Source organism: Schistocerca serialis, chromosome 3 (assembly GCF_023864345.2).
Source record: "Schistocerca serialis cubense isolate TAMUIC-IGC-003099 chromosome 3, iqSchSeri2.2, whole genome shotgun sequence".
Taxonomy (NCBI): domain Eukaryota; kingdom Metazoa; phylum Arthropoda; class Insecta; order Orthoptera; family Acrididae; genus Schistocerca; species Schistocerca serialis.
Window position 1 is genome coordinate 291,589,977 of NC_064640.1, and position 72,089 is coordinate 291,662,065.

Here is a 72,089-nt window from a genome sequence, read left to right on the forward strand (position 1 = left end):
TGGTACATGAGAAGGTGGGCCAGCCATAGGTCGAGTCCTCCTTATGGATAAACGACATGGGCCAGTGTGCCGGCCAGCCTGTATCTATGTATGAGGTTTTTAGGTGCCTTCGCACATCCACCTAGGCTGGTTAAAACATCTTGCCTTAGATAAATGATGTAAAAACACTTAGAAAAAATTATGTTGCATGACTATCCATGTTTTTCCATTAAATGCAATCAGAAGTGGTAAACGGATTCCTCCTGGGGAAATGTGGGGGTGGGGATGGGAATGGCTGGTAGTAGCTCTAAATTGCCTTTGGAAGTAGTGACACCATTGTAATAACAGCCTATACATGGGTATGGTTGGTCTGTAAGTATACTTACTTGGTTGTGGCCTCTTCTTCCTAGTTATCACCCTGAGTCTGTAATCTCAAACTGGAAAATTTGTTTGTAGTTTCTATGTTCAGTAATAATGAACACACCAACATGGGATTTCAGATTCACCAGTATGCATTTATTTTCTCTAGCACACACAACTGAGTGGGTACCAGTCTCTGGCAAGTGAAAGTACTTAATGTTTTAGTCTAATAGCAGATATCAGAAAAGCTGGCCAGTAAATTTTTATCCAAAACGTCTATACTCAGTTCATATGCACATCACATTACTTAACAATCTACTGAATTCACTCCCAACACAGTACTAGTAATAGCCCACTGACTGAAGTTCAGCATTTAGCATCAGTGAGTTTAACTGTCCAACTCACACTTCACCAAAAACAAAACAACACATCATTACCTTTTGCATACACGTGATCCAGGAAAGTTAATAAAATACTTGTCCCATGCAGATTGTAATAAGCATTACTGTGCAAAGACACCTGCTGATTTTGATTGATGCAAATACCACAGAATTGTTAACATGATCATAACTGGGACTGCATTGTCACAGAGATGTTAGCTTGTTGATTGATAGCTATGAAGTATTATGCAAATTTTTACAAGGAGGTGTTAATTTTGTAATAATTCAATGTGGAATCTCAGGAAGTGATGCAGAGAGGTTAACTGGTTGACTCCCTTGAGCAGATTTGTTATGGATAAATCTTACATAGAATGCTAATCATCAACTGCCAATTTTTTTTGTCAGGGTGGCATATAAAGACAGCATAATGATATTTTGTAATCTTAATAATTACATTGCAGTTTATAGAACTGGAAGGTAAAAATTTACTAGTGTAGATAATTTCCTACAATGGTTTGGTTTAACTGAAGGACAGTTAGTTGGAAAAATACAAAAGTTCTCAGTGCTATTTGATTAACACACTGTATATTTGCACATTGAATTACTTATTCTCAAGTGAAGTTGCCAAGTTTGAAATTTTGTCAGTTTATGCATATTTTTAATGAAGGGCTTAATTGAGTAGAGAAGAGCATTGGCTGGTTCACAAAAATTGGGGCAACAAAAATACAAAGTCATAGCTTGGAATCCAACAAGCACAAAGGCTCAATTGGCAGATTTGGGCGTGACAGATTTTTCATTATGAATATTTTAAGTTAACTACGAGCTCCTCATCCAGGCCTTGAAGGGTCAAGGATGTTGACCAGCTGCCGTGTCATCCTCTGCCTTGCAGTGTCATGCAAATACAGTATGGAGGAGCATGTGGTTAGCACACCACTCTCCTGGCCATTTTGATGACTTCCGAGACCATGTAGCTGCTACTTCTCAATCTGACACAAGTTATGAAATTACATGAAATACTATGTAAATAAGAAATTTGTTGTTTTGGGTATGTACATAGCATATGTCATACTTTCGTAAGTGTAATTAGCTCAAAGACAAGGGACAAGTTATTAAAAGGAGTAGAACAATAGCAAGTGGAATAGATTCAGCTTGCTATTTTTCATGTTCACCACAAGAATGGGAGAAATAGCTTACCAGTCCCAACTGTGTGGATAAAGGGTACCAGAAAGGAAGTTGATGTAGATGTAATTCATTTAATTTTTTGAATAAATTTTATAATGATAGCATAGTGTATATGGCAATGTTCCTTGGGACACCATTATCTTTACCATCTCAATATTGGAGTCTTCGGACATCAATGATAGCAGCTGCCTGTTTGTCACACCATTCTTTCTCCATATTGTGTTAAAAATAAGCAGTTCTGAATAAAACCTTGTTAAATTCCTACTATTCCACTTTAATTTAACTTCAAATTTTTGTAAATTCATTAGTGAAACTTGAAAGTGGATGACTTATCTGTATTTATATCAAACACACACTGCATGGTCTTCATGGAATAATTATACAAAAACAATAAGGTATTTTATACCCACCAAGTTGATGTGTAGCAGAAGACACAGTGAACCATAGGCTGTCACTGCTACATTTAAACACTCAGGTGGTGCCTGGGGCCAGATCACCTCAAGGGAATTTCTTGGAGCTCCCTGGATCATGAGGTGTTCACAGATGGACACCCACCAACAAATTAGTTGGAAAAATATTTTTGGGCAGAGCTACTTTTGTCATGACAGACAAAGACCTACATTATGATTTCTTTTTTATATTCACTTTCATTCAGGATAAAGACTAACTAAAGTATAATAATAATATTACTGACTTAATGATCTGAAATAACGATTTTGTGTTCCTATTCCATTCCGCTCAACACCAACATGCAACAACATACGAATCAAGCACTAGAGAACTAGCACACAGATATTGCCGCAAAAACTTTACACAGTGAGTCACAGACAAAGCCATTCCTTTTATGAAGTCACAAAAAATACACAGAGATTTTATTGGACAGAGAAAAAATTGTGCCACTTTCTTTGTGCACACCAGCCTCATAGCTTTCATAACTAGAGTATGATATACATACGTAAGGTGCATGAAAACACAGTTTTCAAGATTATTTACGTCTATGTTACATTTCGACAGCTTAAAAGCTCGTGGAAAATATAATGGTTGGTTTGTTACCATGAACATAACCTAAATGAAATGCTTAGGAAATTCACATGCTGTCCCAAACAATCATTAAAGTCATCAACGCAGATTCAGTTACAGATTAAAGATTATATTAGATACAGTTTTCATTCCATATACCCAATAATGCAGTCGTTCTCGTGGGTGTGGAACGAGTCAGAAAGTATAACATAAAAAACATAAAACATTTGACTATAATTACTCACTACCCTGATCATTTGCCAGGAGGTTGTCAAAATAAGTGAATAAATTACAGTAAACTGGAACTGCTAGTATTTTCAAAATTAATATCCTGTCAGAATCAAACATAGCTACACACGTTTAATAAATGCATCATACACAAAATATCTAATACTGACTGTTGTCACCAAGTGCTGTCAAAACTGAAAACTGACAGACATTTTTACTTAAGCTGGTCTAACAGTTCCTGTTAAGATATTAATCTATTGAGTAGAAGGAGTTGTCTACAAAGAAGTCTTTCAAATTCTGTTTCAACTGTGCCTTATCCGACACCAAGTTTTTAACAGTTGCTAGCATTTTATTGAAAATGTGTGTTCCTGGATACTGAACCCCTTTCTTCAGCAAGGTAAGTGTTCTTATTCCTAGTGTGGAGCTATTGGTTGGAAATAGAGACATAGTATTTGCAATGGAAACGTCTGATACCACCTGTCTGCTTTGACCAATGTCGTCACCAATATTCACATTAACTCCATATCGCAACTATGACATCATTACGTAAACATGACAACAAGCACAAAAATAGATCGAAAAACCACCAAATACATATTCCTCCAAAAATATAATGAAACTAATGGGACAAGCGGGTGGTATTAGGGGTTTGTGGGTGGAGACAAACTGAAAATAAACACACGCCACTACACCAAACGACAAAAACAGTAAAATAAAACGACCACAACCTTCCCAAAATCAACTAAAAACAATATCAACTGGAATCGAACACCTCCCATGACCTACATAGGTCAACAGAAACTACAGACACCAAATCATGAAACCCGAAACTACAACCACGTCCACAATCATCACTATCACAAAAAAACACAACAAACCAACAAAATTGGAATCGAACACTTCCCTTGACCTATATAGGTCAACAGAAAATACCGATACCACTCTATAAATCTCAACACTTTCACCACCACCACCACCACCACCACCACCACCACCACCACCACCACCACACTTAAACCTTCAACACAAAAAAAGAAAAAGGAATCGAACACTTCCCTTGAACTATTTATCCATTTATCCTTATGACATCTATATAGCCGTCCCAGGTCCAAGACACCGGAACTTTAGTAAGCCTCATTTCTTCATGACACACTGAACACTTCACGACTTCATCCACAATCCGAATTGTAGAGACAAAGCACCGTCCCCCATCATCGCCGACAACCGTAAACTGTTGACCTTGTCAGTCATATCCATACCTACGAAAGACATAAACAAAGTAATTTACCAAAATTCACACACGACGAACAGAAAAAACTACAATAACGTCGACATAAAAAAACCAAAATCGTTAACTCACTGAAAAATATTCCGCTGAAAGCACAGTCACTACAGATACCACACACGCGCAATGCTACCACGCAAATGAACCCCATAAGCCACATAACACGCTACCCTTAAACACACCACCAGACAGCACCACCGATCACATCGAAACGACACCTACAAACACGCCACTCTCACAAACTAAATTCCGCGCCGTCGTGACGTCACACACCACAACAGCCTTACGTCACTGGTCAAATCCTACGGGTGGAATCGGACGCTTCCGTTGACCCCAAATTTCTTTAAGGAATAAATATACTGAAAAGAAGCGGTTGAACAGGTTTATACATTGTGTTCTTGAATTTATACCACAAATGGGTCTTACTACATGCTTTTGCATTCTAAAAACTTTTGCTTGGTTTGACAAGTTACCCAAAAATATGATCCCAAATGACATAACAGAATTAAAGTAAGCAAAGCATACAAGTTTTTTTAATATTTACATTTCTGACATCATTTATATTGCAAATACAGACTTGTTTAGGTGATTAGGCAATTCTGTGGTGTGCCTTACCCAACCGAATTTATAATAGAGTTTTTACCCCTGAAATTTACCACTGTCTATCTCTTCTGTCTTCATATATTACAGACATGCTAGAAGGAATTCTCTTCCAGGTTCTAAATTGCATATATTGGGTCTTTTCGAAGTTTAATCACAGTGAATCAGCTTTACATCATTTGTTGTTCAATGTCAGTAAAAATCTGGTTAACTGACATTTCTAAATCTAACACACACACACACACACACACACACACACACACACAGCTAGTAGTCCTGCCTTTAAGGATTTTTACTAATTTGTTTTGTATACTACCTGCCACACGATAACGATCTCCCAAGCAGCGACTTGCGTTAATTATCAATATGCAATAAATATGGTTCGAATATGTAACCTTCATGTGTCTCTGACGCCTGGCGAACACGTTGTAGGCACTAACTCACATGTAAAAGCAATCCTTTAAAAAAAAGGCACTGACATTTCACATATACAACAACATGCAGAAGACTGCTGAGAATTGTCAATCTTGATGCTGCTCTGCCATCTGTTGGCGGCGCGATGAGACAGCTGTGTGGCAAGCCGTTCGATGCCGTAGACGGCTAGAGATTTTATTTCTTATTTTAAGGTTTTGTGGGATATTCAGTCATGTACGAAGCAGCTCAAAGTTATATATTTCTAGTTCATTAATCAAATTGCTATGAACGAATATGTCTTCACTTTTTTTAAGTCGAGAATGTTTCACACTCGTTACTGCAATTTGTTGTGAATGTTATATAGTTCGTAGCAAAGCGAACGTATGCATTGGATAGATTGCTCTCACCGTATCAATTTTTGGAGGCTTAGATCGCATGTTGGCGATCTCAGCCGTATAAGTATGTTGAAATATGGAGATGAGAGGTGGGTGTACTGTAGTACGTAACTGTTTCGATACGAATTGATTGGTGCAATGTAACGTAATGTTTCGAAACAGTTTGTGTTTAGTAATCAAATAGACCTACACATTTTATTATCTTTAATCTCTACTGTATAAGTGTGTCCATACAAACACAAATGAGGTGCGAGAGCGCTAATCATATTGCAGAAAGTATGAAACTTTCACTTAAGTGTCTTGGCAGTTTCGTATTTCCTGCAGCAAATGCGCTGCTTTCGTGTCGTGTGATTTTCATACTTTTCAATTGGCTGAGGACAGTGTTTGTATGTTTGACATAGTAGAGTTTGCCAAACTCGTTTCCCTGTATTCTAGCTCCTAATTTTGATAGGTTTTATGAGTGAAAATCCGTATGTGCTCTTGAAAAGGAATATCATGAGATGTAATTTATTGAGATAGTATTCTGGGAAACGAGGCAATGAATTAACATTTATAAGTGTGCCACTCACTCACACTTTTCTTACAGTTAAATTTTCCGTTGTTTGTCACACAGAACAGGCCTGCAAAGTGACTGATGCACGCAGATCAAAAAATTATCGTAACAGACTGGAGTCTATAACGCAATGGTCAAGTATGGCAGTTTTTCATCAAACATTCACAAGTCAGCTGAATACAGCTCTGAATATGTACACTTGATAGAACCGGAAACAAGTTAAAATATTTCAGGGTAACTGAAATGCAGAGTATGTTTCCTTGAAGTATAAAATCCAGACTAAAATTTAAAACAATTCATACAGTGTAATGCCCTTGTGATACCTACGTCAAGGCAGATCTGGCTTTACACCACTTAACAATTCTTGCTAAAGAAGTTTGTTTGATGTCAGTCATATGGAGATCACTCAAGTACTCACAGCAAGCACATATATTTTCATTTTATTGTAAACTTCCCCAGGAAATCAGATATGAAGTTAAATTGTTATTGGAATGCGATTTTTACAACAGTTTCCGAATGTAAAATCAAAAGTATCAAAGTACCATTGTTGAACTGCCTGAGAATTATTTATCATACACGAGTATTAAGACGCCTATATTGTGTAATAACCAAACATAGCACATTTACAAAAATAAACACACACACATATACATACATAAATCCGATAATTATTCTCAAACACATCAATAAACGTACTTAAGAAATTAAACTCACTGAATGGTGAACAAGCATGTGTCTTCTGTTTCATTTCTGAGTAGATCTACTGTGCCTGTTCTAAGTTGTAGTTTAGAAATATCATTTTTGATACTTTTTCACTTGAAGGACAGGATTGTCTGCCTGTTATTGTTTGCTCTTGCTTTGAAAATTGCGCCCACATAGAACAGAAGTGGCCATAATACAAAGACGTTGTTTCATTATTTCAAACAGCGGAGGAAACAACACATGATTTTCTTTCCACCACAGCAGTGGATCTTGTGATCTGGCATCTTCATATATTTATCAAGCTACACTATACTTGCAGCACGTGGACTGTCTACACTTTGGATCGACCCCCCCTACAGCTTGGTCAAAACCTTGCCAAATGTTGTCACTGCTAGAGTTGAATGTCCTCACCTCAGCTGGTTTGGCTGGTGGTGGATTGTCTGTAGAACTCCTTGTGGGTTTCTGTCGTATTAAACACCATTTGTTAATTATGGCATCTTTTGTTTCTTTTAATCAATGCCCAGGTTTTGGAAATCCATGCTTTGTGAAGCGAGGATCCAGTAATGTTGCGCCACAAGCAATTGCTTTATCTGCAAACTTTTAAACGAGGCGGGTACAGATTCCATCATCAAGTTTAGCATTTACTGTATTAATGGCTTCATTGCTGTAATCTGAGTTTTTCAGTCTCACACACTGACTTTATAAACCTTTGCTTAATAAGATAACTTTTGACGAGGTTACATTTCTTTTGCTGCCAATTTCTGTTGTGACTTGCTCAAAAGGAGATTGTATTTCACAAGATTTTTCAATAACTGATCAGTCTTCATTGGACAGTTTTGTCTGCGAACCCAAACTGAGGATGGCGAGTGTGCAAAGGCTGTTTGATTTTCAAAAGCCTGTCAACTACTTCATACATGGAATTCCATCTCATAGGGCAATCTTGTTTCGGCATTAAAATACACAAGCCCATTTGCTTCTGAATATTGTGTAATTTCCCAAATGCTTGAGGACTGCTTTTGAAAAATTCCACTATTGACTTCACTGTGTAATAGGTTCAAGGCTTACTTGCACAATTAAATCCAATGTAAATGCAAAACAAGGTAGATGCTATCATTTGCACATCATCACTGTCTTCACCATGTTATGTGCATTATCTGTAGTGCAAGCTATAATTTTATTGGTAATACCCCAAGTTGAAGTCACATTTTGTAATTCACTGGAAATGTTTTCAGCTGTATGCTTGTTATGGAATTTAAAATTAAATAACAAATATGACTGCAGATTGCAGTTTTCATCAATGAAGTGAGCAGTCACTGCAATATAATTCTCATTTTTCACAGATTTCTATCTCGCAGTCGTAATGCAGATGGAGGATGCAGCTTGCACTGCAGATCTTACTCACATTAGAGTGTTGTCGAACACGTGAGAGAGTAAGCTTTTGGAGACAGTTTTTCTACATGGACGTACACAGTTTTCATTTAACAAATAAGTCATTTTTCTAAACTCTACACTCTCAACTACTTTAACGGAAGATATTCTTTAACAACATGTCTTAAAATCTGTTCGTGTATTATGGCTGGCTTGGATGAAAGCACAGGTCTAGGTGCAAATCCAGTAATCTTTGTTTGTCCACCACACCTACACATAACTGAACCGGCAGATACTTGAACAGTTGCTGTGGAAGTTGAACTGACTTCTTCACTGCCCAGATTAATAAAAACTGGTTTCGAACGAGTTTCACTTAAATTAATTGTTGGATGCTTATGTTGCAAATATCTGTTTAAGCAAGAGGTTGAACTACTTTTAAACGACAACACCGCCGAGCACAAGTTACACCTACTTTCCTCAGGATTCATCTCCATAAAATAATCCCACACTGTGCTTCATAACGCCACGAACGGAACTGGAGGTGGGAGATTAGATTAGATTAGATTTACTTTCATTCCAATTGATCCGTAGTGAGGAGGTCCTCCAGGATGTGGAACATGTCAGAAAAACAACAATACATGACAAATATTTAAACTAAAACAAATAAGCTAATGTACCATTCCACAGGTCCCAAGTGGAATGATCGTCATTTTTTAATGAACACTAAGAGTCATTTTACAAATACTATTGCACTGAATTTAAAATAAAAAAGTTTTTTATTTATTTATAAGGTAAGAAACATGTAATACAACTACTGTAATACTTATTTACAATGAACACATTACTGCACTGAAATGGTGCAGAAGTTAGATTATACTTACACACACACACACACACACACACACACACACACACACATACACACACACACACACACACACACACACACACACACAAATTTTCAGTGAACACATTACTGCACTGAAATTGTGCAGAAGTTATGTTGTACTTATATACAAATCAGTTGGTTTTCCTCAGAAATTCATCAATGGAGTAGAAGGAGTTGGCCACCAATAAATCCTTTAGGCTTCTCTTAAACTGAATTTCATTGGTTGTTAAGCTTTTTATGGCTGCTGGCAAGTTATTGAAAATGTGTGTTCCTGAATAATGCACACCTTTTTGTACAAGACTAAGTGACTTTAAATCCTTGTGAAGATTATTCTTATTTCTAGTATTGATTCCATGAATTGAGCTGTTGGTTTTAAAAAGTGATATATTTTTAATGACAAATTTCATTAAGGAATAAATATATTGGGAAGCTGTAGTTAGTATCCCTAGTTCCCTAAACAGGCTTCTGCAGGATGTTCTTGAGTTCACACCACATATAATTCTTACTGCACGTTTTTGTGCCCGGAAAACTTTAGCTTGGCTTGATGAATTACCCCAGAAAATAATCCCATATGACATTATGGAATGAAAGTAAGCATAGTATGCCAGCTTTTTCATTTTTATATCCCCTATGTCTGACAAAATTCGCATTGCAAACAGAGATTTGTTAAGACGCTTCAGCAGTTCTGTGGTGTGCTCCTCCCAGTTGAATTTATTATCAAGCTGTAATCCCAAGAATTTAACACCGTCCACTTCTTCTATCTTCTTGTCATCATATGTTAGACATATACTCTTGGGACACCCCTTACAAGTTCTGAACTGCATGTAGTGTGTTTTTTCAAAGTTTAGTGACAAAGAATTGGCTAGGAACCAGTGATTAATGTCTACAAATATTTTATTGGCTGATCTTTCTAAGACTACACTTGATTTGCTATTTATTGCAATGTTTGTATCATCAGCAAACAAAACAAACTTGGCATCTGGTAATGTTACTGATGAAAGGTCATTGATATACACAAGAAAAAGTAAGGGCCCCAAAATGGAACCTTGTGGGACCCCACATGTAATTAGTTCCCAGTTGGATGATGCCTGATAGCTTGATACATGTCTCTTTCCTAATAACACCCTTTGTTTCCTGCCAGAGATATAAGATTTGAACCATTTTGCAGCATTTCCTGTTACACTATAATATTCTAGTTTACTTAAAAGGATATTGTGATTTACACAGTCAAATGCCTTTGACAGATCACAAAATATACCAGTTGCCTGCAATTTTTTGTCTAATGAATTAAGTACATTTTCACTGTAAGTGTAGATAGCCTTCTCAATATCAGAACCTTTTAGAAATCCAAACTGTGACTTTGACAGTATGTTATTTGAGATAAGATGGTTATAAAGACGACTGTACATTACTTTTTCGAAAATTTTTGAGAATGCTGGCAACAGTGAAATTGGACGGAAATTTGATGCTATTTCTTTATCTCCCTTCTTAAACAGTGGCTTAACTTCAGCATATTTCAGCCATTCGGGAAATATTCCACTGATAAACGACTGGTTACACAGATAGCTTAATATGTTACTTAGCTCAGAATCACATTCTTTAATTAACTTTGTTGATATTTCATCATACCCACTAGATGTTTTTGATTTTAAAGATTTTATGATGGACATTATTTCTGTTGGGGTAGTGAGGGTCAAATTCATATTATGGAAGTTGCTTGAAATGTCTGGTCTAAGGTAATCCATAGCAGCATCTACCGAACCTGACAACCCCATCTTTTCAGTAACAGTTATAAAATGTTTGTTAAAAAGTTCTGCAACACTATACACATCTGTCACCAATGCATCATTTACTCTTAATGCTATTTGTTCCTCTTCATGTCTGGTTCTACCGGTCTCCTCCTTCACTATATCCCATATTGTCTTTATTTTGTTATCTGATATGACTATCTTTTCCTTGTAATATATTTGCTTTGACATCCGTATTACAGTCTTTAATATTTTGCAGTATTTCTTATAATGTGCTATAGCATCAACATTGGAAATGTTTCGGATTGACAGATACAGTTTTCTTTTTGTTTTACAAGATACCCCTATTCCTCGAGTAATCCATGGCTTCTTTGTAGACTTTGCTCTAACCTTGGTAAGTTTTGGGGGAAAGCAGTGTTCAAATAAGGTAAGCACTTTATTAGCAAAAATGTTATATTTTTCATTCATGCCATGAGCACTGTAAACATCAGTCCAGTGAATGTCTCTGAGGAGTGTCCTAAAATAATCAATTTTTGGCTTACTGATTACCCTCTTGAGCTCAGATTTAACAGATTTTATATCCTGTTCAGTATTAACATTTAACAGAAGGAACTGCATGTCATGATCTGAGAGGCCATTGACTATTGGTTTTGTAATATAATTTTGTTCATTTGACTTTTCTATAAAGATATTATCAATGGCTGTTTGTGAGCAAGTGGTTATCCTAGTGGGGAACTTTACTGTGGGAATTAAGTTGAATGATAGTGTTACTAACTCAAATAGGTTCTTATTGGGAGAGTCTTTAAGGAAATCTACATTGAAATCACCAGCAACCACTATTTCTTTGTTTTTGGTTGTTAAATGGGCCAGTACAGCTTCAAGGTGGTTTACAAACAGATTAAAGTTACCTGCAGGTGCTCGATATACACTTAATATTATGAAAGATTTTTTGTGAAAATCTAATTCTGTTGCACATGCTTCCATATGCTGTTCTAGGCAAAATTTATGAATGTCTATGTTCTTAAATTTATGACAGTTCCTGATGAATGTGGCAACTCCTCCTTTCTCCATTTCTGATCTACAATAGTGAGATGCTAACCTAAACCCTGTAACACTTAAAAGTTCTATACCAGTGGTCACATGATGTTCAGAGAGGCAGATTATGTCAGCTGGGTTTGAAGACTCTAATTCATCTATGCAGATAGTTAATTCATTAATTTTATTTCTCAGTCCTCGAATATTTTGATGCAATAAAGATAGCTGACATTTCACATTGACTGACTTAAAATTGGATGGAGTTAAAATATCTGCTGACAGTTGAAAATTCTTAACCAATGGCTGTTTATGTTGATGTAATAAGCTGGAATTATGTTTTTTGATTTCTTTCTCAAACTGAAGGTTTGTCTCAGTTCTAACTTCTCTTAAAATTTGTTTTCTTTCTGTCCTCCCTACCCTAAAAAAGGGTCTTTTCTGAATCCTATAACCACTGGTATTTTACCACTCATGACAGTGCCTCCCCCCTTTAACTTTCCTGCTATTTCCCCAGCCAATTTACCCTTCCCCTTCCTGTTGAGGTGAAGGCCATGCCTAGTATAATCCCACCTACTGACAGAATCAACATGAACCACACCAATGTGTGACCCCGCACCCGACATGAGCAGCCGTTCCAGCTCCAAATTAACTCTCTTGACAGAAGAGTTCAAATGAGGTCGGTCATGGCGCCCAAGAACAGATACAAACTCAACACTGGTATGCCTCGATGCTGATGCAATCTTCGCCAGGTCACACTCTATGCTGTACCCAGGATCTCTGTCAATACTGTTACCTGCCCCACCCACTATAACCACGGTGTCTTCCTTAGTGAAATCTTTGCAAAGTGATCCTAAATCCTCTGTCACCTGCTCCAGACCAGCACTAGGTTTAAAAAAATTGGTGACCTGGTATTCTGATCCTAGTTCATCCTGCAAGAGTTGGCCAACACCTCTTCCATGGGAACTACCTAACAACAACACTTTCTTTCTCTTTACTGATTTCCCTACATTCTTACTTTTCAATTTGCTGCTGAAAGTTTGTTGTGCCCTGTCTACACCTGTAACTGCTTGAGGCTCACCAGCTTCTAACTGAAGCAACAGGTCAAATCTATTTTCCACATTCACCATAAAGCTGTCAGACAAAGTTCTAGGCCTGTTCCTCCTGTTGCCTGTTGCCACTTCCCACCTCTCTTTACCCTTCTCCCTCCTTAACCTGTCAAGATCTCCCCTGGCCTTGTCTAACTCAGCCTGAAGGGCAGCAATTTTCCCCTCCTGTTCCAGTATCTTCCTATCTCTACTACAAATCCTACAAAACCACTGATGAGTCTCATTTACTTCCCCTATTCCCACGCCACTACAGTCACCCACATGGAAAAAACTACAGCACCCATCACACCAAAGCCCCGACCTAACAATTCTACGGCAAGTCAAGCACTTTTCACTCATGATAAACGTAATAATTTATTAAGAATAAGTCAGTTAAATTACAGATAAACACGAAAATATGGTTACACAAATTTGGCCTATACGCAACTGTGTGTAAACAAAAACAAAAGTGCAATGTTTCTGAAACAACAAGTTAAACTTTACGCTACTTTCCGGAAATGCTAGTTAAATAATGAAGAGGTACGCTAAGTTAAATTGCTGGAGAGAGCAAGGAACAACTAAACGAAATTCTATAGATTTGCTGCAGCAGAACGTAAACAGAAAATACGACTGTACGGTCTTTTCGCGTTTTCTGCTATATTACGTAATGAGAAATGAAACCTTTAATGGTACACTTAAACGGCACACTAATACACTTATTTACCACGTAATCAGCACTAATCTATGTGTTTTATAATCTAAAATAACTTATCTTTACGAGAACACCAAACCTCGCGCTAGTCGCTTGGCTGCAGGGCTGCACATTCCGTTAGTATGGGTAATATACCCATCCTGCTAATTTCCATGCACACAAAAGGAATCATTGTGGATAATAGGCACAGTGACTATAGACTCACAAATAACACCAAGTAATTCGAATAAATAACAAAATGTAACAGAAAAAAATTTTTGTCTTTCAAGGTGTTTCGAACCATTACTATAAGTTCACCATACTTCCCAGCCCTTCCCGTTCACCATTACACTATTAGTGATAAGTCAATCAGATTGCTTGCAATTATACCTAAATCAAATTTGTGTATATGTCTCAGAATGTTGTTGGCTTAATATGATTACTGTACATGAACAGAGAAACGTATGTTATAAAAAATGTGTAATTGAACTGAATGATTTTCACAGATTTATTATTTTGAATGTGAATAGTATATGTTATTTTATTATTTGGTTAGTGTTTATAAAGCAGATGTTACCCCATTTCGGAATAGGGCAGTCAGCTAGAAACGAACATTTATTTTCGATAATCTTAAGCTTCATGCTATTGCTTGTCAAAAAGATTTCGACTCTCTTTGAAAGTTTTCCTTTTTTTTCCTTTATTGTATTTCGATTCCCTATGAAGGGGGCAGGCTGGCAGCAGCATATTACGCTGCTCTGCAGCCTACAGACGTTTTAAAACGTGAGAAAGAAGATAAGAAACAATAAAAGCAGGCGATAAAACGGTGACTGAAACTGTAAAACGGCGGAAAATTGTGGAAAGTTAAAACAAAAAGCAAAGGATTGGCAAAGCTAATAAAATACACAGGAAGCAGACAGGGAACATAGTAGACAGACAATTAAAAAACATGCCGACAGTCTGGTTTCTGTTCGCAAGAGATATAAAAATCACACCCAGCGACAGTATGATGGCCATTCGCAACACTTAGGAGAAGACACACAACACTGAACACTCACTGTAAACACTGTACTAAGATGTCGGCGCAAAGATAACACACCATAGCCGAGGGCAGATGGGGGGGGGGGGGGGGAGGGACCTGGGAGAGAAAACAAGGAGGGAGGAGAGGAAAAACGAAAGGGGGGGAACCAAAGGAAGGAGAGGACTCATAAGGGGGGGGGGGGAGGGGCAGGGCAGATGCAAGAGGGAATGAGAAAAGGCAGAGGAGGGAAATGAAAAAGGACTCGGGGGAGAGAAGGGGGCAGAGAGAGGGTAGGTGGGGAAAAAAGAGGATGGAAGGGGGGGGAGAGGGAACCCAGGAAAAGGACAGAGGAAAGGAGGGGGGTGAGGATCAGAGTTAATAGGAGGGATAAATGGAGAGATAGAGGGCATCATCCAGGAGGGGGAGTTGATGGAAGCCACCTTGGGAAAGGAGATGAAGGGTGTAGAGATGGAGGGTAGGGGGGACACAACAGTGAAGACGTGGCAGAGGGTGGGGATGGGAGATGATAGGAGCAACCAGGGGGTGAGGGGGATCAAGGCAGCGGGAGGTGTAGAGTATGCGGCTATGTTCGAGGAACGGGAGCAGATGGGGGAAAGGAATGAGGTCATAGAGGATCCACGTGGGGGACGGGAGACGTATACGGAAGGCGAGGCGGAGTGCATGACGCTCAAGGATCTGGAGGGACTTATAGAATTTGGCGGGGGGCAGATACCCAGGCGGGACTGGCATAACAGAGGATGAGATGGATTAAGGATTTGTAGGTGTGGAGGATGGTAGAGGGGTGCAACCCCCATGTCCGGTCAGAGAGGAGTTTGAGGAGTCGGAGGCGTTTGTGGGCTTTGGATTGGATGGAGCAGAGATGAGGGATCCAGGTGAGGTGACAGTCAATCGTGAGGCCAAGGTAGGTGAGGGTGGGGGTGAGACGGACAGGACGGGCGCAGACGGTAAGGGAGAAATCCAGGAGCCGGAAGGAGCGAGTGGTACGACCTACGATGATTGCCTGGGTCTTGGAAGGATTGATTTTCAGGAGCCACTGGTTACACCATGCGGCAAAAAGGTCAAGGTGATTCTGGAGAAGGCGTTGGGACCGTTGGAGGGTAGGAGCAAGGGCGAGGAATGCAGTGTCATCGGCAGATTGCATGAGGTGTACTGGAGGGGGGGAGGGGGGTGTATAGGTGAAATTGTTTCATGAAGTGGTATGTTAAATGTGTTTCAGTACCTGTACCGAGCCCGAGTCTCGTCTGACAGAGGCAGGAATGAAACATCACTGTTTTGATACAATTAGTCCGTTCCAAACACAGGTGGACTGAAACAGCCTTACTTTGAAACAACGATACAGTTTCTGTGTCTTGCTCGAGATCGAATCTGGTCCAGTTATCCGAGACAGCAGGGAATGAAACACCACTGTTTCGAAACAGTGAACCATAGCTGTTCCGAAACACTGAAACAGTTCCACGTATCAATACTCTGCATCGAAACGTAGAAACAGTGGCCAAGTCTCTATAGTAACCGCACTGGAGGCATTATGAAGTGGCAGCGTATTTGATAATTATACATATTGTTGCTCATTTCACGTTTCTTAACCACTCAACATATCACGTAAACAAATGCACAACCTGTACCCTGCTACCAGCGGCTTGTAGATATGGTTCTCGGTGTTCACAAATCTTTAGATCCAGATAAATATGAGAGTGTGAAATTAATAGCATCTACTGTATAAAAGTTATGCTAATCAGCATATTTGTACACTTACAGCCACTGCCAATAATAATAACAGTAATAATAATAATTGAGATGAACGGTTCCCAAATCCACCTTACCCATTTTTTTGATCAAAATTGAGTTATTGCCTTATCTCTATAACTCATGTTATTTGGCATCTTTTCCAACAAGAAAAGAAAAGTTCCTAAACCCGCTTTCTCCCCATGTAAATATAGCACAAATTCAGGTGACGTTTCTAAAACTCGCCGTATCCTAAAATGTTGTTTCCAAAATTCATCTTATCGAAACATGAGCTACCTCAATTGGAATATATCTCAAATAACACTATATGAAGTAAACATTAGTACAATGTCTATGAAGTGCAAAGTACACTGTGTATTCTTTGAAACAGTTGACAATAGTGTTCCCGATTATTTCGCGCTAGTTTCTCACATGCACGTGTTTGTAAGACGTACCAGTGGTGTTTCGAGTTTCAGTAATACAATGTACCTTATTCCATGTAGTAACGGAAAACGGAAGTGTACTGGAGATCAGCGATGTACATAGCAGTAAGAAGACAAAAGATCCTTCAAGATGGAAAAAGAATACAGCTAAATAAAACAGATAAACACTCTTACCTATATTTTGCTTGAACATAAACTTTTGTCTGTCTCAGTCTTTCCCTAGAAAAACTATTGAAGTTGGTTACCGAGCGGTCTAGGGCGCTACAGTCATGTACTGTGCGGCTGGTCCCGGCAGCGGTTCGAGTCCTCCCTCGGGCATAGGTGTGTGGGCTTGTCCTTAGGATAATTTAGGTTAAGTAGTATGTAAGCTTAGGGACTGATGATATTAGCAGTTAAGTCCCATAAAATTTCACACACATTTGAACATTTTGAAGTTGGTTAGATTTATTTTGTAAACCATAACACCGCCTTACTTTTAATCCTTCGTTTCAGGTATGTTTCAAAATGCCCGCCAACAACGCTCAATTGCAAATACGCAGAAACTGTCATCCAGTGCAATGAACTTAAAATCCAAGATGTAAGGGGATTTCATCAAGCGTATTATGAGCTTAGTGACATGGTGAGACGAGATGAATTTATTCTGAGATAACTCAAGAAGCGCTTAAAAGAGAGAGAGCTGTGGAGCCGAGCAGTTCAGGAAATGCATGTCAGTCAAGTATTTCATCAGAGTCGCTAACAGATATTTTTACTTAAGCTGGCTTAACAGTCTCTGTTAAGATATTTATCAATAGAGTAGATGGAGTTGTCTCCCAAGTATCTCAAAATACGAGAAGAGGTTAAAGTCTTCATTGAAAAACTACAGCCAGTCGATTCTCACTACTGTAGACGCAAGTCTACGAGATTGTACTTGCCTATGGAACTAAGTATTCACAAATTATGACGAAGTTATAATTCAGGAGCCCTTCCGGAAATGAAAGTGATGTATGATTACTTCAGAACAGTTTTTGTGACTGATTGCAATATTAGTTTCAAGACACCAGCTACTGAGATTAGATTAGATTAGATTCGGTTTTCATTCCCTAGACCCAAAAAATGAGACGATTCTCGCAGGTGTGGAACATGTCAGAAAGTATAACATAAAACATTTGAATATAATACTTACTACCATGATCATGTGTCAGGAGATTGTCGAAATAGGTAAATACAATGCAGTAAACTGGAACAGCTAATACTTACGGAATTAACATGCTGTCAGAATGAAACATTGTTATGCACTAATTAATAAACGTACCATACAAAAAATACCTAATCTTGACTATTGTTGTGAAGTGCTGTCAAAGCTGAAACCTAACAGATATTTTTACTTAAGCTGGCTTAACAGTCTCTGTTAAGATATTTATCAATAGAGTAGATGGAGTTGTCTACCAAACTGTCTTTCAACCTCTGTTTAAACTGTGCTTTATCTGTAACCAAGTTTTTAATGGTTGCTGACAGTTTATTGAAAATGTGTGTTCCTGAATATTGGATGCCTTTTTGGACCAAGGTAAGTGATCTTAGGTCTTTATGTAGATTGTTCTTATTCCTAGTATTTATACTATGTATTGAGCTATTGGCTGGAAATAAAGATACATTACTTGCAACAAATTTCATTATAGAATAAATATACTGAGAAGCTGTGGTTAGAATATCAAGTTCCTTGAACAGGTTTCTGCATGGTGTTCTTGAATTTACACCACAAATGATTCTTGTCACATGCTTTTGCACCCCAAAAACGTTTCCTCGGTTTTTTGAGTTACCCAGAATATGGTCCTGTATGACATAATAGATTGAAAGTAAGCAAAGTATGCAAGTTTCTTTATATTTATATCTCCTACATCTGACACGATTCTCACTGCAAATACAGACTTGTTTAGGCACTTTAGTGACTCTGTGGTATTTCCTTCCCAACTGAATTTATTATTGAGTTGTAATCCCAGAAATTTAACACTGTCAATCTCTTCGATCTGCTGTGGTGTAACGACGTATTTGGGTTTTCGTTTGTTATATGACCATGTGCAGACTTCGTCACCCACGTCAGTTACACTCACTTCAAAAAATTATTTATATTCTTTTAAATTGTCATAGAATGGTTCTTGAACGAAACTGTAAAACATCAGTTGAGTCGTGTGCAAAGAATTACATCACTTGGGCCAATTGGTTTTTGTAACTTTTTCGAATTTAAATTTCGTTTGTTTCTCCTCAGAAATTATATTGACACACGTTATCTTGATCTAATCGATATCAGAATCACACATTAAATAAACTTTTTTAGATTCAAAGTTTCGGTGAACGACGTAAGAATTACTAATCTTGTCAAATATATTATTAATCCGTTCACATAACTCTTCATAAATAAATCTTCAAGACACGTGTTTCACCTTTAGTAACATACACTATTTTATTAGCTTCCTACACATACAGATGTGAACTTGAGCGTTGACAGATAGTGACTAACATTTCAATAAGACTAAGCTCATTATGACGTCATTGTTGTACAAAAAAGAGTATAAAAATTCATTTTTAATTTTTAGAAACACGACGCAACAACTCGGTTCCAGGATCTTCTGTTGCTCCTTGGCTGTCGACCCGCGACGTATAGCGGCCCGTTCGTTGCGCCGATCTCTCCGTACATGAAACACATAAAAAAAATACAAAACTTTTAGATAATTCACATTTATTACAAATAATAAGAAAACACATAAACAAAAACTAAATTAAACTTATAGTCACCTGCAAACTGGGCTGACTTTGGTGGATAGGTGACGCTTAATTTCGTCCCACTACATACCCCACCCACAAGCTCAGTTTGTCAGGTGTTAACCGGAATTAAAACTGTTCAATATACAATATTTAACTGTTAATACATTTTCCTCACATTTTACGTAACCTAGAGTCCTTGCTATTAGATAGATTTAATCCTTTTAATACGATATCGTTGTGACTATTTGTCATTTACTCTTAATTGTGCTATTATGGTAATTCGTAGCCGAATATAGGGAGATTGCTCCTCTTCAGTTAATAGTTGCTAATAAATACTAATTTAGTACGTTCTTTAACGTTGTACATTAGGACAGAGCGTTCAAACGGTGATAGATTAGTTTCAGTTTCATTTATTTACTAGTTATTCTTTCCAAGAATGTACATTACTAATAAGTTTCTCACAATAACTAATAGTACTATTTACTTTACGTCATTCTCTTCCCTAATGCCTTATTTATGCCTGAGGTCAAGAAGAAATCAAGCAAACTTTCTTTAGAATCTCGGCACGGCTTTCTTTACCTTCGGACACCTTGTTGGGTAATGGCCATTTATTTAGGAGAAACAAGCGAGAGAGCCCCGTTTGGTGTGTTCTATATTAACACTATTGCAAACCTCTATTAAAGGCACTCTGCTATGTTCTCGTGAGCCATATAGCTCTGGACGCCCATGGTCCCTAAAACTATTAACCATCCCCTTTGGCTCCTACTATCCGAGTAAATTTAAAATAAGCAAAATTCCTTTAGACCTAAGAGCAAAATTTCCTCCATATATATCCCCCTTTTGGTTATCTTTCTCTTTTTGAAGTACCAGTAGATTATTGTAGAACACATGTTTAAGCTTTCTGTCATTTATTTAAAATAACACGTAACTATCACGAAAAACTTCACATGAATAAACTATGAACGCTCTTCCGTGTGTAACATATACTAAATATTAACTTATTTAGGAATGAAGGGTTTCATTTGATCAACACTATATAATCCTTTAATTACACCTGATGAAGGTTCCATAAGAAGTAATGCTTTGGGATGTACAATCTTATGTACAACATATGGACCTTCAAAGATAAAGAAGAATTTTCTACATTCCTTATCGATCTTAGAACTTTTAGGATGAGATCGTACTAGCACAAGATCTCCTACCTGAAATGAGGGTTCTACAGCCTGTTGATTATAACTTTTAATTCTCCGTTCGGCATTTTTTACAATCTGTTCACAAACTTTTTCGTCTGGAATATCTTGTTGTATCTCATTTACTGGTGGCCAAGGTAAAGCAGCTAGTAAAAGCTCACCTATAATTCGTTTGCCTAAAATTTCTGTAGGTGATAATCCCGTCGTTAGGTGAGGCAATTCATTTAATATCTTTTCGAATTCAGGCATTAGTTTGGCCCACCGAGTATGTTTATGTGCACAATAAGTTCTACATAATCGTCCTAATTCTTTCATGACTCTTTCTACTAAATTACTTTGAGGGTGATATTTCGAAATTAAGATATGTTTGATTCCATATTGTCTTATCATATCTTGAAATCTTTGACTAATAAAGGCACTACCGTTGTCAGACATAAGTCGTTTAGGAATGCCCCAGTTAACAAAGTAATTTCGGGTGAGGCAGCGTATAACGCTTGCTGTATTCGCTCGTTTCAAAGTATACAGTTTCACATGTTTGGACCAACATTCCATTACAACAAACACATATGTTAATCCTCCTGAACTCCGAGGCAGAGGGCCGAAAAAATCTAATGATAGTCGATCCCACAAACCTCGAGGAATTACAGCATATAATTTATAACGCTTGGATTTGTTATTAACTTTAACCTTTTGACAGGTTTCACAAGCCCTAATAATACTTCTCACAATACGTGACATATTTTTGAAATAATAATACTTCATTAGATGTTTAATACATTTATGAATTCCCAAATGCCCGTAACCTTCATGAATATAAGTAATTAACTCGTCCACAACAGTTTTCGGAATGCAGATTTTCCATCTCTGGTGTTCCCTCTGTGCTTTCCAATACAACAAGTCGTTAAAATATAACCACACACCCCGGGTGTTAACTGTTTCGTCCCCATTATTAAGGTTTTGTATAATTCGTAGAATAACATTTTTCTTTCCTTTATGTAATACGGTAACCTACTACTTAGGACTCGTATTAGATGACTTTCAATTAATTTAGCACGATTTAAATTCCATTCAAAATAATTCCTAGAACCTCTCCACCGTTTAGAATATGGAGGAGGGGCTAACAACTTTAAAGTTAAGTGTTGTTGTTTTCGTCTTGACCAATAATTTTGTTTAAACTGCTTAACAAAATCATCCCAATCCCTGAATTCATTTCTATGCAGTACTGCCCATTCCGCAGCTTCTGCTTCTAAATGTCCTATTACAAATTGAATGCGTTTTTCATTACTCCATTTAGGAGATAATGATGTTTCAAAAGCTTTTATAAAGATTATAGGGTGCAGTTCGCCTCCTGGTTTGAATACAGGAAATCGACTTGCTACATTTGAATTTGTTGTTATGTCATCCAGACATTCTGCGAGAGAAATAGTCGGATTTTGTTTAGCTGGCAGAGACGGAGTTGCATCGGATTGGCTTGCCGTGACTGCCTTATTCATATTGTTGTCGTCCGAGCTAGCAAATTCGATGCGACTGTTGTCTCTGATTATGTTATTACCTCTGCTACCTGAAATGTTCTCGTTATTATCTAATTCCGATAACCGTTTAGTAATTTCCTGTATCCGCAGTTCTGTATTGGATACGCGATTAGCTAATATCGATTCTTCACTGTGTTCACGATGTGAACGCTCTGTACCTTCGTCAATATTATTATCTTTGGCAGTCTCAAGGTTACTGCATATTTCAGTAATTAAAGATTTCATGTTTTCGATTTCGGTATGGTCCTTTTCTACTTGATGAGTTAATGTCTCTAATTCTACGTTATCTATTGAAGAAATCTCTACAGGTTTGGTAGAGACCTCTTTAATAGATTTCAATAATTCTCTGCGAACAGTTTCTGTTTGCATAGAAATTTCATCTCGTAACATATCGTTATTTTTCTGTATTTCATTTACAACTAAGATATTGACACTATCTAGTCTCTCGGATAAGTCAGTAATATCGTGTCGCATGCGAGCTTTTTCCTCGCGCGATTCCTGGATATGTTCTTCTAACCTTTTACAATTATCAGCAATCTTATTACTAAGTCCTACTAATTTTTCCTGCATTTCAGCTTTAGAAGACTCTATTTTATCACTTAATTCTCGACTGGTTTCATTAAGATATTCCTGCAACCTGTCTGTTGATTTTGTTAGCTCCCCTTTAAGTCTAGCAGTAGATTCCTCGTTAGACTGTTTTAATCTAGCCATAGATTCTTCGTTAGACTGTTTTAATTCCTCTTTTAATCTAGCAGTAGATTCCTCGTTAGATTGTCTTAATTCCTGTTTTAGTTCCTGTTTCAATCTAGCAGTAGATTCCTCGTTAGCCTGTTTTAATTCCTCTTTTAATCTAGCAGTAGATTCTTCGTTAGATTGTTTCAATTTAGCGATCGCCCTAAAAAGGGATCTCACGCTCCTATCGGACATAGATTGCTCTTCGTCTGACATTTCACTTCCCGACATTATTGTAAGATATTAACTATTTAGACACGCAGACTTGGAATTAACAATCCTATAAAAGCACACTTCCTATATACAACACTCCACTTCCAACTTGAAACAAACTCACCGGACACTAATACTGTAATTTGTAGTTCTCGATGATTAGTGTGCTGCTATGGGCTGCAGATGTAACAGCCGTCGATGCAGCCGCTGAGATGCTGCGACCCCGCTTCCGCAACCGGCAGGACGCTGAGTCGAACACCGGAAACGTCGCTAGCTGCAACCACGCCCGGCACCGCCGTAGACAGGCGAAGCCCTCAGCAACACCTCTAATACCAGCCGGAGGAACGCCCCGCAGCTGACGTACTGGGCCTACTAGTTTAGGGAAAAAAAAGGTTGTCGGGGTTTGCAGCGTTCAGCTGCTGCCCAACAGATGCGCCTTCTCGTGGAACAACTGCGTGACCGTACTGCTTGGCTGCGGCTCCGTCAGATGCCCACACCCACGAAGTCGCCGCTGGCTGGTGAAGGCTCCACGAAAACTCGCGTTGACTTCCGAAGGACTCTTGATGTTTTGTTTCGTACCTGTGTGCCTTAGTTGCACACAAGTCCTGTCACGGTCGCCACGGTGTGGTGTAACGACGTATTTGGGTTTTCGTTTGTTATATGACCATGTGCAGACTTCGTCACCCACGTCAGTTACACTCACTTCAAAAAATTATTTATATTCTTTTAAATTGTCATAGAATGGTTCTTGAACGAAACTGTAAAACATCAGTTGAGTCGTGTGCAAAGAATTACATCACTTGGGCCAATTGGTTTTTGTAACTTTTTCGAATTTAAATTTCGTCTGTTTCTCCTCAGAAATTATATTGACACACGTTATCTTGATCTAATCGATATCAGAATCACACATTAAATAAACTTTTTAGATTCAAAGTTTCGGTGAACGACGTAAGAATTACTAATCTTGTCAAATATATTATTAATCCGTTCACATAACTCTTCATAAATAAATCTTCAAGACACGTGTTTCACCTTTAGTAACATACACTATTTTATTAGCTTCCTACACATACAGATGTGAACTTGAGCGTTGACAGATAGTGACTAACATTTCAATAAGACTAAGCTCATTATGACGTCATTGTTGTACAAAAAAGAGTATAAAAATTCATTTTTAATTTTTAGAAACACGACGCAACAACTCGGTTCCAGGATCTTCTGTTGCTCCTTGGCTGTCGACCCGCGACGTATAGCGGCCAGCAATTTCCTCTCTGGTCGCGGCAACGAAGATGCTGTCCCCGTTCGTTGCGCCGATCTCTCCGTACATGAAACACATAAAAAAAATACAAAACTTTTAGATAATTCACATTTATTACAAATAATAAGAAAACACATAAACAAAAACTAAATTAAACTTATAGTCACCTGCAAACTGGGCTGACTTTGGTGGATAGGTGACGCTTAATTTCGTCCCACTACACTGCATGTCTTCATATGTTACACACATGCTGGAAGGAAATCTCTTACAGGTTCCGAACTGCATATGGTGAGTTTTCTCAAAGTTTAATGACAGTGAATTAGCTTTAAACGATTTATTAATGTGAAAATTTGATTAGCAGATATTTCTAAATCTGTACTTGACTTGCTACTTATTGCAATGTTTGTATCATCTGCAAGCAAAACAAACATAGGATCTGGTAATGTAATAGACGAGAGGTCATTAATGTATGCAAGAAAAAGCAATGGACCTGAGATGGAACCTTGAGGAACACCACTTGTAATTAATTCCCAATCAGATGAAGACTGACTGCTTATTGCACAGCTATTTTGCAATGAAGCCCTTTGTTTCCTGTTATATAGATAAGACTTAAACCATTTCACAGCATTTCCGGTGACACCATAATACTCTAATTTACTTAAGAGAATGCTGTGGTTCATGCAGTCAAAGGTGTTTGATAGGTCACAAAAAATGCCAGTAGGCTCTAATTTATTACCTAATGAATTAAGTACATTCTCACTGTTAGTTTAAATAGCTTTCTCTATATCAGAACCATTAAGAAATCCAAATTGTGACATGGACAATATATTATTTGCAGTCAGACGCTTAAGGAGATGCTTGAACACAACCTTTTTAAATATTTTTGAGAAAGCCGGCAAAAGTGAAATTGGTCGATAACTTGATGGTATCTCTTTATCCCTCTTCTTGTAAAGAGGCTTAACTTCAAGATATTTTAACCAGAATGGAAATGTTCTGCTGATAAGAGATTGGTTACACAAATAAATTAAGATATAACTCAAATCACATAAACAATATTTGATTAACTTCATTGATATGTTATCATACCCACTGGAATACTTAGATTTTAAGAATTTTATGATGGATGCTACTTCTTTGGGAGACATGAGTGTCATTTCCATTTTACTGAAGTTATTTTTAAAGATTGGTCTTAGATACTCCAATGCATGTACGTTCTGAAAGTCAGTTTGTCGCCTTGAAAATGAAGTCAGCCCACCAATTACCGAAAGAAAAGTTATCACCAATAACACAATTTCGTGTGTATACGCTCAAAGCAGCTGCTTTTAAAGCCCTGTTACAGAAAGAAGAGTCAGTGGTAATCAAATTTTCTTTCGACTGTCAGAAGAATATGGTCTTGCCCGAGCTACCAGATCAAGAAACATATTACTCCAGGCAGTTATGTTCCTATAACCTTACAATTTGCAGATGTGGGTAAAATCTCCCCAGAACAAAGAAACGGTCACAGTCTATAACTGGCTAGAACATGAACGACCCAAAGAGTGCAATGAAATTGTTTCCACTTTACATTACCACCTGAACTATTCTAATCTACAGGAGGTTACAACCATTGAACTGTATGCAGACAGAAGCCCTGGCCAAAACAAGAATTCTGCGATGGTTGGAATGCTGTATTATTGGTAGCAGCTTGGATCTCCCAGTAACATTCAGAAAGTTTATCTAACGTTTCCTGTTGTTGGACATTCTTTCCTGCCTCCAGATTGTGTATTTGGAAGTATGGAGAAAAAGGTGTGGAGAGGAAATGTTATCGTGGACCCTACAGAATATATTAAACTGTTTGAGGAAGAAGGTACTGTTCTAAGGCCTGGAAGTGATTTCCCCATACAAAACTGGAAACATGGTGTATCTCAAATAAATAAATCTACAAATGGATGGTATTTCCATCTTCACCAGCGTAAAAGAACTATCTTCAACGTAGGCAAGTCTGCAGTTGTGGTTAGAGGTGAGTGCAATTATATATGTGACATTGGTGTTTTATGTTCTCTCTTGAGGAAACATCAGAAAATTGGCAGTATTACCTAAAGTACTCTATCGAAAGGTGTGCCACTAAAACCGGAAAAATTAAAGGATATCGATAAACTGTTCTCGAAACGGTTTGGCCAAATATTGAGGACCTCATCTTGTATTCCAGCCTTATGAAAATCCATGCAGAGAATGAGGATTTCGCTGAACAGCTTGACGTAGGGGAAAATGAATGTGGTGATGAAGAAGACACTGAATTCATAATATGAATGGTCTGCTGTTAAAGCAGGACTTAGGTTATTTCCTGAATACACATTATTACACTTTTGAAAATATGTAGGAAAGTAATGTGTAATGTGTAACATTTACTTGACATTCTTGCAAAATTTTGTTACACTGTGATTGATATTGAGTTTAATTATTGGTATTTTTTATTTTATATACTATGACTGAAATATTTTGTGATTTCAGATAACATAAATAATAAAAGAACGTCGATAATAATTCTGATTAATGACGAAAATTATCATTATTAAGTTTTATCTACATTTGCAAAACCCACCCTTATCCACGATGACAGTTCCAAAACCCTCCTTATCCAATGTTGAGTTCCAAAACACGTCTTAACCAATCTTAATTTGTTAATGTCTTCCTTACATGTCACGAATTATATGCAGCTCTCAGATATGTCAATATTGTAAGTACCTCGATATAATAAAAATAAATAAATACATTTATTTTGCTGAAGGAGAGCAAGAAACGTGTTTTTCGTTTCGTGAAAAGTTTTCAAATATGGATAAGACGGATTTTGGATCCATGCAACTCAATTATGATATGTATAATTTGCCTGAAAAGAGAAAAAACTGTTTTGTAGAATTTTGTTGTTTTGTACACAATTAAGTACAGTTTATAACAAGAATGAAATAATATTAACCTTTCGTTACTCTCTGTTTCGTATTTTTGTGTAAATAAGAGTTTTAGTACTTTTTTCAGTCGTATATACAGGATACCTAATGCACGTATTAGTTAACGAATTGACTTCCGGGCTGAAAATCAAACATTCTTACATTGCACCCACTCAACAATTTACGCTATGGTACACTTTTTTCTTAAATGTTTGCTTATTTGATTTAGTTATTTTCTCAGTCAACAGATCTGTTCTGGGAACCCCTAGTTCCTTTGCGGGTAATTTTCTTTGTACAGTAAACGCACAACTCTAAACATGAACTGCCATTTGTCGAAATGAATAAATTCAATGTGGAAATGAAAAAATTCAATGTGGAAATGATTAAACTGAAGTGGTAAGACCTACTGTCTATCAACACAGTCACTTGTCTAGATAAAAATTAGGCCCTGAGAACGAGGGGTGAACAAGATATGGCGTACCTCTTACAAATCACAGTGACTGAGCAGTCACAGATTAGGACTATTGATATTTTTAAATAATATCCGGAATCCTATATATAGACATTTAAAACGTAACATTATCGGTACTTGATATATCGAAAAATATATCGATGTAACGGCATGCAATATCTACGTACCCGCCTATAGAAACATCGGCTGAACATGGTAAATATACTGCCGGTTTTAGAGCTGTACGTATTTAAGTACTGGTTTATTATTAGATATTTTGTACATCAGCAAGCTAGCAACCTGCCTATTCCCCATAAGCCGGGTTGACACACGCAACAAAAATGTCGTTACAGCTAGTGGCATACTGCAGTTGCATGTGTAAACTCCCAGTTTTTAGGGGTGCAACTTAAGAGAGGCAACTTTGGTCACGCCATAAAAAGTTCAGCTTGGTTGTACTTTGTTGCGCCTCTTTCCTACCACCACTGCTCCCTGGTGGCAATATTGCGAAACACAAGCATTCTGTCGCAGTTACCATGCAGTAATTACTGCTGCACTACTTACGATTTCAATGTGTTTTTATATTTTTCTGAAAAAAAGGAAAAACAATGGTTGGCAGGTGCACTTTAGCAGCTTCTAAAACGACAAGAACAGCAACGTACGTTTTATTTTCTGCAGTAGTGCGTGTGTGTGTGTGTGTGTGTGCATTATTTGCAAACCAATGACATAGCCTATGAGAAGGAGTAAATAAATAAACTTAATATATGTAATCAAAAAAGCGAGACGTATAAACTTCGTGATTTGAGAGAAAAGTCATTGTATACATTGTGGATTATATGCAGGAAATAGCTCCAAAGTGTGATGTGGCAGCTGTTAAACTAAAAACCAATTATTCGAAATGCCTATATCAATGAATCCAATAAGATTCTAAAATCATGGAAGAGTGACATGCTAGCAGACGATATGTATATGCCAGCTGTTTGTTAGTTTGCCATTGTAGACAGCATTTTCTTCTCTGAGTGTTACTTCCTTTATAAACGTGTTTGTTTCCCTTGATTTATCCCTGTGCGAAATCTATTTTCGGATCCAGCATTCTTCCTTGTACTTAACTCTTGTGACAGCTCTAAGGCCATAACCTGCAGTACCATACCCGCCAATATGACTTCAATTGACGCCATATTGAAAGATGTGGATCTACGTAGAATTTGTGCCATCCTGTCTGAAAGGTAGTTCACGGCACATTCACACTTGGTGATAACCACTTTGCTAACAAGGGTAGCTGCGTGTAAATGGCACAATAAAAGATGACCAATGGGTCCTTTGTTCGGTTTCATCATATATTGGATTTGTCTGGAACACTTCATGTCGGCTTCCCTGTGTTTTCATTTCTACCAATGCCAGCAAACTGCAGTTGTAGTGGCAAAATTGCGTGGTGAACTTAAACGTTCCAGCTTCCGTTGGTAGCGCCGAGCGCCGATTACGTCAGCATTTCTCTTCACTCGTCTCCACCCACTGCAAAGAGCTGTATTATCATTTAGATTCTTATCGTCATTTTCAGCAACTGTTTTTGAAGAATGCCTATGTGAAGAAATAGCACACTAGTTGTATTAAAAATAGTTTTTTAATGCAACTGGTATGTTATTGCTTCACTGCGGAAATGTTGTTATTCCATCCACACTTCAAAACCGCAGTGTAATCGGACTTCTTCTTTGTGCTATCTATACTTGGTTCACAAAGTCAAAGAGAAGGTTTGGATGTCATGAAAGCTCAAAAAGTAGTAAGACTCCTTCACACAGTGGAAGTAAAATTATGTTCAACTACAACTTCAAAAGAAAGAATATTTATCGAAAATTTCGAAAAAAAATATAATGTAAAAGAAAAATATCGTCACTCGATACTGCCATTTCGATATCGACATAACGATATGTTGGAAAAATATATAATGCCTTTATATATCGATATATTTTGGTGTATATAGCGATAATTGATAAACAGCCCACTCACAGATATCACAATAACAACTTTGCAGCATCTGGTTGCGATTTCTGTCACAACTAGAGTCGCATGTAGCATTTGAAATTGAACGCCATGTGCCAGCCATAAGCCGAATTTCGTACATCTTCCTGTGTACCTTTTATGACGTATCATGCTCTAGCTGTGATTTCTTTGACGAGTTGCAAGTAGCAACTAAAAAGCGCAGTTAATGTTAGATGTCATGTGCCATCTGTTGACCTACATCCATACTGTACTTCGTTCTACGAACTATGGGTCTCATGCCGTGGATGTGTTTGATATTTATGGTCGAAAAAATGACCCAAGAAGCTAATTTTCTGTCAGACAAATTTTATACTGCGTTGAGAATCGGTGCAGCCAGGGAATGGGAATGTCGAATAAAGGTTGTGCTAATAGGTAGACCTATGGCATAGCTTGAAATTTTCGTGAAATATTTAAAAACACTTTTCATCATAAAAGCTAAAAATTTAGGGGTATCAGATGGCTGAAACAAGGTGGGAATGTAATTTTTATTATTCACTAAGTGCAGTTCACATTTAATTAGCGTCTCTTTCAAAACACATAATGACTTCAATAGCACACTATACCAACACCCATTTTGCACAATTATGTTATGAATTACGGCTCTTTTAAGCTGCGACTTCTTCAACAGTCATTTTGAATCTTCACAATTATCTCTTCTACATGGGGATGGGTGCATAGAGCAGACCAGTAATCGAAATGGGAACTGTGTATTGAAAATCAAGAGGATTATTGAACTTATACACTGCTAATAAGTCACATTATACAACTGTTAAAATTTCAGATAATGAAAGCAATTGAGTGTGTGTGTTTGTGTGTGGGGGGGGGGGGGGGGAGGTTTCACACTTTGCATAAACGATGTCATTATGTTCATTCACAAACTTAGAAACTAATCCCTGTTGTGGCGAAGACAGTGTAAAGATGCTGTGGCAACTTCTCCAGTTCTGTTGTCAATGATATTATGAATTATCGCTACATCGAGTGACTGAAAATTTGGTTCAGATATTTGTGAACGTAACGAAGTGGTTAACATCTGTATTCTGAACATGAACTCTTACGGTACTGTGTGGTAATTTGTGTTATGATTCTCAACATCACACAATCAGTATTTGCATACTTGTTCCATTAATACAAAATTAAAACAAAAGGAAGAACATAAGTAAAACATTCTTATCACTGACTGTTTTGTTGAGAAGAAATTTTCTTTCTGGGCAAGCGTATCTCTCCTATATAGGTAACAACTGAAGAAGAATTGTTTGAAATGTTATTAATACCATTTCACATACCTTCTCGTCAATTGGGTTACTGAAACGTTCACCTTAGGTCCTGACAAGTAATCATCTATACAGGCGAGAACATATTTCTTGATTGTGTTTACACAATTCGCTTCTTACTTGCATCTCATGACAGTGTAACGTTTATGGTGATAAATCACAAAAAATTGCGTAAATCGCAGAAGTAGCAAAAATCGCTTCAGTAGAATTGGTGGAGTGTGGAAGGATGTAAGTTACGAATTCACTATTAGGGATCGCAGTTACCGAAAAGCAGCAACCACGGACATCACTGGAATCTAAAAATCACAATTTAGCCCATCCCTCGGCGAGAACCATACGGGCCAAAAGCATGCCGTTGTCGATTCCACATTTAAATGATTAGGGGGGGGGGGGCTACCAAAGAAATCAGCGAGAGCCTTTCGTGAATGTTCATATACACAATGCGGCCCTACAGCTGAGATAAACCTGACACTGCATAAGATCAGCCGACGTCAGAAGGATGAATAAATCTGCGGTCTCACAATCGACAGTGATGTGCTTTATGGTTCGCAGTGCCTCAAGTTGATTACTATATGATAAAATTCAAAACTTAATATACACTCCTGGAAATTGAAATAAGAACACCGCGAATTCATTGTCCCAGGAAGGGGAAACTTTATTGACACATTCCTGGGGTCAGATACATCACATGATCACACTGACAGAACCACAGGCACATAGACACAGCCAACAGAGCATGCACAATGTCGGCACTAGTACAGTGTATATCCACCTTTCGCAGCAATGCAGGCTGCTATTCTCCCATGGAGACGATCGTAGAGATGCTGGATGTAGTCCTGTGGAACGGCTTGCCATGCCATTTCCACCTGGCGCCTCAGTTGGACCAGCGTTCGTGCTGGACGTGCAGACCGCGTGAGACGACGCTTCATCCAGTCCCAAACATGCTCAATGGGGGACAGATCCGGAGATCTTGCTGGCCAGGGTAGTTGACTTACACCTTCTAGAGCACGTTGGGTGGCACGGGATACATGCGGACGTGCATTGTCCTGTTGGAACAGCAAGTTCCCTTGCCGGTCTAGGAATGGTAGAACGATGGGTTCGATGACGGTTTGGATGTACCGTGCACTATTCAGTGTCCCCTCGACGATCATCAGTGGTGTACGGCCAGTGTAGGAGATCGCTCCCCACACCATGATGCCGGGTGTTGGCCCTGTGTGCCTCGGTCATATGCAGTCCTGATTGTGGCGCTCACCTGCACGGCGCCAAACACGTATACGACCATCATTGGCACCAAGGCAGAAGCGACTCTCATCGCTGAAGACGACACGTCTCCATTCGTCCCTCAATTCACGCCTGTCGCGACACCACTGGAGGCGGGCTGCACGATGTTGGGGCGTGAGCGGAAGACGGTCTAACGGTGTGCGGGATCGTAGCCCAGCTTCATGGAGAAGGTTGCGAATGGTCCTCGCCGATACCCCAGGAGCAACAGTGTCCCTAATTTGCTGGGAAGTGGCGGTGCGGTCCCCTACGGCACTGCGTAGGATCCTACGGTCTTGGCATGCATCCGTGCGTCGCTGCGATCCGGTCCCAGGTCGACGGGCACGTGCACCTTCCGCCGACCACTGGCGACAACATCGATGTACTGTGGAGACCTCACGCCCCACGTGTTGAGCAATTCGGCGGTACGTCCACCCGGCCTCCCGCATGCCCACTATACGCTCTCGCTCCAAGTCCGTCAACTGCACATACGGTTCACGTCCACGCTGTCGCGGCATGCTACCAGTGTTAAAGACTGCGATGGAGCTCCGTATGCCACGGCAAACTGGTTGACACTGACGGCGGCGGTGCACAAATGCTGCGCAGCTAGCGCCATTCGACGGCCAACACCGCGGTTCCTGGTGTGTCTGCTGTGCCATGCGTGTGATCATTGCTTGTACAGCCCTCTCGCAGTGTCGGGAGCAAGTATGGTGGGTCTGACACACCGGTGTCAATGTGCTCGTTTTTCCATTTCCAGGAGTGTACTATATCTCATTCAGAATCCTACAAAATAGGTTTATCTATACGTATGACATGTACTGATATAATTTTACTATAAAATGAGTGAACTTTTATATCTGAGGAGTGTGCAACCATCTAGCGGGATTTATGCTAAGCGAACAAGGGGAAAAGTTTGTAACAGTGTGCTACTACCTGGTGGCATTGATGTAAATGTGTAGAAGAGTGGTAAAGGTTAACTGTTATTTATCAGATCCATATGGTTCTTGGCACATTTAAGGCACATCACGCCATTTGCACATGTGCAAAAGCTGCCTAAAACGTGCACAACTGAAGTTGGGCTTGTGATGCTGATGCCTGGTTTCACTGAGTATAGAGGAGTAACTATGTAGCATATCGCGGTAGATTTAATGCCATATATTTAAAATACCACATGCACATTATGTTTAACAGCATTCAAAGAAAAATAACCAATAAATCCGCAAGGTGTCAAAAGTTAAGGTGTTGATGTGCTCTTGCGCTCTTCCACAACAGTCGCCACTGTATAAAAGTTACTGCAGTTTGATGTCAATGAGCTGTTACTACTAATAGTCAACCAGTGGTTGTGTCTGCTCAACACTCATTTGCTAACCACCAAGAAATTTAACAATGAATTTAATAACATTGAAAAATGAAGGATCACTACACTGTATTGCAATGGTGTCATATGCTTGTGTATTCCATCTTTGCAGTTGTATGTGCTTTTCACTGACTGCAGTATCGGGCTTCATTACAATACATTACAGGAATACTGGTTCCATAGATTATGAATATGGTATTTCATAGTGATGTGGAACATGACATTTTAACATAAGGTTTCTTTATATGATATTATTATTATTATTATTTTGCAATTACTACTTCATATGTAAAAATTCATCTGTTGAGTAGATGGAGTTCTGATTCAGAAATCCTCTTATTTTGTTTTTAGATGCTGGTTGGCTATCTGTTGACTTTTAATGCTATTTGATAAATGAACAAAGACTTTTGTGGCAGTATAATTTATCCATTGCTATGCCAAAGTCAGATTTAACCCAGAATAGCGAAGAACATCATTTCTCCTAGTGTTGCAGCCATGCACTTTGCTATTATTTGTGAACTGGAGTGGGTTATTAATAACAAATTTCGTAAGTGAATACATGTATTGTGAAGGTACAGTGCATACCCCTAGCTCCTTAAATAAATATTTGCAAAGTGATCTTGGGTGGGCTCCACGTATTGTTCTGATTACATGCTTTTGTGTAATGAATACATTTTCTCTTGATGACGAATTACTACAAAATATGATGCCCTATGAAAGCAGTGAATGGAAATAGGCATAATTGACTAATTTACTATGTTTATCACCAAAATTTGCAATAAACCTAATAGGATCAATAGTTGACACAAACGTTTAAGCAGATCATCAATGCATTTCTTCCAATTCAATTTCTCATCAATGCACACATCCAAAAATTTTTAATATTCTGCCTTAGCAACAGACTTCTTTTCAAAGTCTATATTTATCAATAGTGTTATACCATTTACTCTACAGAACTATATGTACTCAAAATTTAGTGTGAGTCCATTTGCAGAGGACCACTTAATTATTTTCTGAAAGACATTTAGAATTTCCTCAGCTAATTCTTGTTTGTTAGGTGTGATTACTATACTTCTATAATCAGCAACAAGAACTAGCGTTGCACCTTCGTGAATATAGAGTGGCAAGTCATTAATATACGCCAAGAACAATAATTGACCCAAGACTAAACCCTGTGGGATGCCATTCTTGATACCTCTCCAGTTAGAGGTCTCTGTTGATTTTTACAGACTATCTGTTTTGTTAATTTCAACCTTCTGCATTCTTTCAGGTAAATATCAGTTAAATCATTTATGCACTGTCCCACTCATATCACAATATTTAAGCTTATCCAGAAGAATTTCACGATTCACACAGTCAAAAGCCTTTAAGAGATCACAAAAAATCCCAATGGGTGATGTTTGATTATTCAGAGAATTTAATATTTGATCAGTGAGGGCACAAAGAGCATTTTCTGTTGAAAAACCTTTCTAAAAACCAAACTGAAATTCTTTTAGTGCTTCATTTTTACAAATATATGAAGCTACTCTTGCATGCATTACTTTTTCCAAGAACTTTGGATAAAGCTATCAAAAGAGGTTGGGCAGCAGTGATTAGCGTCAGACCTATCCCCCTTTTTATACAATGATTTAACAATAGCATATTTTAGTCCATCCACAAAAATGCCCTATTTCAGTGAGCTACTACATATGTGGCTGAGAATCCTGCTTATCTGTTGTGTACAAACTGATTATTAAAAATATTTTCTATTTCTGGCTTTTTGTTAGCAAACTTTTCACTTAGTTTGACGGAAGTACAGTCTTCCGGTGCTCTCAAGTGCCCTGTTTCCCTTTCAACAATATTGCAAATTGTTTTAATTTTATTATCATAGGTGCTAATTTCAGACATAATGCACATACATTTGGACTATGTAATACCCTTTTTTAATACAGTGCTGTGGTTTTTATAATATTTGACTGTTTCTGGGTCATCACTCTTTCTAGCTTTAAGATAGATTTCCCTTTACTGTTTTAGTAACCCACCGCTTTTTAGGTGGTTCCTTATGATTATTTTTCACTGTTTTATTAGAGAAACTGTTTTCAAATACACCCACAAAGGTACCATGAAATAGGTTAAATTTGAAATTTGCATCAGATTCCCTGTACACCTCATCTCAGTCTAACTGTCGCAAGCTTTCCCTAAATATAATTGCAAATTATTAAACCATTATTTGAACACAATATTTTGGAGGACTATTTTGCATTACTGTATGGAGCTATGTCATATACTGTAACCAGCTTGCATCATGATCCGAAAGACCATTCTTAACAGGAAAAGTTTTTATTTAATTAAATTCATCTTGGTCAATAAAAATATTATCTGTCAGTGTGGTGCTTTCCTGTACTACTTGAGTAGTGAAATCAATAACTGATGTCAAATTGAAAGAACCAAGTATTACTTCAATACTATCAGACTTTTTCAGAAAATCTAGATTTAAAACCCTGCAAACAATAATTTGATTCCCTCTGTCTGACAGACAGCACAACAGAGATCCAACTATGAGTACCTCAATTTGGATAAATCCACTTTTTTCAAAGTCAAATGTTGTGATCAACAGTATGTAAAAAGTTTAGATCATCACAAACTTGCTTAATCTACAAGAGCTACTGCACTGAAGAGCCAAAGAAACTGGTACACCTGCCCAGTATCGTGTAGGGCTCCCATGAGCACGCAGAAGTGCGCAACGCTACGTGGCATGGACTGGACTAATGCCTGAAGTAGTGCTGGAGGGAACTGACACCACAAATCCTGTAGGATTGTCCATAAATCCGTAAGAGTACGAGGAAGTGGAGATCTCTTCCGAACAGCACGTTACAAGGCATCCCAGATATGCTCAATAATATTCATGTCTGGGGAGTTTGGGAATAGTGGAAGTTGTAAACTCAGAAGTGTGTTCCTGGAGCCACTCTGTAGCAATTCTGGACGTGTGGGGTGTCGTATTGTGCTGCTGGAATTGCCCAATTCCGACGGAATGCACAATGGACATGAATGGATGCACGTAGTCAGACAGGATGCTTACGTACATGTCACCTGTCAGAGTTGTATCTACACGTATCAGGAGTCCCATATCACTCCAACTGCACACGCTCCACACCATTATAGAGCCTCCACCAGCTTGAACAGTCCCCTGGTGACATGCAGGGCCGACAGACTCATGAGGTTGTCTCCATACCCGTACACATCCATCAGCTCGATATGATTTGAAACGAGATTCGTAAGACAAGGCAACATGTTTCCAGTCATCAAGAGTTCAATGTAGATTTTGACGGGCCCAGACGAGGTGTAAAGCTTTGTGTCGTGCAGTCATGAAGGGTACATGAGTGGGCCTTCGGCTCTGAAAGCCCATATACATGATGTTTCGTTGAATGGCTCGAACGCTGACACTTGTTGATGGTCCAACATTGAAATCTGCAGCAGTTTGCGGAAGGGTACCACTTCTGTCACGTTGAACGCTTCTCTTCAGTCGTCGTTGGTCCCGTTGTTGTAGGATTTCTTTCCTGCCTCATCGATCTCGGAAATTTGATGTTTTACTGGATTCCTGATATTCATGGTACACTCGTGAAATAGTCGTACGGAAAATGGGAAAATCCCCATCTCATCTCTATCTCGGAGATGCTGTGTCCCATGCTTGTTTGCCGACTATAACACCACGTTCAAACTCACTTAAATGTTGATAACCTGTCATTGTAGGAGCAGTAACCGAACTAACAACTTCATCAGATACTTGTTGTCTTATACTGTATAAGCGTTGCCGACCGTAGTGCTATATTCTTCCTGTTTACATATCTGTGTATTTGAATATGCATGCCTATACCAGTTTCTTTCGCGTTTCAGTGTATAACAGTTTTTATGGATAGACAATGAACTGGAGCATGCTGTTTGCAATAGATCTTTTTCTGCCACAGCTCTAATTCTCTCAGTATTGTAAATTGGATTTAACAAATGGGATTTTGTGACCTTCATACACTATGAATTCTAGAGGTATTTACATTATAACGAATGACAGCAAGCCAGACCACGAATTTTCTCTGTTTAAGCGTTTCATACAAAAAGGCGTCATTGATATTTTGGTGCAATACCCAGCTTCACATATCAGCGGCAGCCACTGATAATCCTGAGTACGTAGCGGCTATGAACTGTGTGTTATGCGACGTCTGTTTCAGATTCTGTCTTTTTCTCCGTACTTACCTTTATATTAATTAGTATTTCCAATCAATGAGCATTGATTTAACTACTTCTGTCAACAAACGAAGAAATGTCATTCTTCACAGATGGAGTTGGAAATGGAGAATTGTGAACACAATCGTATCTATTTTCTGAACTGAATACATCACACTCATTCCACTTTTGCTACTTTATTTCGAAAAACTGATTTAATTGATCATTGCAAAGGTCTTTCTTGAGCTTGTAGCTCCATGATAATACCTGAAAAGAGTCAATAAATACGTGAAATGTTCAGTGCTGAAATAATGTAACACTGTAATGCTAAAATTATCATAAATTCTGTATGTTAAATAGTCAACGAAGCAAAATTAGGGGAAAACGTTCATGCAATCGCAAAATTTTGTGCAGTGGTAGGGACAGTGCCATGAACAACATAGAAAAAATCCTACCCAACGGTGTGTGAGGTTGGGGGAGGGGGTGGGGGAGAATATAAAAGTCACTTGTCTAGACTTTTCCTGAATATCTCGAACACTTCACCATCTAGCGAAAATGTTCCCTTGCACAAAATTACCCTACATCAAATTTCTTACAAAAAAGGTTCTATTCATTTTTTGTCATGGAAAGTTTCTGCACTGCAGGGGACAGAAAAACCACAGATTATTAAAAATATTTCTTTAATGGCATAAAATTAATGTATATTGTTAAATAATGTGGTTTAAGAACAAATGTTATATGTTTGTACGACATGTAACTGCAGTGGAGCTACATTAGGGAATAAACTGTGTTCTGGTGGTTTAAGAGAGTGGAAAGACGGCGGTTGAGGTTAGAAGCGTGAGAGTGGGGTACGTTGCCAGATTTTCCTCATGCACTTCCCTCATTCAGAGACCTGCTAAATTAAAAGCAAACAGGCAATTCCCCTTTCTCTCCACCTCACTATGTCACAAAATGAAACTACATATATTATACTAACTCTTCTGCAGCTCACCTTATTTACCACTGGTGACACGGAGTGTGGATACGCCCAGGGTGTTTAAATTCCACAAAGTGCAAGTGACACTACATGGAATACAGATATGAATTATTAACAGTACTAACACAAATAACGCTTCACTTCCAGTCTAGTACAGCGCCATCTACCAAGCATACTGTGTGTCCGAAGAGCCGGCCGGCCGAGAAACCATGATCCAGTCCTCTCGCTGGTGGAGCCAACTTTGAACATAGACTACATCTCCAGACGTAATGTGTAGTTGGTCCACCTTCAAGCTCTATCCCAGATCTGACGTGTCGTGGAACCACCTCTGAACATCGCTCTGGATATAATGTGTGGCAGAGCCACCTTCATACCCTATCCCAGATGTGGTATATTGTGTATCTGCATCCCAAATCACTCTGGATATTATGCATGGTGGATCCCCTTCAAACCCTACCGTGGACGTGGCATATTGTGGATCCACATTCCAACATCGCTGTAGATATAATGCGCTGCGGATCCACACTCGAACACTAGCTCGAGTCTACTCTGGGTCATGAGAGCCATCTGTGACAGTTGCACGGACACAGACATACAGAAAACAGAGCAAACACATTGCAACTGTAGAATATGTAGTTGGAGGTGACTGGATGCATTCGAGTACTATGCCTCCCGACCAGAAAAATAGTGCATTTGCGCTAGATGCTGGCAACTGTACTACATTTCCAAGATATTTTAGAATACAGAACGAGAAGCGATGTCATGATCACATGGATAGAAGTGAGATAAAATCGATAAAATTACGAAAAATACGGATAAATTGAAGGAAAATACGGTGAAATTAGGGAAAATTGAGAGAGTACTTGTATGTCTTCTGCTTGGTGCAGAACAATTCTTATACATGGGAACGAGTATGTGACAGCAAGAGGAGTGTGAGAAAACATTGACATGGAAGCTCTGGAAACCAGGGAAACAGTCATTTTTCGTCGAGACAACATTCTACTGAACGTCTATCGAGGTAATAGTGATACATGCTAGTTGACTGCTGTATTTGATGCTTTCCTGGAAAGAAGAGAACTATCTGCCTCTAAACTTACTTGTATCTGCATTAAAGAATGACAGAGAGTGTATGGGGTGATCAGTTGAGATAGAGTTGTGACAAGGAATGATTTAATGGTAGACTGATGATGCATTCTAGAGACAGACAGAGAGAGAGAGGGAGAGAGAGAGAGAGAGAGAGAGAGAGAGAGAGAGACGGGAGGCAGGGGGAGGAGATGTTGCTGCAGGTCATTTGACCATTTTTTCTTGTTGTTCTGTCGGGATGCATCAGTTGTGTGACATAGCCTGCGTTTGACTCATATACAGCTATGTGTTTCGTGTGTGACTTAGAGCGCTGTCTACATGGGATCGTTAACAGCAAACGTCTCAGTCATCAGTGTACTTCTGTCTCATGTGTGATGAAACATGTCCATCCCGTTTTGACACATTCGTCTAGATGAACGAAGATTTATGCTACGTACTCCATTCCCCCGCCGCATCTTGGCATAAAATCGAGTCTTCAGTTTCGTAACTACGGTGATTCTAAGTTAGCGGCAGGTGTTTGTGAGGTACTGCAATCGCCGTGTATACATCTGCTTCATAGATGTCCTGTTTACGGAGTTAGTGGCGACATGACGTGTAATTTCACATGTCAAATACCGCTGCTATGCGTTTCTCTCTTTTTTTGTAAGATGCATTCTCAGTTACTAACGATCATATTGTATAGGACTGATGCGAGCATATTTTAATTTCCGAACCGTGATCGGATGTAAAAATTGGAAAGCTATATTGTGAATGTATCACAAAGAATCGATGTTTTAAGGAAATAGTTTCTTCATTTTACAGTTTGTCACCATAGTTTATCATAGAGAAACCTGCAAGGAGAATGTATGTAATGCGTTTGAAATACACTGAAGAGCCAAAGAATCCGCTACACTCGCCTAATGTCGTGTACGGCCCCCGCGGACAAGCAGAGGTGCCGCAACACGATGTGGCGCGGACTCGACTAATGCCTGAATTAGTAATGGAGGAAATGGACACCCTGAATACTGCAGGGCTGTCCATAAATCCGTAAGAGTGCGAAGGATTGGAGATGTTTTCTGAACAGCTCGTTGCAGGGCATCCCAGATATACTAAATAAGGTCCATGTCTGGAGAGTCTGGTGGCCAGCGGAAGTGTGTAAACTCAGAAGAGTGTTCCTGGAGCGAATCTGTAGCAATTCTGGAGGTGCGGGGTGTCACTTTGCTCTGTTGGAATTGCCCAATTCCGTCGGAATACACAATGGACATGAATGGATGCATAGTAAGTAGACAGGATGCTTACGTAAGTGCCTCCACTAGAGTCGCATCTACACGTATCAGGGGTCTCATATAACTCCAACTGCACACGCCCCACACCATTACAGAGCCTCCACCAGTTTGAACAGTGCTCTGCTGACATGCAGGGTCCATGGATTCATGAGGTTGCCTTCATACCCGTACATGTCCATCTGCTTGATAAAATTTGAAACGAGACTCGTCCAACAAGGCAACATGTTTCCAGTCGTCAACAGTCCAATGTCGGTTTTGACAGGCCCAGGCTGGTCGTAAAGCTTTGTGTTGTGCAGTCATCAAGGGTACACGAGTGGGCCTTCCGCTCGGAAAGCCCATATCGATGATGATTCATTGAGTGGTTTGCACGCTGACACTTGTTGATGGACCAGCTCTGAAAACGCAGCAATTTGTGGAAGGGTAGCACTTCTGACACGTTGAACGATTCTCTTCAGTCATCGTTGGTCCCATTCTTGCAGGATTTTTTTCCGGCCACAGCGATGTCGGAGATTTGATGTTTTATCAGATTCCTGATATTCACAGTACACTCTTGAAATAGTCATATGGGAAAATCCCCACATCATCTCTACCTCGTAGATGCTGCGTCCCATGCTTGTTTGCCGACTATAGCACCACGTTCAAACTAACTTAAATCTTCATAACCTGCCACTGCAGCAGCAGTAACCGATCTATCAACTTCACCAGACACAGGGGTCGCCGACCGCAGCGCCGATTTCTGTTTGTTTACATATCTCTGTATTTGAATATGCATGCCTATAACAGTTTTTTGGCGCTATAGTGTATGTTTCTTACATTGGAATAGTAACAGCGTTGCATTCCACACAACCAACAGGTCGGAAAGCGCAACGGTGTAACATTATAGCTTGTTTTAAGTGCAGAACCGTGTAGCCTTAGGAGTGCGATTGTTTATGTTCTCTCTTACCAATAACTTCTTGGTACTGACCTCAGACACTTGTTCTTAACTGTCTATTGTATCATCACAGCACTTTCATATCTATTGTACACCGACAAGGGATGCTAACTTCCTCGACATTCGCGCAACTAGAGAAATCTTGTGCTCTTAAATGGGTGCGAGGCAGCAGTTAAGGACTAGGTTCACTCTGTTCCTTCACGGAATGTTGAATGTAGCGGTCTGCTTCTGGTCAGCTGTAGATTAAATCGATGACAGTGTTTCAGGGAGCGTTGGCCAAAGACAATACGAGGAGATTTTTTCAGTCACTAACCTTCTCCTAAGAATGCGAGAATGCTCTGTAACTCCCATCCGCATAGGAGAAGATAGGCAATCGTAATCGCAAGTTACGCGCTACGATCGAAATGCTAAAAATGTGTAGATCGCTGTGTGGCGTGCTTTGGTGTATATGTTCGAGAGTTAACAATGAATGGACGTACTGCACAGTCATCTATCTACGTTCTCAATGACACTCGCAAAGTAGAGGAGGGGTGATTAAGTGATGATACAGAAATTCAGAAGCATACTGCTGTGTCATTGGTCGGCGCTGAAAAAAAGTGGTAAAATTGCTTAAATGGATCACTCTATCAACTTTGGTGCTTATTACGGTACGTCGGTGGTGTCTTTTCCATCCCATCTGTCCACTAGTACACTGTTGTTTACCACATAATGATTGACTGACATCGCTTGTTTGAGATGGAGAAAGAGTCTTGGTGGTGGGGCAACACCTGCTGGGGATGGCTAGCACCGAAACAGTGATCCTGTACATGACTGCAATATGAGGGATCAATTGAGGCAGAACACCAAGCCATCAGCTACCCCGCCACTGTGAAAGATGAGCTGTTTGGAAACGCTACACAATGCTGCAAAACCCTTCCAGTTTCCTTATGCCGGCCACTGTGGCCGAGCGGTTCTGGGCGCTACAGTCTGGAACCGCGCCACCGCTACGGTCGCAGGTTAGACAATGGATCAAAACGTGTTAATGTCAGTTTGGAACCCGACACAGACAGCATGGTCATGGCGGAAAAAGCAAAGTGTATGGCAGTGTACAAAGCATGTTACAGCAGAAAGAAAACAATGTATCAGGCAACAAAACAGGGACCCTATCTGACTGATAGTTTGTGTGATATGGTCCATTACAGTATAGGTGATGAAAGTTTACACTGGTATGTGCAAGCGACTTCGATCACTGATCACCTGCTCCAGTGGATCAATACCTGTATATCTAATAGGATCACCACAACTGCTTAGTGCCGACTTGCAGACAGTATTTGTTTTCGATATACCAGAAGAGAGAGACGCGATACAAAACTTATTGAGTTCCCTGCCGGATGAAGTTAGCTGAGGTTTTATAGTTCGTAATTTTTCTCTGGTGGATGGAACAAAATAACGACGATAGAATGTTTGGGTGACAGATGTGAATGCACCCTGAGGGACGCAGGTCTCCTTCAGACTGTAGTACCTGAATGTAGTTTGGTAATGCATCTCAATGCAGTAGGAAAATCCTCGTTTTTCTCCCAGCTTCTGTACGATGTGGAATCGTCGTAATTTTCCCAATAAAAAACCCCACCGTAACTGTTTGTACTGTCTTCTTATATTACAACCTCGTGTTGCAGAAGAAAGCTTCGTTTTGGCGCTGACCTTGCACATCGTACACCATTGACGGAGATACGACCACTTGTTCCCATCTGCACCGAGTGGTCAAAAGATGGTCGGGTTGTTTAACTCGGCTCAACTTATTTCTACATAGGTTGCAGAAGATGGTGGACTTAGCGCCCTCCGACTTCTGTTCAATTCCAACTTAAATTGGGACGATCACGTAGACAAAGCTGCAGGGAGGCTGGGGCAGAGACTGAGCAACATTACAAGATCCAGAGTGACCGTCTGAAATCACGTTGGAGTTTTGCTGTACTAGATAGGTTAGAAAAAGGTATGAGAGTCTGCATAGGATCCAACGCAAGCATGTCGTTGAATGGAGGGACTTGAATCCAAATCGCAGACAGAATTTCTACCAGAAAGCGTAACGCTATCAGCGACTCATGTGTGTGCCTGTAAAACCAAGACTGCCTTTTATGCAGGGTGATGGTAACATAGTCATTGTGATCGTGTTTTTAATAGCGCGGTCCTTACGTGTATTGTATGCTGTTGTTGTTAGAATCCTTTAGCAGTCAGGTTCAAATGTCGGTTATCAATAGTGTTCCTCAAAAAGAACACCTTCTCCCCTTCAGGGATTCCCATTTGAACTTCCTCGTGAGTTTAATCCGACTACTGAAAACGAAAAATTATTCACCATGCGAAGTGACTCTCATGATCAATTTAATTTATCAACCCATCAGTTTGATATCAGTGACACGCCACCTGGCGGATGTAGGCAATGGCTGTGGCACCACGCCACCTGGCATATGTGGGCGATGGCTGGGGCACCACGGATATGATTCTTTACTTGGCGTTTCTTTCGTTGCGGCGCTCTCTTTTAACGACATTTCAGTTTCCACCTATACGGGGAGAGACAACCATCGTAATAAAGTCAGATGTGTTACCGAATTTATAGAGTGAAATGTAGTATAAAACTTATATTTACAACTTCTCTGTGGTGTTACATTAAGAGACTTCGTATGTGGTGAGACATTTGGTTACCTTAAGAGAGAGTTTGAAAGTGAGGAGGCGTCATTCCTCGAACGTATCCGCATACTCTACACCTCCCGCCGCCTTGATCCTCCTCACCCCATGGTAGCTCCTCTCCTCTCCCATCCCCGCCCACTGCTGCGCCTTCACCATTGTTTCCCCCCTACCCTCCATCTTTATGCCCTTCATCTCCTTTCCCAAGGTGGCTTCCATCAACTCTCCCTCCCGGATATGCCCTCTCTCCCTCCATTTATCCCTCCTATCAACTCTGATCCTCACTCCCCCCCCTCCTTTCCTCTGTCCTTTCCCTGGGCTCCCTCTTCCCCCCTTCCATCCTTTTTTCTCCCCACCTAACCTCTCACTACCTCCCTTCCCCCCCCCCAAATCCTTTTGTATTCCCCTCCTCTGCCTTTCCCCACTCCCTGTCGTATCTACCCAGAATTCTCCCGCCCCTCTCTTATGGGTCATCATCCTCCATCGGTTCCTTTTCCCCTCTCCCTCCCTTCGTTTTTCCTCTCCTTCCCCCCTTTTTATTTACCCATCACCTGATCACCTGTCCAGGTTCCCCCACTTGCCCTCCGCTATAGTATGTCATATTTGCCAACTTTTTAGTGCAGTGTTCAAGTGAATGTTCAGTGTTGTTCGTCTTCCCAAAGCGTTGTGAACAGAAATCATGCCGTCGCTGGGTGTGAATTTTATGTCTCTTGCAAACAGAAACCAGACTGTTGCTGTGTGTTTTTAATTGTCTGACTATTATTTTACCTATCTGCTTCATATGTATTTTATTAGCATCATCATCCCTTTGTTCTATGTCTTAAGTTTCACGATTTTTCCGCTATGTTACCATTTAAGTCACCAATTTTATCGCCGGCTTTTATTATTTATTATCTTCATCTTTTTACAACAAATTCTGTAGGATGAAGAGCGGCGTACTAAGCTGCTGCCAGCCCGCCCCCTTCGGGGCAAATCGAAACTCAATAAAGAAAAAAAAAAGAGGAGGCGTCCTGTGACAGTGGTAGATCTTAACACTCCGTCATGAGCCGAAAATGAGTTTAATGTTCTAGTCCTGTGATGCATGACGTGAAAGATAAGAAAAGATATTTTTCTACTTGATGAAAGAACACTCAGAGGGAATATAGCCTATGTCACAGTACTGTACAGGATTTTGACAACAAGTTACGATACTTTAGCGACGTGAAAACGCGTGTATTGTCCAAATTCTTCTATCTTCGAAAATAACTCGAATAAACGGGAGGAATCTACATTTCGCGTGAGAAATTTCGATATATGGTCAACGACATCGCTGCCTCGGATTGGATAAAGTAGATTTTTTAAACTGGTGGATCTGTGACGGGATGGAATTGTTTAGAACTACTTTATACGTCCAAGCTGCAGCTGTTTGTTTTGCAGTGCACCGTGGCTGCCTGCAAGGGCGGTCATGAGGAGTTGGCATTCGGAAGTAAAGGATTAGCTCAGCCTGTGACATCCACAAAGAATGCTCATACCTGTCTCATCTTTCCTGCAGCAGCGAGTGCTGGCGAAGTGACCAGTGTGCTCGGTGAACGCAACAGAAGAGGACTTGTGTGTGTGCATGATGGATGTTTGCACTGGATGTATCGATAACATCCGAATTCCCACCACTCCAATCATTCCCGGATGCCTTACAAGGCCAGGGGTGGTGCACTCTGGTATACCTATGCACGTCTGCTGACGTCTTACCGTCGACGCTGCAGGTGTGCAAGAAGGATGGGCGCGCTGCGTGTGACCTTGAGACACGAGCGCATGGGATATGTGTTTTCAGCTGCATCCGACGTCTAGCCATGACAGCGTATTGCTACGGGCTGGATCGTGGTTTAAGTGCGTCATGTTTAGTGCTTCTCAACACATCGCAGTGGACTCTGTCTTTCACTGGTATTTGCTGTTGCGTCTATTCTATCAAGCAGTAGAACTTTCCTCCCTCCTTCCAAATACAGCAGGCAGAACTAATTTAGGAAGTTAATAATACTTTTAAAAACCCAATAACGACTTCAAATTCCCAACTGATCAATGTTTCGTTTGCGATAGTTGTATTGCGCGCGCACATGCGTTGGGTATGGGCGGGCATGGCCGACGCGCTTGTGGGTTTCTCTCTTCCCAGCCGGCGCAAATGGGCCAGCTTGCAGTCGGTGGATGGCATGCTTCGCGATACATGTTTTATTATGAAGAAGGAACATTGTGAGGTTGAAGTGAGTGTTTTAAGCGACCTATTTGACTCCTTTAAATTGTTAAACAATTAATTTGACAGGGTAGTGCAAATCGATTCTTTCACTCTCTTTTTGATGTAGAAATTGCGACAACTTCCCATTTCTCTCCAATAGGAATTTAGTATTTTGAGGAGAGATGAAAACCTCCATCCTCGTGTTTGGAGATGTTGGTTCACACAGACAAGCATGGAGTGACCTTTTGAGAGTTACATAGACAGGAAGCGAGTCTAGAATTTCCCGATCAACAGAATACCACCACTTGATGTTTTGTTTGGGGACCGCGAGCTCAGAGGAGGCCGATATCTGGTCTGTGGTTGGTGCGTGATCTGTAATTAGGACATTGGGCTGTTTCGACCTTCGTGGAGGCGCCCTGATGATAGACACACACGCGGTAGAACCCAAACGGTGGCTACTACTCCACACTTCATTCCATTCCCTTGTAATTACAGTTATTACTTCATAAGGAGCAAGGGTGGTGGGTGCAGTCATGATGTCTACCTAGGTGGGGGAACCCTGTCTCCCGCAAACTGATTAAGTAAAGAATATGTATGAATATGTTATTGACTTTGATTTGAATTTTGTGTCGTGAGATGGTCTGAGCTCGCATGACAAGTTGGTGAGGTCTGGTAGACTACGGTTTTTTCGCTCTCGAGGATTCAGCCGGAAGAACTCAGCTTCCGGTCTGGACTTCACTCTGTGGTGAGCTGCGGCCGCTGACGGATGCGCCTGCACTTTGCGGGTCCCCCAGTCATGACCGTGTCTCGTGTAGCAAACTACTATGATAGTTTATTTAACAATATTTTTTAATATAATGCAGGATCGTCATCAGAGTTTCGAAGCGGTGTATTTGAGGTCATTTATTTCAGCGATGTATTTTTTTTTTTTTTTTCAGAGTGTATTTCGCTGTACTGTATTTCTATTCCATGTGCGCCGGGGAAGACAGTGCAGCGTTTTGTGTGTGAGAGTATTTGAAACAAATCGTTTAGAGCAACATTTGCAAATGTACTGAGGCGTTAAACACTTCACCTAAATTGTTTATGCACGCAAATATTCCGGAGTAGTGAAGGAAGACTGGGAGGTTTCACAAGTATGCCGTGATCTTTTTTTACAGTTAGTGGCGGTATACATCGCAAAATTGAAGCCAAATACTGTGCAGTGATCTTTTTGAAAGTGCATTTAAAGACATATTTAATTGGATTTGGTAACTCCTGAAGCAGCTCATGTTTTCCCACAAAAGCGCACAAGTGTCCCAACGGTGGTTTCACAAGTGTGTTGCGATGTTTTCGTTTAGAGGCTGTGAGCAAGTGTGGCGGTGGTGGTATTCATCAGAACTGTTTAAATATTCTCGCACCATTTGCAAAGCTATTTGTGGAGTGGTAGATTTAATTCCAGTGACATCTACAAGTTACATATGTGACAATATTCCGAAACACCAGAATTAATAACTCCCGAAGCAGTTTGTGAAATGCAACACAAGAAAGTGCACCAGGGAGGCTGGGGCAGTTTAGAGTTCATGGAGGAATTCATTCTCAGCCAGGAATTTGCATTGGAGTGAGTTCTCTCGTGCGTCGGTATTCTGCAGGGGTTTACAGGTTAAACGCTGCTTTGTGGTTCTGATCATGAGTGATGGCGCGTGCAGGCGTGGCAGGACAGGGGGAGAAAGAGAGAGAGAGACAGAGAGAGACAGAGAGAGAGAGAAGGTTAAACGCTGCTTTGTGGTTCTGATCATGAGTGATGGCGCGTGCAGGCGTGGCAGGACAGGGGGAGAAAGAGAGAGAGAGACAGAGAGAGACAGAGAGAGAGAGAGAGAGAGAGAGAGCACATGTTTCGACAGAAATTTCTTGAGTGCTTTTGTTCGGGGATTAGCGTGAAATCCGGTCTGTCAGTCACGAGGCTCGACCCGACATCTCTTGGACACATCCCCGGTGCAGCCCGACTCCAAGCAGTCTACATCTACATCTACATCTACATTTATACTCCGCAAGCCACCCAACGGTGTGTGGCGGAGGGCACTTTACGTGCCACTGTCATTACCTCCCTTTCCTGTTCCAGTCGCGTATGGTTCGCGGGAAGAACGACTGTCTGAAAGCCTCTGTGCGCGTTCTAATCTCTCTAATTTTACATTCGTGATCTCCTCGGGAGGTATAAGTAGGGGGAAGCAATATATTCGATACCTCATCCAGAAACGCACCCTCTCGAAACCTGGCGAGCAATCTACACCGCGATGCAGAGCGCCTCTCTTGCAGAGTCTGCCACTTGAGTTTATTAAACATCTCCGTAACGCTATCATGGTTACCAAATAACCCTGCGACGAAACGCGCCGCTCTTCTTTGGATCTTCTCTATCTCCTCCGTCAAACCGATCTGGTACGGATCCCACACTGATGAGCAATACTCAAGTATAGGTCGAACGAGTGTTTTGTAAGCCACCTCCTTTGTTGATGGACTACATTTTCTAAGCACTCTCCCAATGTATCTCAACCTGGTACCCACCTTACCAACAATTAATTTTATATGATCATTCCACTTCAAAGCGTTCCGCACGCATACTCCCAGATATTTTACAGAAGTAACTGCTACCAGTGTTTGTTCCGCTATCATATAATCATACAATAAAGGATCCTTCTTTCTATGTATTCGCAATACATTACATTTGTCTATGTTAAGGGACAGTTGCCACTCCCTGCACCAAGTGCCTATCCGCTGCAGATCTTCCTGCATTTCGCTGCAATTTTCTAATGCTGTAACTTCTCTGTATACTACAGCATTATCCGCGAAAAGCCGCATGGAACTTCCGACACTATCTACTAGGTCATTTATATATATTGTGAAAAGCAATGGTCCCATAACACTCCCCTGTGGCACGCCAGAGGTTACTTTAACGTCTGTAGACGTCTCTCCATTGATAACAACATGCTGTGTTCTGTTTGCTAAAAACTCTTCAATCCAGCCACACAGCTGGTCTGATATTCCGTAGGCTCTTACTTTGTTTATCAGGCGACAGTGCGGAACTGTATCGAACGCCTTCCGGAAGTCAAGAAAAATAGCATCTACCTGGGAGCCTGTATCTAATATTTTCTGGGTCTCATGAACAAATAAAGCGAGTTGGGTCTCACACGATCGCTGTTTCCGGAATCCATGTTGATTCCTACATAGTAGATTCTGGGTTTCCAAAAACGACATGATACTCGAGCAAAAAACATGTTCTAAAATTCTACAACAGATCGACGTCAGAGATATAGGTCTATAGTTTTGCGCATCTGCTCGACGACCCTTCTTGAAGACTGGGACTACCTGTGCTCCTTTCCAATCATCTGGAACCCTCCATTCCTCTAGAGACTTGCGGTACACGGCTGTTAGAAGGGGGGCAAGTTCTTTCGCGTACTCTGTGTAGAATCGAATTGGTATCCCGTCAGGTCCAGTGGACTTTCCTCTATTGAGTGATTCCAGTTGCTTTTCTATTCCTTGGACACTTATTTCCATGTCAGCCATTTTTTCGTTTGTGCGAGGATTTAGAGAAGGAACTGCAGTGCGGTCTTCCTCTGTGAAACAGCTTTGGAAAAAGGTGTTTAGTATTTCAGCTTTACGCGTGTCATCCTCTGTTTCAATGCCATCATCATCCCGGAGTGTCTGGATATGCTGTTTTGAGCCACTTACTGATTTAACGTAAGACCAGAACTTCCTAGGATTTTCTGTCAAGTCGGTACATAGAATTTTACTTTCGAATTCACTGAACGCTTCTCGCATAGCCCTCCTTACGCTAACTTTGACATCGTTTAGCTTCTGTTTGTCTGAGAGGTTTTGGCTGCGTTTAAACTTGGAGTGAAGCTCTCTTTGCTTTTGCAGTAGTTTCCTAACTTTGTTGTCGTACCACGGTGGGTTTTTCCCGTCCCTCTGCATGGGTGGTGTTCTGTGTGGGCCAACGGATGGCGCATGCTTCACGATCGAAACATTTGTAGCAGCGTAATTACGTGTGATGGATGTTTCATGAGGTAATACCTTGCGAGATTGAGATACAAAAAAGCGATGGATTTATTTACTTCCTTTCGATGTATTTTAGACGATCTGAATCTTCCGAAAGAGAAGAGAATGATGAGCAAGAGAGATAAAACCTCTGAAAACTGAATCTTTTATAAATAAACAATATAACTTGTGCTATGTAATTGAATTTCCTATCGTGAAATCCTTCCTCTTCATCACAGAGCCGCCAATTTTCAGATAGTATTGGGGGAGAGGAGAGGGTTAGGAGCTTACCAGAGATGGAGGGGTTAATTAATTGATCAATTTAATCAAGCAGTCATTCAAATTGATAGAGTGGGAGGGGGCTATTTGCACTCCTCAGACCTGAAACTGTACATGTATCAGCGAAGGGTAGGGTGGAGAGTTGGAGGTTTCCTGGGGGTCTGAAGAGAAGGAGGTGGAGAGGTAGGGGTGGGGGAACAATAGGTTAAGGACCTGTAAATCAAAGGGCAGAATTTTCCCCAGGGAGGCATAATCCTCTTGGCAGAACAATAGGTTAAGGACCTGTCTATCAAAACAAAACAATAGGTTTGCCCCTGAATGTAGGCAACCCACACTAACAAAAGTCGTTGAAACGAAGTTTGCCCTACTACTTATCTCGAATGTCGCACGTGAAATGTAGATTCCTCGTTTATAAGAGTTATTTTCGAAGATAGAAGAATTAGGAGAAGACACGCATTTTCACATCGCTAAAGTATCGTTATTTGTTGTGAAAATCCTGTATAACGCTATGGCATAGGCTATATTTCCTCTAAGCATTCGGTCATGAGAGAGACAAATCTGTTATCTGGTACGTTCTGCATCACAGGACTAGAATATTAAACTCATTTTCGGCTCATGATGGAGTGCTAAGAGCATGCTCTACCTGTGTCACAGGATGCTTCCTCACTTTTGAACTCTCTTAAAGCAAACAAATTTCTCAACACATATGAAACCTCTCAAGGTAACAGCACAAAAGGTTGTGTAAATATCAGGTTTATACTATGTATCACTTTATAAATGCGATAATATAGCTGATTTTATTACGATGATTATCTCTTCTTGTGCAGGTGGCAGATTGAAATTCTGTTAAAAGATCTCGCTGCAATGAAAAACTCCTGATTACCGCTCCAGCTCTTGAATCATATCAGTGGTACCCTCGCTAACGCTTCCACCCGCCCGTTTATATGTCACTGATATCAAACTGATAGGCCAATTAATTAAATCGATCATGAGAAGCCACGCCGGATTAGCCAAGTGGTCTAGGGCGCTGCAGTCATGGACTGTGCGGCTGATCCTGGCGGAGGTTCGAGTCCTTCCTCGGGCATGGGTGTGTGTGTTTGCCCTTAGGATAATTTAGGTTAAGTAGTGTGTAAGCTTAGGGACTGATGACCTTAGCAGTTAAGTCCCATAAGATATCACACGCATTTGAACATTTGATAATGAGAGTCCCTTTGCGTGGTAATTTTTTTCCTGCAGTCTGATTACACTTGCCAGGTAACCATTATAGACGCTTCTGTGATGTCTCTGTAAGCTTCCCACAGGCTACGTAGTAACTTCCTCTGATACCAAAATTGGTAGTATCTAATGTCAAATAGCTGACAAAAAAATGGTTCAAATGGCTCTAAGCACTATGGGACTTAACATCTGAGGTCATCAGTCCCCTAGACTTAGAACTACTTAAACCTAACTAACCTAAGGACATCACACACAGCCATGCCCAAGGCAGGATTCGAGCCTGTGAATGTAGCAGCAGCATGGTTCCAGACTGAAGCGCCTAAAACCGCTCGGCCACAGCGGCCGCCTAGCTGACAACATCCAATGCTAATTGCGTTCTGTCTCTTGGTTGTCTTGTCATGCTGGTGGAAGTAAGTCACTTATAATTCTGGTATACTCCTTCCAAACTAATCCTGCTGAGACATGTCAGTCTATGGAGGATGCTAAGTTCCCCCAACCTGGATATGATGTGACGTCATTATGACGTATATACGCTTTATTCGATTAACACACCTATCGACTTTTACGAACGTTCGAGATACTAAACTGTCGTCTGCTAGCGTTCTGAAAACAGCTCAGTGTGGCAGCGTATATGTATTTCGCCAAAATAAAAGAGCTGGATATTAGTAGAAATATTCTTGAACGTGGCCTTGAAAACACCACGGACAACACGTTTCGTAAAAAAGTGAAGTCTTCTTATGTCCCGACCAGATTAGATTGTGTGATTGTTGTATTGAATGCTTACGCCGAAAATAATATTTATTTACTATCAACATTTTAGTATGGTTTCATACAATTGGTCTTGTCAGTACATATTAGATTGTAGCAGCATACTCTTGCTGACTTTTATTCTTAATTTATATAGCTGAAAGAGAACTCGTGCACGTTTGTTACCTAAGTAATTTATATGTCCATCCCAAGATAGTCTTTTATCAACCATAATTCCAAGTAATTTTACACTCGGACCGCAGAGACAGGTACCTTAGCGTCCAGTAATGACTGGTGTGTAGAATAATTGAATTTCGAACTTAAAAAGAAAAATATGAGGCATTGTTGAAGAGAAATCGTCGACTGGAGATGAAATACGAGGGGAAGTGGATTTCTCAATGTAATCTTAACCAAATGTTAGTGTCTAGTACTGATTGACGTATGAAATAATTGAATGCAGTGTGAAAGCATTCCACGGTGGTATGATAAACCAGACATACTGTATTTTATTTATTTATTTATTTATTCATCCATGGAACAATAAATATTGTATGGATGTCGTCAGATTACAACACATGAGCACCTATTTACATTTACAATTAAACAGGTTTCTCATATTTTGCGTAGTTTTTATAACTAGTCATACACATATTTATAATTACATAATACACTCCTGGAAAGTGAAATAAGAACACCGCGAATTCATTGTCCCAGGAAGGGGAAACTTTATTGACACATTCCTAGGGTCAGATACATCACATGATCACACTGACAGAACCACAGGCACATAGACACAGGCAACAGAGCATGCACAATGTCGGCACTAGTACAGTGTATATCCACCTTTCGCAGCAATGCAGGCTGCTATTCTCCCATGGAGACGATCGTAGAGATGCTGGATGTAGTCCTGTGGAACGGCTTGCCATGCCATTTCCACCTGGCGCCTCAGTTGGACCAGCGTTCGTGCTGGACGTGCAGACCGCGTGAGACGACGCTTCATCCAGTCCCAAACATGCTCAATGGGGGACAGATCCGGAGATCTTGCTGGCCAGGGTAGTTGACTTACACCTTCTAGAGCACGTTGGGTGGCACGGGATACATGCGGACGTACATTGTCCTGTTGGAACAGCAAGTTCCCTTGCCTGTCTAGGAATGGTAGAACGATGGGTTCGATGACAGTTTGGATGTACCGTGCACTATTCAGTGTCCCCTCGACGATCACCAGTGGTGTACGGCCAGTGTAGGAGATCGCTCCCCACACCATGATGCCGGGTATTGGCCCTGTGTGCCTCGGTCGTATGCAGTCCTGATTGTGGCGCTCACCTGCACGGCGCCAAACACGCATACGACCATCATTGGCACCAAGGCAGAAGCGACTCTCATCGCTGAAGACGACACGTCTCCATTCGTCCCTCCATTCACGCCTGTCGCGACACCACTGGAGGCGGGCTGCACGATGTTGGGGCGTGAGCGGAAGACGGCCTAACGGTGTGCGGGACCGTAGCCCAGCTTCATGGAGACGGTTGCGAATGGTCCTCGCCGATACCCCAGGAGCAACAGTGTCCCTAATTTGCTGGGAAGTGGCGGTGCGGTCCCCTACGGCACTGCGTAGGATCCTACGGTCTTGGCGTGCATCCGTGCGTCGCTGCGGTCCGGTCCCAGGTCGACGGGCACGTGCACCTTCCGCCGACCACTGGCGACAACATCGATGTACTGTGGAGACCTCACGCCCCACGTGTTGAGCAATTCGGCGGTACGTCCACCCGGCCTCCCGCATGCCCACTATACGCTCTCGCTCAAAGTCCGTCAACTGCACATACGGTTCACGTCCACGCTGTCGCGGCATGCTACCAGTGTTAAAGACTGCGATGGAGCTCCGTATGCCACGGCAAACTGGCTGACACTGACGGCGGCGGTGCACAAATGCTGCGCAGCTAGCGCCATTCGACGGCCAACACCGCGGTTCCTGGTATGTCCGCTGTGCCATGCATGTGATCATTGCTTGTACAGCCCTCTCGCAGTGTCCGGAGCAAGTATGGTGGGTCTGACACACCGGTGTCAATGTGTTCTTTTTTCCATTTCCAGGAGTGTATTTTGGTGATAATGTCATACCTTGCTAATAATCTACATCTATGTTAAATATTCTTTTACAGTATAACAACTTTTACTTACTAAAAAGGTTTTGAGCTTTTGTCTGAAAGTGAGGGGCTCATTTATTTCTTTAATTTCTTTCTTTTCTTTATTATTATGTCATGTATACAACTACAATAGTTTTAGCATGTACCTGGCCATGTCAGTGTGGTTTATGTCAGCAGTATAATTTGCTAAGACAAGATTATGCAAAATACGAATTGCATCACAACATGAGCGGATACCTTAAACTTATGCAGAAGTCTCGTTACTTTTGCTGGATGCAGCTTGCAGAAGATGGCAACAGTAAAGGTCTCTTACTCGGAGAACCAATGTGTTGGTCATCATATACTCAGTTCAGCTTTAGAGTCTACTGTTCACAAACGAATGGCGCAGAGCACAGCGCTACCCTGTCACAACCTCTCGAAAGTTCAGAAAAGTCGAATAGTTGATATACGGTTTCTATCGTTTTCGATGTAGCGTGTATACGTCATAATGACGTCACATTGTATCCAAGTCCGGTGAACTTAGCATCCTCCATCAGTCTATGGGGGTTGTAGGATGTTTAACTGTCTTCTCCATCCCCACGATGCATCCGCCACCAGACTGCATGTGAACAGCTGAGCAGTATGAGTAAGAGAGTTCTAGGACAAAGAAGAGAATGTCTGAATCAAATTTCCAGGATGCTGACCAAGAACCCAGTTTCTCAGTCCCCCTCCCCCATATCAAAAAATCTCATTTCCCAATATCTGCAAATTTAAATTCTACATAAATACAGTGGAAACAAAAATTTTGAACAAAGCTGAGCTTTTTAAAAAACTTAGAAAATTGTAGCAAGGGAAATTTTTATTTAACTAAATGAAAAATACAAAGTTTTTAAAAATTTATTCAAACTTGATAACATGAATAGGTCGATCTTTATTAACTTTTTTACCTTGATAAACAAAATGTAAATTTACAAGTTTATCTAAATTATCATCATCGTTTTTAGAGATTTTAGTATAACAATCTGGAAGAGCAATTTCGTATTTTTCATCTAAAAGTAATAAAATTCTATCACCAAATTTAGTAGGTAAAAGTTCAGCTTTTGAAATTAGATAAGATTTATGTTTAAGTTCTGATAATTTAGTGAACACTTCTGAGCAAACATTACTATAATTGTGAAGTTCTCTTAATAGACTTTCAGTGCTACCATTCTTGGACCTTGTTTTTATAAAGAAAAAGTTTAAAGAATAAAAAATTAAAAATATGGTGAATATTTAAATTTTTTAAAGAACTAAAGTTTTCAGTTCTTATCTTCTCTGGTTTTATGAAACTATTTCAAAAGGAAATGAAAACAAGAAGTTAAAAGATGTTTAATTTTTTCTAACTTTTCATTCATTTATTTAATTAAAATTTTTCAGTAAGCTTTCCATGTTGGGAATCATAAGTGAAATTCTTTTTACCATGCATAATAACAGATACAATAGTATCATTTGGAATATTCTCATTAAAGAATGCACATAATTTCCTTGTTTTTTTGACTAGTAAAAACATTAATTCTTCGAATAGGGTTTATTACACGAATAGAATAATTTTCAATAAAATTGAAAGGGCTTAGATTAACGACATTATTTAATCAAGTTATTCTTTTAAAATCTCTAAAAGAATCATAAGCTTTTAGGAAGTTATTTGTTGGATCAAAATTTCATAATTTTTGAGGAAAAACTTCATTTCTTCCATTTTTAACATAGATTTTTGTAATTTAACATGATCAAGTAAAGAAGAATGAAGTAATTGATTATTATTTCGTTTAGTTTGAAAAACAACAAAAATAAAATAAGTCATGTGAAATTCTATAGAATTATATTCTTTTTCCTTGTAAACCAGCAATTTCAATAGTTTTAATTTTGAAGAAAGAACTTGCAATTTTTAGATTTTTAAGTCTTCCTTTTTCTAATTGAAATGAAGATTCTGGTTCATATTTAATTTTTTTTTTTTAGTTTTAATTTTTCTATTGTTAAGAATATGTCCTTCCATGTTTAATTTTATCCAAAGGGGAAGAAGTTAAACGAATATGAGTTGAAGAAGAAATAATAGGATTTTCAATTCTAGGTAAAATACTATTTCTTTTGTTAATAGTAATAACATCAAATAATTCTTAAACATAATTATCAATTACTTTAATATTTGCTTTTCCATCATATGCAGAAAAATCAGTTCCATCTTTGTGAATAACATCAAAACTCTTATAAAGTTGTGAAAAATTAGAATGAATTCAACCATCACCAATTTTAATACTAATTTCAGTTTCCTTCTTACGAACTTTCAAATTTTTGTTTTGTTTTTTCATTAGCTGGGAATTATTGTTACTGTTACATTAGCACCATTTATGACAGTTAAATAATTATTTTCATCAGTTATGTTTATTTTTAATTCTGAATAGTATCGAAAATTGCAGTTTATGTTATTATTTGGTTCATAAATTATTGGACCATCAAATCAGAATTAGGTTTCAGTGTAGTAATAATATTAGTTTCTCTGTGAACACTATGTTTAACAAACATTCCATCAGTCAAATTATTGTATTAATTAATTATTTCAAAGAGAATAATTTTAGGAACATGTTTAGCAACAGTTTTGTATTAGCTTCAATAGTTTGATTATTAAATACTAAAATATGACCAACACAGTCGTGTTTATCCATAAATAATGTAACATCACTTTCAATAACAACTCTATTTAAAATTTCATCTTCTATAATATGAATATTTGGCATTTTCATTTCAATAAATTTTTCTAAATTTTTCAAATTATATTGACCAACGGGAATTTCTATCGTTTCTATGTGAGTATATACTTTATTTTTGGTAAACTTGTTGTTTGCGCATCACAGTAAAGTTTATTATTTTTCGATGTAATGTATGTAGTTAAAAAAGTTGAATATAAACCAACTAATGAAACCCTTTTATAAGTTTCTCTTAGAGGTACAGTTAATTTTTTTTTTTCAAATCAGAAGTATTATCACTCAACTGAAATAATCTATTCACTTATATTTTTAACAATCATGTAATTAAATGACAGAATTCCAAACTACCAAAATATAAACATGATAAACTTTTATCAAATTCTATTTGATGTGCAATTATTGGACCACGTGGTTGTGGAAAAACAACATTAATGATTGATAATTATATTTCAGCACCAGGATGATTAAATACAAAAAATTAATAATTTGTATAGTTATTCAAAAAGTTTAGATCAACCAAAATATCAAGAATTTATAAAAAGATGAGGAAAAATTGAAGATAAAATTAATGAAGAAATTGACAGTTTTATTGAAAATAATGATGAAATTATTCTGTTAGATGAAAGTGTAGATAAGTCAGTAGTAATATTTGATGTCTTCATTCTTGAAAATCTGGATATAGGTAGAGAATATTTTGCTAGAGGAAGCCTTAAATGAAGAGATTGTTTTTATTTAATCAAACGTATTCAAAATTTCCAAAACTATTAGTTACAGGTAATCTTAATTATTTTAAATATTTTTAGACAAAATGGTACAAACTTAAATCATATTTATCATGGGTTTCTTGGTAATGAAGTTTGACAATTTTAAAGAAATATGTAGTAAATGTTGAAATAAAGATAAATTTAGTTTTGTAACAATAGATATGACAAGAAAAATTAATGAAGGTAAACATAGAGAAAAGATTAAGAATTTCTTAAACACTGAGCATAAATGTAAACATTAAACATAAAACATTGAACAGAAACAGTAAACATAAATGTCAAATTTAAAATAAAGAAACGTGTCTGTACTACTGTCTTGGCCTTGAGTATAAATGTCACTGAACAGGATTGTATTTCTAAGATCTTAGAGGGTATGGGGTCTGAGAATCAGTCGTGGCTTGTCTTCACTTGGAAGCTGGGCACATTTGCTCAAATCACCGATTTGGTAACCTCTATGAAAGCCGTTACATTTGCTGATGAGCTGCAAAATGAAGTGAATGTGAGCCACATGTTCTCTCTTATTATAGTGAGAACCACCGCAGCTCAGCTGTTAAATTATCATCTAGTAAATCCCGGTTTTGGTGACGTGCCTGGAGTCACCTAGTGCGGGAGTGTCCTGTTTAGTGTGGGCCGAGCTCAAACAACGGACGCCATCGTAAGCAAGTAATTGCTCGACTGAAAAGCACCTCCAGATTTTGTGCGCGTATTCTCGCTTGTAATAAACAGCTTCTTTCTTGTGTATGTGCCTAAATTAATAGAGAACCAGTTTGCAGTCTGCTTCATTCTGGAGGTTCTGTTTCTTTACTTGATTATGAATGGTACCTTGTGTTTCCAAACTGGTGCAATATGGCCTCTTTTAGACCTTCCCCCAGAGATCGATTCTTGGTTTTTCCTGACCAGTTAAACTGTTAGTTGTGAAGAGATTATCTATCATCTTATTGCTTGGATGGGATTTTATCTTGCATACTGAATTAGGCCTCAATTTTGCTAGTAATAACTTTTTCTTTGGGTTTTGCCCCATCAGAGAAGATAGCCTTCTGTTCCTGTTGCGCTAGTAGTGTTAACATTGACACCTTGCAGACTGAGCGGACAGACGTCGATCTTGGCCATCTTAGTGAACTTGAAGCTATTCAATTAAGGGATCTTTAGAGCAAGTTTCCCGATGTGCTAAATAATCGGTTGGGGGTGACCAACAAGATTCAATATACAACCCGTTTAACGGATGTTGTTCCAGTTTACAAGGCTCTTTACTGTCTGTCACCACCTACAATGAAGATTTTAAGGCAAAAGATTGAGACTCTAAGTAACCTGCCAATATTAGCGATTCATTCTCCAGTCAGACGAGTGTAATGCCAGGGTGGCAGCAGTCCTTCTACAGGAAGAAGCAGGTGAGAGACGACTTATTGCCTTTGCCTGGCGAAGATTGGTGGGAGCTGAACTTAAACATTCAGTGAATGAACGTGGGGCTCTGGCTGTTCTTTGCGCTCTTGAAAACTTTAAATTTTATCTTGAACACAGAGAATTTGACCTAGAGACTGACAACTGGTACTTAAGTTGGCTTTTGGCTCGCCCAAGATAGGCAGGTAGGATTGCGAAATGAGCGATCCATATATCTGCGTTTCGTTTCAAGGTTCGGCATATCAGGTGCTCAGATAACCAGGTGGCCAATGCTCTCAGCCCTAGGTTTGAGGAGGGCGCCTACGAACCTGAGGAGTGTTGTTCAGTAACCAGTTCTTCCGTTTTTAACGTCTTAACTGAGATACCTCAATTATTTTCTGATCTTAGGAATAAGCAGGACCGAGATCCTTAGTTAGGTCCTATAAGAAGGCGGTTGTTAGCGGGTGAGCAACTTTGCCGTTATTCCGTGAGAAAGGGTCTACTCTGTTGGGTGAAGTTGGGAAATGAGCCGAGCCCAAAATTTGTTTACTGTTGAACTCGTGCCATCCGTATTTTGTTATTTAAATAATTCCTTATTAGGTGGGCATCTGGGCCTCTATAAAACCCTTGGTAAGGTCTGTTCTCATCTTACATAGCCGTCCTTATATAAGGATATTCGTCGATTGGCTCAGGAGTGTGAATCTTGCAAAATGGCGAAGCCCAATTCCAGTTCAGATAACGGCTTATTCTATTCCAAACGGGAAAAAGCCCTATGGATGAAGTGTTCATTGATTACATGGGTACCCTGCCTCAAACAAGAGCCGGGAACCGTTATATGTTAGTTATCGTGGATGTCTTTTCTCGTTTTGTGTGGGTTTTGCCAACTAGATGGGTTACCGTCTCGCTAACTATTCGTCATTTAACTCAAATATTTTCCTAGTTTGGTGAGCCAAAGGCGCTTGTCAGTGACACTGCTCCCATCTTTGTGCCACAAGAATTTAAGCAGCTTTGTTTTTGTAACGCCACTAACCACATTCAATCACCCCCGATTACCCTCAACCTTCCTTTTCGGAGAGGGTTAATCGTAATATTAAGGCTACCTTTATTATTTATCATGCTAAGAATCAAACCAAATCGGACATTTCCAGCCCTTGGATTAATGCTGCCTTCAATTCAGCACAAGGTTTCTAAAGCAGTTCCTGCTGCTTTGATATTTTCTTATTCCCTTAATTCGTGCCTGGCTAATTTGTGGAGTATAAACGATCTGTTGCCTGAGCAGATTATCTTTTGGCTGATTAAGGAAAACTGGGATATATCTTGGGAAAACACCGTCCTAGTCATTCGCCATCAAGAGGGATGGTATCACCAGGGAAGGAGACCTTCCTGCGGCAGAGTTGGGGATAAGGTTTTTGTTCGGAATTTTAGCACTGATGGTAATCACGGTAATGGTATTACCAGGAAACTTGCTCCTAATTTTGTGGGACCCTGTGAAGTTGTTAAGATCATAAGTCCCATTAATCTTCTAGGCTCAACCTGGTGACTGGGGAAATCTTGAAGGTACATGTGAGCCAAATAAAAACTAGGTAAGTGATTCGTTTCTCTCCTTCCATTCTCATTAAAAAAGCGTGGGACAGGGCTTTTGTCCTGAGTGGGGGAGATTGAGCCGTGGCGGCTCATTTCACCTTCCCATTATCGATAACTTTTAGCTGGCGTCTCACCAGGGGTAGCGGATTACTTCCTTGTAAGGTTATCACTGCCTCACCTAGTCTTCAAAACCGGCCGCTAGAGTCACGTCTGTGGAGAGGCCTCAGAAGAGTACGGGCAGGGTAATTTTCGTACACCTTGGAGCTGGGGGTAGCAGCAGTGCTTGGAGCAGCAGAAACGCGGTGTGTATCGGCACGACATCTTTCCCAGGTCGTTGTTCACTCTTCTGCGGCAGGATTGGGGAGAAGGCAAAGGTCTGGTTCGCTTATGTCGTGCACAACTAGTTATTCAGCTCTGTGCACCGATTTCCCTCTCCGCATGCTGTTTGAGTAGATGTTTATGTTCATTCAGTCGTCATGCACGTCTTATTATTTGGCTCTTGATTTTAGGACTAGTGTCTGATTTTGAAGTAACTTGTGTTAATCTGCTGGCCAGTGTTCTCTCTCAAAAAATTTGTCGTGTTTAATGTTGTTATGGCCATGTAATTTTAATATTTGTTTTCACGATGTTTTAGAAGCTGGTGTTCTCTCTGGTATCATTATTATCCAGCCCTTTAAGCAAGTTGTGAGCTGCAGCTAATGGTTAGACCCTAACGAGTTGTTATTTATATTCCTTCCTGGAAGAAATTACAGCTACCTTTCAGTAGTTCCTTGTTAGCGAAGCTTGTTTCCTAGGGAGTATCAACTTGGAAATTCTTTATAAGTGCAATCATGGACAAATCGTAACTTTTGCTTGTAGTATAATCCGGTCAGACACTTTATCTTTGTTCCATTGGAATTAGGCGTGCGACCTCCTTCAATTAAATTCGCACTGTGTATGCAGTAGTGTAAATAGTTTTTCCATGCACACCACACCACATAAATATTTTTTTCCTTGCACACCATGTGTGCATTGTATATAGTTCTGATGTGTGTGTCCATACTGATAAAATCAAAAATTGATTAAAAAAAATTAGTAGAAAGAATTGTAAAAATCTGTGAAAGAAGTCATTATGAAAATTGAACTGCTGTATATTTTATTTTGTAAACTGTGTGATGGTGCGTCATATAAAAGAAATTGTACTAAATTCACATGTAAATAGTATAGTTTTGAGGTTTCAGCTCCTACTAGCCATTTAGTCCATTGTAGCTTGTAGATATTTAGGATACATTCAGAGCTACTATGGCAATATTATCTACCTGGATACATCCACTGCTACTATAGAAATATTGTCCATGGATACATAATCCATTGTAAAAAAAGTCATGTTGCTTAAAATTGCTTGGACAGTAAGCGACAGTTATTATTAGTAATAGTACTAGTGTGAGGAAAAAAAAGCCTCTACTTTGACTGCTCGATCTCATACCGTCGGCCGTTGTGGCCGCGCGGTTCTAGGCGCTTCAGTATGGGACTGCACGACCGCTACAGTGGAGCGTGCTCGATCTCACTCTGAATTCTATGTTGGCCCTTGATGGCCCATCCACGATGCGGTGTTGTCGGAAGTCGTGTGGTCAGTTGATCTTCTTTCTGCCAGCCAGGTATTTTCTGTACACCACGGCGCCTGTGTGTTGAACAGGAATGTGGACCACACGATGCCCTGCTGCCAGTTTCCATGCTGAAGTTCAGTGCTGTCAGCACTCCGTGATGTGATGTTGTCGGAAGGTAGCTTCTCCATCAGCAGTGGTAGGCAGCGAACAGTGTGAGCAGTATGAAGTTGAGAGTACCTGGGACATAGATTCGCTACAGTATCGTAATCAGAGAATCGAGTGCTATTACTGTGAATGCTATCGACCCACTTATCATAGTGTAAGTAGCAGTAGATTTCGCGCTGATGACCTCAGATGTTAAGTCCCATAGTGCTCAGAGCCATTTGATCTCATACACAGTCCAGCGCGAAATACTAAATTGGTTGGACTGTGGGCTATAGCTATAAAAAAGTACCTATGCTTGACTGTTCAGTCTCATTGTAAATCACGAACATGTCTGTTCCTAACAGAATCACAAAGAACCTAACTGTAACTGTAACAATATGTATAATTATCAAATACGTTGCCACTTCATAATGCCTCCAGTGCAGTTACTGTAGAGACAGTGGAGGCTGTATGTGAGGCTGTGGGATCCCCTTCACATCGTATCACAGGAGCGAGGAGGCACTCAAAGTCAGCATACACTTCAAAAGGACATCGCTTCTGGTGGTGGTTGTTCTTAATCTCTAATAATTTGGCTTTCCTCTGTCAGAATTTCAACGTGTACTGCAGTCTTCGAAGAGCAATCAATAGTGTGCTTTGCTAATGACTTGCTTGAGGAAAAGCAGTTGAGACACCTGTAGTAAAAATGCTTCTTAATCGTGCATTTACTCTGTTGGGAGGAAAGGAGTTTAGACGTATCCTTGACCCACAAGTAGTGTTAATTTTCATTCATATCTGAGATTAGCAGCATGTTTACACGCAGTTTGTGCTGGCCGAATTCTGGTGAATGGAGGGGTCCGACGAATTTGTGGGTAATTTACCATTGTCATCATTATCATCATTAGCTGGTTTGTTCTTCTTCTTCTTCTTCTTCAGACCAGAAACGTTCACCGAGATACAGTCATTCTGCCTCTCGAAACAGCTTGTTCTTTTGCAAGAGATTTTTTAAAATAAACACAATTCTTTCTTTAAAAAAAAATTGATAAGGCATAGGCCCCTGATATAGGTATGCGAGATAGCTGGGCACGTTACAAGCTGTTTCTGTTCTAAGTTCTAGGGGAACCACATTGTATTCAGAACCAAACTGTATCACTGAACTTTTTATACATCTGTATCACAAGAACCAAATTCTATCCGTGAGTTGCATCTCAGGAACCAATGTATAAAAAAGAACCAAATTTTATCAACGAACACTGACATGCATGTTTTTCTGTGTGTCTAAAAGAACCAAATTGTATCTCATGAATCAAATTGTATCTGTGATAATTGAATAAACGAAAAAAATCATTACCATACACCTTTGTGCTTGTTGTTATTTACAGAAAACCTACCCCCATTGCATTACGTACAGAAAGGGTATGCAAGACGCTAGTTTCTCTGAGCATGAGTGCTGCTGACAGGTTTAATGTGAAGAACAAGAAAGTACACGTAATGGCTGCGTGGGAATATGCCTATCGTGCAGCACGTATTTCGCTATGGGAGCAGATGTCATGGGACCGTGTCTTCTTCCAAAGTCATGTAGCAAACATGTCTCAAAATACCGGGTGATCAGAAAGTCAGTATAAATTTGAAAACTTAATAAACCACGGAATAATGTAGATAGAGAGGTAAAAATTGACACACATGCTTGGAATGACGTGGGGTTTTATTAGAACAAAAAAAAGTATTGCTAGACGCGTGAAAGATCTCTTGCGCGCGTCGTTTGGTGATGATCGTGTGCTCAGTCGCTACTTTCGTCATGCTTGGCCTCCCAGGTCCCCAGACCTCTCAGTCCATGCGATTATTGACTTTGGAGTTACCTGAAGTCGCAAGTGTATCGTGATCGACCGACATCTCTAGGGATGCTGAAAGACAACATCCGACGCCAATGCCTCACCATAACTCCGGACATGCTTTACAGTGCTGTTCAGAACATTATTCCTCGACTACAGCTATTGTTGAGGAATGATGATGGACATATTGAGCATTTCCTGTAAAGAACATCATCTTTGCTTTGTCTTACTTTGTTATGCTAATTATTGCTATTCTGATCAGATGAAGCTCCATTGTCGGACATTCTGTGAACTTTTGTATTTTGTTGGTTCTAATAAATCCCCTTGTCATTCCAAGCATGTGTGTCAATTTGTACCTCTCTATCTACATATCTACATTATTCCGTGAGTTATTCAATTTTCAAATTTATACTGACTTTTTGATCACCCGGTATATAATTGAGGAAAAGCACATAGGCGGTATCTGGACAAAACTGCATAGTGCAAAAAGAACACGGAATGTGAGGTAAAAAGTTTATTTATTTCTAATCAAACTTTTTTAAAGTTTACATTTTCATAAGCAGACACAACATAGTTTTTTCTCACACACCTTCTTTAGTCGGTGGAGAGCAGGACACCCATAGAACTCCAGCTCTTGAATAGGTGCAAAGTTGAAGATTCGGCGCATCCTTGTGATGTTCTCTTCACCTTTGACATAGATGATGGTATCTCTGAGGTCAAATAACTGAAGTGATATATCTTTATAGGCTATACCAGGATTGTCCCAGTGAATTCCGTGATAGAAACATGTTAACTACTTTGCACTTCTTTGTGTTTTAGCACACTTCACATCCTTGAAAGACCTCAGTGATGTAATTTTTGTTGATAATGTCTCTATTATTCCTGCATCTCCTGTGTATGCTATGAATGCAAGTTCTTTAAATATGAACCGTCTATGTTCATCATCATAGAAAACCTGAGCGTCTGCAATGGTGCTCAAACTTTAAGATTCCATTGTGAAATGCTCCTGGTATGACATAACACCTGTTGATTCATACCGTTCGCTGTACAACACCAGTGAACGGACAATAGTTAATCACTCTGTCATCTAGAATTAGAGCATACGCTGCAGTGAGAGTTGGGAAACTACTGAAGCTTAAAATTCAATTTGTACATCTGCAGGTCCAGACTTAATTATATCGTGTTTTGAACAGTCAATTACGATGATTGGTGCCAGCTCCTTGAGTTCAAGTGGAGAGAGTAGACGTCCTTCCTCTTCACTCTGAGAAGTGTGGAACCTTGCATACATGTCAAATGCCAGATTGTACACATTTTCATCCAGTGCAGGTGTAAATTATCATACGAGTAAAATTTCAAGTTCAGGTAGACCCTGACATTATTAACCCACAATTGTCAAATACGATGGAATCATTTATACTCCCTCTTCTGTCGGTCTAAAACGAAAGTATGACGAGTCTTGGTGTCTCCACTTGAACAGCCGTTTTAATAGGCTATGTATGTGTGATTGCAGTTGGAAGCATGAAGTATTTGAAAAGTCCCCGTAAACGGAAAGTTAGTGATGGAAATACACATGCATTCCGCACTTTCAAAAGTTTCAAAAGCTTCTCATCAGATACAGTGATGTGTGACATTTTCCATATTATTTTATTCATGGTGATCTCATTCTCTTCAACAGCACCTTGAAAGTATGAGTTGTTATCCATTCACTCTGTACCAGGATAAGCTCCTGTTTCGTGTTCATAATATTTCACTACATATCTTCAAAGTATCCCATAAGCACTTTTAGAGGCATACAAGCATTGAATCTGTACTCTTAAACAGTTCTACTTTATGCTTCATGCACGAACAATCGTGCACTTTCTAAATTTCTCAAATTCGAGGATGATGCAGACACACATAATTTAAGAATTAATGCTACACCTACATTACATGTACAGTCAATCTCAACACCATTAAATTCATACCATGTCTCATTAAACAAGAATGCTAAAGTATTACGTGTAAGCTTCAATGTCACTGCATCAGTACCATCCCGTTTCATAAATGATCCTTCCGGAAATATGAAACTCTTGCCTGGGAAAGTTAAAGCGTCCTGGTGCAGGATGGCAATCCTAATTTCGTCGTTCTTGTTAAGCGTTCTTGAAGCATAATGTTTACGCGAGAAGTATTCCTGGCTTATGTATGCTCTTCATCTTCTGCAAGGCCAGTTAAATCGAACGACGTCACTGTGCGGTTTCAGACCTACTGATTTAAGGAACTCGTAGCTCGCACACGTTATCAGATTGCTGTTCTGCTGTGAAATGCTGCACTGTGCGTTATGCTGCACATAGTTTTTATATCCAATTCCCATCATTGATTTTTCTTCATGCGTGATGCTAGCACAGTGAATGCTGCTGCTGCTGGGTGCCACCAATTCCAGGTCACTGCCACTTCCAGTGTCTTTTTTTGTCACCGAGAGGACTGGTGGCACCACCCTTGCAGGTCCCTGTGGTCGAAGGTCACCGCAACCGCTTCCGGGTTTCTGCACAGTCGGTGTCACTGCTGGTTCCACTTTGGATGTAGTCGTACAGTGATTTCCTCGCCACGAAAGTCGGTGACTTGTTTATCATAGTCCACAGTACCCAGTATTAGGTCCTTCTTCAAAACCTGTCCTTTTGTGAAACCCAGTAGCTGTGCTATTGAACCTTTCCGGTTAAAATCAATCGTTGCATTCGGTGTCTTTATTTCAGATTTAAGTGTCTTGGAGTTTTTCACGTTACATAATCCCTTTCCCAGACCATTCTAAAACTTCACTTAAATCGTCAATAGCCGGCCGAAGTGGCCGTGCGGTTAAAGGCGCTCAGTCTGGAACCGCAAGACCTCTACGGTCGCAGGTTCGAATCCTGCCTCGGGCATGGATGTTTGTGATGTCCTTAGGTTAGTTAGGTTTAACTAGTTCTAAGTTCTAGGGGACTAATGACCTCAGCAGTTGAGTCCCATAGTGCTCAGAGCCATTTGAACCATTTTTTAAATCGTCAATATCTTATGCACCAGGTTCTGTTTCCACAATTTCTTTTCCACCATTAATTTCCAGATGGAGTTTTTTTGTTAGCCTCTGTGATATTCAAAATGCTGTTGCATATCTCCTGTCTAATCAGCACAATACTCGACTCTCTATTGCTTAAATCAATCGGTGGGAAATAATTCGCGCGTGATACTGACAATCGTTATTTTAAAGTTAAGAGTGTATGACATTGGATCTGAAACTCAACTGATGAGTGGATGTTTACTGCTCTTCCTTCTATATCCTTCTTCCTTCTACATCCTTCTTCCTAAACAATAGGAAGAACATGATGCACAGATGCTTACACAAGTAAGCATTAAAGTCTTGGTATTGATGAAGTCTTCCGTCGGTGAAGTGTCATTGTAACTCTTCTTGTGGCTGCAGGTCTCCAAATGAGTCGAAATAGTCGACATTATTTGTATTTTTCCTAACGTATACTACCCAGTATGCTCGTGGTCTCCCAGGAAAACATAAATTCACAATCCCACATTTTCTGGATTTCCACATAGTCTTCCGTTATGTATCTCGCATAAACACGCCATGGACTCCTGAAATGTTGAAGGTATTTGTATGCGGTCTATCTGGTAGGATAACTAACTGCCATTCTTTTATTTATGAAGAGATCTAGTCCTTTCTTGCATCGTTTCAGGTATAGTTCTTTTCTGATGGCTGCTGCTTCCATCATGCTGATATATCTTCTTGTTTTCTCTGGCTGTTCTTGGGAGTTCTGTGCGTTATAGACTCTTCTGGCCAAAGCCACAGCACCACCAGCCAGTGAACCAATTTTAAGAGACCTGCGAGAGCAAGAATGAGGAAGGCGATAATTCCACTTGATATTCAACCTGATGTCTTAGCTATCAGAGGAACCCAGGGTGCTTTAACCGGTCATTTATGCTTCAGGGCACTTTTATCTGTATACATCACCGTCAGGTACACTTTTTTAAACACCTTTTCTTTTTCTTCATCGTTGTGTTCCTTTGCAGTGCTCGACATGCGGCGTTCATAGCTTGCTTGAAATCCACACCCAAGCCCAACTTCATTTCACCACGCATGGTGTTATCAACTACAAATGCTGTAATGCGCTGTCCTATACCTGTATCCCTTCTCGCGCGTATTGCCTTGGCTTTATCAGCTAAAATTAGATCTGCTGCGTGACGTTGTGTTAAAAAACATGCCTTGTCGAGGAGGTTAATCGCCTTATCACCACGAGGAAAACGTTTCTGTAGCTTTGTACCAGGTCCGCAGTAATTACACCCTGGAATATGCAATTCAATTGGAATTTTGGTTGATAATTCCACAACCTCCTATAATGTCACATATCATGCATGTTATGCTACTGTGCTGGTTGAGCTTGCACACCCCATTATACAGCAAATCGCCAGCGTCGATCCAACTGTTCTGTGTTGAGGGAGAACCAAACCGTTTAACCAGTGCTCTATTCCTTTGACCTCTTATGACCAACTATGTGAGAAACAGATGTGGTTCTGAGTTCTTCTACAGTTCCTCTGTGTAAAAGCATCCTGAAATTTAAGTACCAGTGCTCTCCTTTAAGATATAAGTTCGTGACTTTGTTCTCTGCACTTTGGAAACTGTTAATATCTCACTCGACTAGTTCGGGAAGTATGGCTTCTCAAATCGTGTCTAGTGTTTTGAGATATGTACCAAATCACCCACATTGAAGTTCTGTTTACACAGATATAACATTTTAATACGGTAGCATACTGTGTTCACGAATCCATTATCACGAACATCGATTGGTCCCATTTTTACTGTACAATGTTTGGTTTGGTTGTACTGCGCGATTATCTGCGGGAAGAAATCTGTCCACTTGTGTGAACCATCGAGATTAAACCATATCCATATTTTGGCTTTCACTGTACTGTTCAGACATTCCACAATATTCGCCTTCAAGTGGATGAATGTCAGGTAGTGGGGTATCCCATACTATTCCATCATGGTCATGAAATATCTATTGTAAAACTCACTGCCACGATCGGTCTGAATGTTGTCCAGGCATTGATTCATTCTTGTCTGCAGCAAGTGCTCGAACACATGCACAACATCTCTCCCTGTTCTTGTATTAACAGGCAGTCTCCAAGCAAATATAGAATATGTGTCAACGACCATTAAAATATACTTCAAACCATTATTCTCATGTGAATATTCTCTTAAATCTACAAGGTCAGCCTCTAGTGTAAGTTTTGTGTGCTGTTTTGTGCAGTTCTTAAACTACTGTCTCTATACTTATTAGATAAAACCTCTCTCTCTAAGCTCTGAAATTATATAGAGACAACATCATTCGAATGGCCGGGTATTGCCCATAGCAGCTGATCTACTATGTCCGCTCATAGCAGACATAGTCGATCTATGAGCTCATTGGGATCATCGTAGAATACATACTGACGGGGCTGTGCTGGCTCTTCTATGCTGAATGTCAGTACCTTCATCACTGCTATACTACGTGATGAAAAGTATCCGGACACCTGGTGCCCTCCATCGCTAACGCCGGTATTCAATATGGTGTTGGCCCGACCTTAGCCTTGATGACAATTTCCGCTCTCGCAGGCATACTTGCAATCAGGTGCTGGAAGGTTTCTTGGGGAATTGTAGACCATGCTGCACTGAGGAGAGCTAGCGATGTCGGTCGGTGAGGCCTGGCACGAAATCGGCGTTCCAAAGCATCCCAAAGGTGTTCTATAGGATTCAGGTCAGAACTCTAACAAGGCCACTCCATTACAGGGATGGTATTGTCGTGTAACCACTCCGCCACAGGCCGTGCATTATGAATAGGTGCTCGATCGTGTCGAAAGATGCAATCACCATCCCCGAATTGTTCAACAGTGGGAAGCAGGAAGGGGCTTAAAACATCAATGTAGGCCTGTGCTGTAATAGTGCCACGCAAAACAACAAGGGGTGCAAGCCCCCTCCATGAAAAACACGACGACACCATAATACCGCCAGCTCCGAATTTCCTGTTGGCACTATACACGCTGGCAGATGATGTTCACGGGGCATTCGCCATACCCACACCCTGTCATCGGATCGCCAGATTGTGTACAGTGATCCGTCACTCCACACAACGTTTTTCCACTGTTCAATGTTTACGCTCTTTACACCGAGGGAGGCGCCGTTTGACACTTACCGGCGTGATGTGTGGCTTATGAGCAGCCGCTCGACTATGAAATCCGTTTTCTCACCTCCCATCTAACTGTCATAGTGCTTGCAGTGGATTCTGATGCAGTTTGGAATTCTTGTATGATTGTCTGGAT